At 36.7% G+C, this 64,614-nt stretch overlaps 3 protein-coding genes across 6 annotated transcripts; 2 read left to right on the top strand and 1 right to left on the bottom strand.

The window, feature by feature from the left end:
• Positions 1 to 3,903: 3,903 nt before the first annotated feature.
• LOC109212839 (choline/ethanolaminephosphotransferase 1) lies at positions 3,904 to 14,038 on the top strand. 4 transcript variants are annotated; one of them, XM_019376533.1, is made up of 20 exons: positions 3,904 to 3,987; positions 5,613 to 5,803; positions 6,825 to 6,834; positions 6,934 to 6,984; positions 7,719 to 7,796; positions 9,052 to 9,127; positions 9,239 to 9,261; positions 9,342 to 9,442; positions 9,891 to 9,985; positions 10,137 to 10,205; positions 11,214 to 11,283; positions 11,577 to 11,640; positions 11,723 to 11,763; positions 11,835 to 11,919; positions 12,112 to 12,174; positions 12,648 to 12,706; positions 12,846 to 12,898; positions 13,176 to 13,248; positions 13,532 to 13,577; positions 13,784 to 14,038. In XM_019376533.1, the coding sequence occupies exons 2-19, from the start codon at positions 5,667 to 5,669 to the stop codon at positions 13,551 to 13,553; spliced, it is 1,170 nt and encodes a 389-aa protein (XP_019232078.1). In that variant the 5' UTR covers positions 3,904 to 3,987; positions 5,613 to 5,666; the 3' UTR covers positions 13,554 to 13,577; positions 13,784 to 14,038. The 4 variants fall into 4 exon arrangements, with proteins under 4 accessions (XP_019232078.1, XP_019232077.1, XP_019232075.1 ...); XM_019376532.1 differs by having other exon boundaries at positions 13,721 to 14,038; XM_019376530.1 differs by having other exon boundaries at positions 13,682 to 14,038.
• Positions 14,039 to 14,735: 697 nt separating this feature from the next.
• LOC109212841 lies at positions 14,736 to 18,267 on the bottom strand. Its single transcript, XM_019376536.1, has 8 exons — positions 17,838 to 18,267; positions 16,730 to 16,810; positions 16,572 to 16,631; positions 16,330 to 16,373; positions 15,571 to 15,613; positions 15,404 to 15,475; positions 15,207 to 15,308; positions 14,736 to 15,109 (listed from the first exon to the last, which is right to left on the bottom strand). Exons 1-8 carry the CDS (start codon positions 18,207 to 18,209, stop codon positions 14,990 to 14,992), a joined length of 894 nt encoding a protein of 297 aa, XP_019232081.1. The 5' UTR covers positions 18,210 to 18,267; the 3' UTR covers positions 14,736 to 14,989.
• Positions 18,268 to 40,461: 22,194 nt separating this feature from the next.
• LOC109212840 lies at positions 40,462 to 42,223 on the top strand. The gene has a single exon (XM_019376534.1). The coding sequence runs from the start codon at positions 40,863 to 40,865 to the stop codon at positions 41,892 to 41,894; it is 1,032 nt and encodes a 343-aa protein (XP_019232079.1). The 5' UTR covers positions 40,462 to 40,862; the 3' UTR covers positions 41,895 to 42,223.
• The last annotated feature ends 22,391 nt before the right edge of the window (positions 42,224 to 64,614 follow it).

Here is a 64,614-nt window from a genome sequence, read left to right as displayed (position 1 = left end):
CTTTGCTTTGTATTACTGAAATTTGGACATAATTGCGTTTGATGTAGAAGAATTGTAGAAGATTTAGCCGTTTTTGATTTGTGAAATCAGAAAAAAGGTTTGAAACACAGTGTATCGAAAAAGCAGAGACGCTAAATTTGAAACGAAACTGACGAAGAAGATTAATATGCGTGATTTGCGTTGTGGAAGATCTGGAAGAATATTTAATTCCCCTTTTTTACCGCGCCTAAATAAGGAATCATAAAGCTATATTGATTCCTTATTTAATGCATTGTATATATTATGTAGAAATACTATTAGCATGAATGGTAATATGTAAACTATGAACATATTTGATAATATGGTTTCATATATGGTATATATACGAAAATTTTCCTTTTTATAATCATGTTGAAATTCAAGTTTGGGTGCGTTATTAGGCCTTTGTGCTCATAGGCCTTTGGGCCAATTAATTGGCCCGGACAAGATTACGTACCCTAGTGTGGGTCTAATTGATTCCATACTCCATTAGCTTACCTTGTAGGAGCACAAACATTTTAGAAGGGTCTAAGCGCCCTGAGGCCTCACGTTAGGCCCATAAGTGACTCCATTTGAAGCATTAATCACTTCCTATGATCGACAGATTCACACCCACCAATTCTTGACCATTTAACCTTTCCATTAATTTATGGGCTATTAATCTATGTTGTAAAATAATTGGTCAAGCCACAGAATAGCTTCGTAGTCCAAAACAGCCATTGAATTTATCCTTCCTCAAATATCCCAACTCTATAAGCTCTCGATCATCACAGTTGGTCTTAAATATACGAATTAATAAACTCATAAACATTCTTTAGGCACGCACTTAATTTATTATCATGATTATTTACACGTTCGCGTGATATTATTACGATTTCTAAAATGAATATTCGTAGCAATGCTTTAGGCGCTTTTAATTTACTATCGTGATTGTGTACACGTTTGCGTGACATGGTTACGGTTCCCAAAAATAAATCAAAGTATGCGTTCACGCAACTTTGGCCAAACAATCTCAAATTAATTAAGCGTGATAAATTGTGTACACGTATGCGTGACATGGTTTTAGCGCCCCGAATAAAGCGGATTTACACCCATGTAATCTGTTCAAAGATTAAATCCATAAACGCCATAATTTAAAAGCGGTAAAAGGTAAAATATACATAGGTTCTAAACTAATTAAACAATTTAAATAAGCCAGGTATGATTAAAACGACCGTGCGAAAATCACGGAATCCGGGAATGCCTAACACCTTCTCCCCGGTTAACATAATTCCTTACCCGGTCTTCTGTGTTCGCAGACCGTAAAAATAGAGTCAAATTCCCTTAATTTGGGATTTAAAATAAACCGGTGACTTGGGACACCACAAATTATTCCAAGTGACGACTCTAAAATTAAATAAACAACCCCATTTCGATTAAAGTCACTTTAATTGGAAAAACTCCCTATCCCTTCAGAAAAACGAAGGTGTGACAGACAGTATACTCTAATGCAAGTATTAATGACTACTTCTATGACTTGAACGCGTAACCTATGGAATAATCGTGTACACAACGCTGCGCAGTAGCGAAGCCAAGAATTTACCCAAGGGTGTTCGAATTTGAAATAAGTGAAAAGTCCGCCCCCGGTTAGCTCTGTAAATGTGTAGAGCCAAGTGTAGTGTGGTGTAGTAGTAGGCACTTCTAGGCCCCTTCCCGGCTACTGGATCTTCTACTATTCTATGTTCTTCCCGAAAGTGTGCTAATCCCTCCCCCCGACAAATGATATTTAATATATGTTATAAACTTCTAAAACCTAATATTTTACCTATATCCAATGCAATTTTCCGACGACCACCTTTATGACAATGTGGCTTTGCCCTGACGCTGCGGCCCTTCTCTCGACATAGAAATGTATTTATCGATGACGCCAACACTATCGTCATTTGTAAAATGCTTAGCTGTGAATACACGCGTTGTGGATGTGATGTACATAGTTGAGTGTGCTTGTCTGACTGGCCAATTTGAGTTCCTTTTCTTTGACCGTCCAGGATATTACCGTGTGACAGTGGTCCATTTATTACGTGTGCGATAAGAATTGTGAAATTTTGGAAACAAGTAAAAGAATTTTTAAGCGAAAATGGTATTTAAAAATTATAGTTATGTTTGGACATGAATATAATTTGAAGTTGTTTTTGAATTTTTGTGAGTGATTTGAAGTGAAAATTTTAAAAAATAACTTTTTGCAGTTTTTAAATTTTTGAAAAATTTCGAAATTCATCTTCAAATAAAATTTGACTTTTTCACAACCAAAACACTGATTCCGAAAAAGTAAAAAAATTTCGAAAAAAGTAAATTTCTTTTTATGGCCAAATGGGCCGTAGTATCCGTTTCATATTGTTTGAGATACTTTGACTCGGCACGGAGTTTAAGAAAAAAAGAAGAAGACTTTTGAAAGTTGTGGTCTTAAAAGCTTAAGGGGTAAAAAGTTTGTGGGGCCATGCCATTTTTGGCTACAAAAGCTTGTCATTAAAGGCAAAAAGGGTAAAATGAAGAGTTTAAAGTTGAATTATTTCCAAATTTAGAAATGTGTCATTTATTTTGGAACATATTAAAAAGTAAAAAACCTCATTTAATATGAAACGGTAGGTTACCTCTTCAATTAGTTAAGAAGCAGACTAGAAATTTGACAATTCTGCAAAATGATACAGAAATGGTCTCGTGTGAATCATGTAAAAATGAACAAAACAAATGGTTAAGTAATCCTAGATGGACAGGTTGATCATTAATTCAGATAGAAAAGGGAAAAAAAGGACAAAAGAAAAAAGAAGTTTCCCAAGGTTAAGGTAATAACTTCATTGAAAGTTGACTTAGCCAAACAATAAAAACAAATTAAATATGACTTAGCAATTAATGAGTCGATAAAATCAACATTTTAACGCAATTGAATATGACTTTTAAAACCATAAAGTTAATCCCACAAACATAAAAAGCTAAATGATTTTCTTTTATTTGTCGAAGCCGTTCATCTTAGATTGTTTTTATTATTATCTTTCCGGTCTTTATTGTTAATATTGTTTGTTTTTATTATTTTTTTAATCTTTCTTGAGTCGAGGGTCTATAAAAATAATTTTTTTTACTTTTCCAGAATAGGAATAAAGTTTACGTACACGCTACTCTCCTAAACTCCGCTTGTGAGACTCCACCGAGTTTATTATTGTAGTTTCCTAAGCCGTTCGACAAAGTTACCTAATATGAGTTCTGAACATCTGTTATAAAAATAAAAAGTAGTAACAAAAAAAAAAAAAAACATGGGGAACTTGAGAACTAATGACTAGTTTCCCTTTGTAAAAATAAGAGTCGAACTTGGCTTAAGCCTTAAGCAGTTTTTGGAGATGTTCCCTATGGGCTATAGCTTTAGGTACTAAGATAGCGTTTGACTATAGATCCTAAATTTGTTTTGAAAAATCTGATTTGGGTGAAGTTTGGTTTGAAGATGAAAATGTGTTTGGACATACGTTTTCAAAACATATTTTCCAACTTTATTTTGGAAAAACATGTATATAATTCCCAAGTTTTGGGATTTTGGCCCAAAATCAGCTCAATAGCTGATTTTGGGATTTGAAATCTGGGATTTGGGATTTGGCCAGAATATGGGCAACATTTATAGCCAAACATGAGATTTGAAAATAAATTCCAAATTTATTTTGGCAAAACTCATGGCCAAACGGGGCCTAAAAAGCTTGAACCTTTTTTTAGACGAATGATTCTCAATCAAACATTAATACTTAACGAAAAAACATACGGTCCGTCCGCCCCTCCCACCCCACGTACCTGTCCTAACCCCCCCCCCCTCCAATTTTGTGTGTCTCTCTTCTTTGCTCTACTATACTCGTACGTTTTTTTTTTTTTTTTTTTGTATTCCAAGAAACAGAAAACATTTGCTCATCGCTTCTCCAAAGGATCACTCCCTGCATCCTCTTTTCACAAAAGGTTAGATTCTGCGAACTCTTTCAAGTTTCAAATTTTCACTAAGAATGGCTATTGCTTTTCATATCATTGCATTATAGATGCCTTTTCGTAATGTTTCTTAGATTCGATGTTTAAATCCCATTTTGATACTGTAACTATGGAATTGCTTATGAAAATTTGTCATATTCTTGCATACTAAGCATACCCTTTTCGTATTTTTGCTCAGTTTTGTAGATTCAATGTTCAAAATCCCATCTTGATACTGAAACTCTGAAATTGCTTTTGAAAATTTGTCATATTCTAAGCATACCCCTTTCCTATTTCTGCTTAGTTTCACAGATTCAATTTTCAAAATCCAATCTTGATACTATAACTATGGAATTGCTCATGAAAATATGTCATATTCTTGCATTCTAAACACACCCTTTTCTTACTTTTGTTTAGTTTCATAGATTCAATGTGCGAAATTCCATTTTAATACTGTAACTGTTGAATTGCTAATGAAAATTTGTCATACTCTATGCGTACCCTTTCGTATTTCATATTGGAAAAGTTGTGTTGCTACTTCTTTCTCAGATTCAAATTTTGTTTTTTTTAAAAAAAGTGCGAAATCCCATTTTGATACTGTAACTCTTGAATTCCTAATGAAAATTTGTCATACTCTAAGCATACCCTTTTCTTATTTCTGCTTAGTTTCATAGATTCAATGTTCAAAATCCAACCTTGATACTGTAACTCTGGAATTTCTTATCGAAAATTGACATATTCTTGCATTTTAAGCATACCCTTTCCGTATTTCTGCTGTGTTTCATAGATTCAATGTTCAAAATCCCATTTTGATACTGTAACTATGAAAGTGCTTATCGGTTTGTTATATTATTGGATTCTAAGCACACCCTTTTCATATTTCTGCTTAGTATCATAGATTCAATGTTCAAAATCCCATATTGATAGTACCCATGAAGTTTGTTTGCTTATTTTTTCTTTTTCCTGTTAACTCTGAAATTGGTAGTGGAAAAGTTGCGTTGAAACTTTTTTCTCAGATTAACAGCCTCTTGCAGAAATGTAGGGTAAGGCTGCGTACAATAGACCCATGTGGTCCAGCCCTTCCCCGGACCTCGCGCATAGCGGGAGCTTAGTGCACTGGGCTGCCCTTTTTTCAAATGTTCAAACTCCCTTTTCAATAGCCCCATCAAATTATTTTCTCGTTTAACTTTGTAATTGGTTTTGAAAAATTTGTCATAAGGTTCCAAGCACACCTTTTTCGTATTTCTACTTTGTTCTCAGATGAAATGTTCAAGATCCCATTTCGAGAGTCCCCATCAAATTTGTTTTCTTTTTTTACTCTGGTGATGGTTCAGAAAATTGGTCATAGTCTTGCAGCTTAGGTGTGCTGTTTTGTGTTTCTACTTTGTATCTCAGATTCAATGCTCAAATTTTCTTTGTCTGCTAGCTTTTTGGAATTGGCTTTGAAAACTTGTCTCCTATATTACAATTCTAAGCATGCCACTTTTGTGTTTCTACTTTGTTTCCCAGATTCAACATTCAAAATCGTATTTTGGTAGTCCTATCAATTTTGTTTTCCGTTAACTTAGATACTGGTTTTTTCCGTTTTTGAAACTTTTAACCGTATTATTTTTGTGCAGATTCCAATTGGTTTATAGGTGATTCCAGAGGGAGCGAGAGGAAGGAAAGAAAGGATGGGTTACATAGGGGCACATGGAGTGCAAGCGCTTCATAGGTACAAATACAGTGGGGTAGATCACTCCTATGTTGCTAAGTATGTGTTGCAGCCATTTTGGAGTCGCTGTGTCAATTTCTTCCCCCTTTGGATGCCGTAAGTTTTCTCTCGTTCTCTCTGAATGTTATGATGAATCTTTTTTCCATGACAGTTTTGTGCATATGTGTTTAAATTTCTAGTGTTTGTGTAGTGATGTTTCTTGTATATGGGTTCCATTTATTTGCTTCCTTAGTGAGCCCACTCGGTCTTGCTGTCCATTCATTTGGCAATTTGGAGGACATGAACTTCTTTTATTACCTGTCAAGAAGGAAACAAAGAGACGATAAAGAAGAAAAGTTTCTATTAGGAATTCAGAATAGATGGTGATGTGGAAAGAGGAGATACATAGGAATTTTTGGATGATTTTTGTCTTTGGATGGTCTAAAAGAGTCGTTCATTCAGGAACACCTGACCCCCATCCCCCCCCCCCCCCCCCCCTAAAAAAAAAAAAAAAAACTTTTCTTCCTATTCAGAACCTTGTACTGCTTCTATTCACTCGTAGAATTAACTGTTTGAACACCCTAGAATAGAAGAGCAGATCTCGGAACTGAAATGGAACAGCGGTATTGTTGGTGGAATTCCGAATTAAGGAATATGAATTCAAGGAACTTTCTTTTCTCGTTTCTGATGAATCTACAGAATGCCATCTTCCATAAATGGTGATGGAAATAAAACAACTTTCAGGATCATGGTTATCTAAGTAGAAGAAAAAACTTTCAGGATCTTGTTTCTGAGACAAACTTTTTGCCACTGATAAAGCCTCCTTGATGATGAAGATGATGATGAAAGAAATTAACAATTATTGATAGTGCAGTTTTGGTGGAGTATTAGGAAAGCATAGACCATTTCCCTCTGTAACTATATAATGGACCTGTTGTTGTTGTGTGTATACAATATATGTATATATGAAGTGCATAATCATCAGGTGCCAGAAGAAATAGTCTAACATGAATTTGTCACCCGTTTGTAACAATTACTTGCTAATGGCTTTAGCCAGATGATCATGCCTTATCTTTTTCTCTTTTTCCGGAGTTAACTGACAATTTTTTTGTGTGCATGTTCTTTATACGTTGCCCAGACCGAATATGGTACGTCCCACTGTAGTCTATGGTCTTTGTTGCAAATGTTATTCTTCTCATTAGTATATTCTCTGCGCTTTGAGGTCTGATATATAACTTCCATTGCAGATTACACTTACAGGATTTTTGTTCTTAATCACATCTGCACTGCTCGGATATGTGAGTTATACTTTGTGTCTCTCAAGCAAGTGCACGTGCATTCTGTCTGTCTCTCTCTCTCTCTCTCTCTCTCTCTCTATATATATATATATATATATATATATATATATATATATATATATATATATATATCTCTTCCGTTCTCATCGTCTGAACTAGAAGATAACGTTTTGTTGCTTATCCAAGGTAAATAGGACATGTTTTCAGCCTCCTCTTTGGTTTCTCCTGCTTTTTGTTTTGAAGTTTCGGTTCATTATGCTGCTATGGAACATCCGGTTGAAGTTTGCTTTAGCTCCTGAACAGACTGTAGATTAGGAAGTATGTGTAGTCTATTACAGTTAGATCAGAATACCTGATTAATAATTCAATTAGTTATAATACAGGAGAGGCATCCAAAGGATTTGAATTTTAGTATCTTAATTTTTCGATATGGTGGTGAGTTGGATCGTCAGCAACCATACCTTCCACTGGAAGAGTGCTTGGTATGCTGCTCGGACACTCTTTAATTTAAAAAAAAGGTATGTTTAACAAAGTTTTTAAGGACTAATAAATGGAGTTATTCATTTGTTATGCCTGCCACATCCTTATATGTTGTTGTCGAAAGCTCTTCTGCTTTCCTGATGATGTAACTCATGAGTCTTTCCAGCAATATTTTGTGTTTTTTTATATTTTCAAAAGCTTTTCTTAATAGGACTTTTTACCTTCTCTCTTACTGGATAAGTTTTTGTCCCCAGATATATTCTCCGCAATTGGATTCACCTCCTCCAAGATGGGTTAATTTTGCTCATGGATTGCTTCTCTTCCTCTATCAGGTTTGCCCGTCTTAGCCATAATCGTAATTACGGTCTTATTAATTTATTCTTGTAGCAGTACTGTTTTGATAGTCGACATGTATGATTCTTTTAGCCAGATATATGCTATTTGAGTTCCATGTCTAATTGGTGAACCTAGAGGGTAAACATATGCTGTTACAAGTAATTTCTTGAGGTCTTGACTCTTGATCTAGTCTTTTAAGTGTTCCTTTATTTTGCCTTAGCATGTATGTGATCCACCATTCCAACTACCAACATTTCCCCTGTTGTTCTAGAAGCTAAATGACAGTTCGGAGAAACTTTTATGGGTGTATTTTTCCTTCTTTGGTTTTTTATAGCAGCATTTGATGAACTCTTCATCCGTACATCATGTGCCTTTGACTATGTTACATGGACTCTGGAATGGGCATACTTCCTATATCAGTGTGTCGAACTAATTGGCATGGGTATATGCACTTTTCTGTTAATAGTGTATGAATCGTGCCCTACCCATGTCACCCGTATGATATAGTTACAATGATGTAAATTAAGGATCCTTGTAACATACGATTTGAGGCATATGGTTTCTCTACAATTTGTGTAGTTTGTAGTTAGAGATCCCTTGAGATGAATTCAGATAACCACATTGCTCTGTCCCACTTTATTATCTTTCTGAAAAGAAAATAGAGATTAAAGGGTGCACTTGTGTGATCTTTCATTTAGCCCGCCTCTTCTGCGCTACTGTCTTCGAATATCTGAGATCGTGAAAGTCCCTCTGATAAGTTTGCGGCTGGTCAGTATGTGTTCAAGGTTGAATTAGCAGGTTCAACTTGGAGAAAACATGAACCTTATAATATTAACTCAGTTCTGTAGTGTAAAAAGCTTATTGGGTTGTGAATGACAAAAGACGAATTGAGATCACATTACATTCTATAAAGTGGAGCAGTATTTTTCAAAAGGCAAGCCTTTAAACAAGTATCTACAAATTTCCAACTGATCGAACATCTCACTCCTTCTGGCTGGTATTTTACTTTAAATAGGTTTGCCTCTTGTTCATAGCATGTTTTGAGGTCAATGTTTTGTTTTCTAATATTGAAGATGTCCTTTGAGTTTGGCTTGAGATTTTTTGCTCGGATGGGTGGTTATTACTTAAGTTAGTATTTTTTTTGCATATAGTATGACATTTGAATTATGCTACGTTGAGCTCATTTTAGAGCAACTCATCTTCTGCTGGAGTTCTTCTTTGATTGTGTTGGGCTCTTCCGAATGGGTGCAGACGTTTGATGCTGTTGATGGGAAGCAAGCAAGACGTACAAATTCCTCTAGTCCACTAGGAGAGCTTTTTGATCATGGTGATTGTTCCCCTCCTTTTTCATTTATATATTCCTATATTATTCTCTCTCTAAGTTGAGCGTGTGCTAGCTGTGATTCTGATTAGATGTCTTGGCTTTCACAATTTGCAGGATGTGATGCGCTTGCATGTGCAGTATGTCCTGTTTTCTAGTAATCCTTTTTCTTGCCCTGGGAAGACTTGGAACTTACAGATTTCCTGTTTAATCTGAGCAGTTTGAAGCCTTGGCTTTTGGGAGCACTGCTATGTGTGGACGAGATACTTTCTGGTTCTGGGTTATATCAGCTGTTCCTTTCTACTGCGCTACTTGGGAAAGGTAGGTGTTTCGATGTAACTCCTCAGTATGTTTAGTTTTTGGATATTGGCTTAGAATATTAGAAGGGTGGATTAGTAAGACGGGATGTAAATCAAATGTTGTGTACTAGTTGCAATAGCTATTTGAATAGTATGAACTTAACAGAAGATAATTTAACCTATATAAGAGAGACATGCCCTGGGATTTTGGGGCAATGGCAAAGGTAATACAACACGGATATGTGGTAGGCGCACATCACAAGTTCGAATCCTAGTTGGTTAACCAAGTCTAGTTAAGTGGATAAGAGTAGAGGGGCGGGCCCATTTGCTCCCGAGTTTTGAAGCTGAAAACAAGGGATTTCCTTGTTATCAGGGAAATATCTTGATCAATGTTTCATCCTAGTTTTCCAGAGATTTGTTAGTATCTTTGATCTCTTAATCTAGTTTTTGGATGTTGCTTCCTTTTGCAGCTATTTCACCAACACTCTAATTCTTCCGGTAGTAAATGGACCGACAGAGGGTCTTATGTTGATATATCTCAGCCATTTCTTTACAGCTCTAGTGGGTAAGCTTGGTTTTTTTAATGTGAAACTGCTCAATAGGAAATCCCCTTTGATGTCCTTCCTCACTCCCAGGCCCCAGCTACCCCAGTCTGTTGTTTTTGCAAGTTTCTATCAGCTTTTCTCTATTACCAGCTTGACACTTCATATTTTCAGGAGCTGAGTGGTGGGCCCAACAGTTTGGGAAGTCTATGCCACTTGTGAGTTGGGTTCCTTTTCTGAACGGTGAGGCTTTCATAAATTGTCCTTTGTTTTTCAGTTCTTAAGTTTCTCCCCAACCCTCTCTGTCTCCCTCTGTGTATTATGAAGTGCCGAGTATTGATCGGAGGTACTTTATCTGACATGATATTCATGTATTTATATAGTTTATCTTATGCTCTCCTTTTAGTTCGGTTTTCTTTTACCCTTTTTGCTTTTTAACTTTCTGTAGAGATTTCCTTAAAGCAGTTCTATGATTTTTCTAATGAACACTTTCTCTGATTTTATATATCAAAGCTTGTCAGTTTTGAACTTGAATTCTGCTACAAATGGTAGAACTTTTTGCTTCTGTTTATGGAATTGCATTACTTCTGAATTAGTCGTTGCTTACCAGCTCATGATCAAGACACATTCTTGACTTCAGAACCTACGAAGGCTTGAAGTTAAAACTTCTCGTCACCCACAGCTGGTTAAGATGGGTCACTTGCCTAAAGTTCTGTTTTATTTTATTCTTTAAAGAATTAGGAAGTTTTATTTGTTAAATACAACAACAACAACAACATACCCAGTAAAATCCCACTAGTGGGGTCTGGGGAGGGTAGGATGTACGCAGACCTTAGCCCTACCCTGGAAGGGTAGAGAGGCTGTTTCCGGGAGACCCTCAGCTCAACAGAAGAGATTTATTTGTTAAATACATCTAAGAAAAATAGTACTTATGCCAGAGTCCACCCAGCACGAGATGGGAGTAATGCTAAGAAAAGATGGTTTATTAAAAGTGGGAGATCATTTTGGAACAGATACTCTAATACATATTGTGTCTGTTTCTTTCTTTTCTTTTCTTATTATTATTTCTCTAATGGGATTTCCAAGTGAATTCATATTCTAGTTTTTATGCTTTATGAACTCTGTGCCTCTATTGCTTCGATGAGCATATCCATATGTATCATTTCTGGATACTGACTGTGTTTCCTGTCTGTTCCGAAGTTTATTTTAGTGTTTCTTATTGTTCTTATTCCTATTAACCTTTGACTTCAGAAATTCCAACCAATAAAGCCGTGTTGTTGCTGATGGTAGCTTTTGCTGTTATTCCAACGGTCTATTGCAAGTGAGTAATTTTTTCATACTTCAATGGGTTCTCTTCCTTTTTCTTCCATAATTCTTTCTGATCTCTTGCCTATGGGCTAGAAATAGACATGTGCTTTATTTATCAGAACATTTCAAATGGCTTATTAGCATTGGCAACATCCATCATTTGCATTACAGATCTTGGCAATGTCCATCATTAGCATTATAGTATTGCATCTCTTTGGATAGTTAACTTTATTCCGCATCGTCGTACTTTTGTCTGCTGTAACATATAGGGCCAGTTGAAGAGTATTAACGTCAATTTTTTGGCAGTGTTAACAATGTTCATAAGGTTGTTCAGGCAACAAAAGGAAGTATGCCACGGGCACTGGCCATGGTAAGTACGTTTCTTAGATAATATAATATGTTTTGGTGGTTATAATCTGTTTCTGACAAATTTCATTTCTAATGTTTGACAGCTTTACCCATTTGTTGTGCTACTGGGAGGAGTGCTTCTATGGTATCTCTCACTTTCAGAATACTAATTATTTTTGGACCAAATCGTGGTAATTAATATTGGCTGTTATGCAGGGACTATTTATCTCCATCCGACTTAATGAAGAACTATCCTCATCTTATGGTCGTGGGGACTGGGCTTGCATTCGGATTTCTTGTGGTAATTTATCTCCATCTCAATTATTGAGTATGAGCTGTTTCCTGAAGATACTTGTACAAATGAGTAGATGCAGATCTTTAGGGAATTCATGCATCTCATCTCATGCTCTACTTGAATCGATGCCATCTCAAAATTCAAAAATCTATTTGAAGTTCATCTTAAGTTGTTTCTGAGTAAGGTTTTTTTCCGCAGGGAAGGATGATTTTGGCTCACTTGTGTGATGAACCCAAGGGTCTGAAAACAAATATGTGCATGGTACGCATTTTCTGATGATAATGCAAAACCATAACATATGCTAAATTAATTTCATAAGATCTTTTGATAGGCCAAGTGTCTAAAATTCTTTCTGGTTAAAAGTAATCCATCTTTTCTTTAAGTTAATATCATTCCATGACTTAACTACATCAGCGTAGGAGTGTGACATCTATATCCTGGATTAGTAACTCCTATTCTTACTTTATCATAGAGAAATATTATCTTTATGCGACAAAAAAACCAATTTTTATTTCTTAAATTGAAAAATTAAGTGTATTAATTGGACAAGTGCATCCTCAAAGTGAGTCTTCGACAGAACGTCTGCGTTGTTTCGGTATAATCTCTCCTTCGAATTGGATACACTAGATAGTATGGTAGAAAAACAATTTATTTAAAGAAAAGAGAGAAATAAATAGATAATGCTTACAGCATTGTGGTTTCGATGTTTATGAAGTGGAGCTTTATGTTTGCAGTCTCTGCTTTGTCTGCCTTTTGCCGTTGCAAATGCGCTCACCGCCAGACTTAACGATGGGTAAGTGGAAACTAGTCTTGTTTCTTGAAGGAATTTAAGTCATACCAACTTTGTAATAGTATGTCTTTTACATATCACTAATATTCTCTTTTCAGAATTCTTGTATTCCTTTACGCTCATGAGAATCTCTTCTTTGCAGAGTTCCTATGGTTGATGAGTTCTGGGTTCTTCTTGCTTACACTGCATATTCAGGTATTACATTTGCTATTTTGATTTAGGCGGATATGATATGCTGTTTTCGTGTGAGTTATATTTGACAAAATTTAATTTAACTTAGCTGAACTGCGAACATACTTTTCTGACACCTACTTTAACTGTGTGACAAGTGACTGGTGCTGTGTAAAATATCTGGTCTGCTCCATATTCTATTTTTGACCTAGAGATTTCCAATCTCATTGTTTTTTCTTGTCGTTTTTTAACTCCTACGTATTATTGGCTGATTGTTCTTATTGTTTTTCCTCTTATTCAGTGTCACTCTATCTGCATTTTGCCACGTCTGTTATTCATGAAATAACATCAGCCCTCGGGATATACTGTTTCAGGTAAGATATATTGTGCTCGACTCTTATTTTACCTCATTGTGCTCAACTATATCTGATTTGATTTCAGCACAAATATCTTCCATTTCTGGCTCACATGATAAACCATAACCAACCTTTTCCCTATTGACATTGCTGGGGTCAAGTAAATATGAAGATTCTCATATCTCAACCTTATCGAGCATATAAACCTTTTCATGTCATCGAAGTATCGAACAATATGTTTCGACTAGTTTCATATTTTGTGAAGCATTGATTCCTAATGCTTTTCACTTTTGAATGACAGGATAACAAGGAAAGAAGCTTGATCCTTGTTTATGATCTAATTTTGGGTACACGTTTAACCTTTTTCTCTTTCTTTGATAAGCTTAAGGTTATATTTTCCACTGATTAGTGTATGATACAGTTATGATCTTCCTGGTACTTTTGTTTCTAGCTTTCGACCTGGGATTGAAGTTTTACTTTCCGTATCTAGCCGCTCCCTGGAAACCAGCTCGGAAGGATATTTCGGGGTTCTCATTGCACTACTTTTTCACAGGTTGAGGGCGTTATTGTTTGAATCCACCTTCAAATTCAAGTTTAGTGAAGTAATTAAAATGAATATCCTTTGAGTTACCCTTTTGACTTTAGGTGACTAAAATTGTTTAGTTGTTTTTGATTTGTCGACCCTTCCAATGGTCATGTTTCAAAATAGATGTCCTTTCAATTCCAAATTGAGTGGCATTGGTTTGATTTGACATGATATTTGGATAATCCAATTCACTCAATGCTGAGTTTTGAAGTTTGCTGGTTATTTTCCCTCCCTTATTTTTGGATGTCAAAAGGAGAAACTAGAAGATTTGAACAGATTTTAGTTTGTATTAGGAGTATAAAATTTTCCTAATTTAAAATAGAATTGGCCTATCATGCTGTCTAATTATTTGAGGAAGGCTGTCAACTGACTCCCTTTGGATGAGGGTAGGAAGCAATGAAGCGTGAAAATAGCACGGGTTAGTAGTTTTCGGACCGGTAATTGAATAATAGTCAACGTGTGTAGAGTTATTAAAAAATAGCCACTGTTTTGCTGAAACACGAAAAATTCCAGCATAATATGCGAGATTATAGAGCTCCTGCGTATAAACTTTCAGCATATTAAGTTGGAACTCCAGCACACGGATAGTTCCAGTATAATATGCAAAATTATGTCACTCGTACGCATAAACTACCCGCATATTATGTTGGAATTCCAGCACATTATGAAATTATAAGACATTATGTTGTAAGCTCATGTATAAAAAATTCGAACTCCAGCATATTATGCTGGAATATTTCCGTATTTATAAGGGTGCTTATATTCAGATTTTATCTTTACACGAGAAAGTGGCTAAATTTCAATTACTTTAAAATTGTGGCTATTTTTCAATTACCCGTTGTAAATCTGGCTATTTTTAATTTTCCCCCCAATTAAAAGCGTGAAGCAATAAAGTTAGAAGTACTAAGCAATGAACCCAAAGAGCCAATGGATGTTTTCAAGATTCAGACTCAAGTTTGGAACACCTTATATACTGGCCAAGATGTCTTATAAATACATTTGCAACTGAGCAATTAATGACTTTGTATTGCTTTGAACAAAAAATGAACTTGGTTGATAATCCATTCCGACAATCTTGTATCAATAATGATCAAAATAATCTTGTATTAACCATCACTGTGGTGTAGTATTAGAGCAAAGTCCCATCTAGAATGACTTCTCTTTTTTACCTGTTTAAATTGCTGCAGCTAACCACCTTGGCAGGTTCAATGTAGATTTCATCCCAAATTTGGTTAGAAAAATGGCATAGAGAAGATGCAGCAAGAACACGAAGAACGTACAATTTATCAAAAGCTGCAGGTGTAGGAAGCAAAAAAGAGTAAAAGGAAGAAAATTTTAGCTTTTTACTTGTCAAATTATTGAATAGATAGGAAGAAGTTATAGCACGTACCAGAGTCCCGAATAAGGTGTAGATAAAATTCATAGATGGAACTATCTGGCTGCCTAAGGATGTGAGAATGTACGAGAGAGAAGCATGAATATTTACGGTGATCTACAAGCAAAGAAGGAACACACGAGCGATACATTTCATTAGCAAAGAGACAATTGTAACAGACGTAAAGAAGAGAAAATGAAGTTATAAATTACCAGAGCAAGGATGTTTTCTCCTATTAAAAATGAGGATAATATAACATATCCAAGAGCACCTATAGCCCGAGCCTGCAAATCAAATTGATCATCTCTTGTCGGAATCACACCGTGATTAATACAGAACACCCTCAAAAAAGAAAAACAGTGGAAGGGAGAGAACATACAATAGAGCACAAGAAGATTGAGGCACCCCAATTTGTTCTCAACCTGACAAAATAAGAAATAGAACAACATCAAACAGCAGCGACATTTAATGTGAAGGATGCAGAATGTGTTCCAGTGCATAACTTTGGTTATAGTAAAACCCCCAAAAAGTCTGAACTAGTAGTCAGTACCAGGGGCGGAGGCAGAGGGGTGCAAGGGGTTTCAATAGAATCCCGTTCGTCGGAAAATTATACTATTTAAATAGGGTAAAAATGTGTTTTTTTTGCTTGTACATAAGTTGTTGAATCTTCTTGGCATAAGAAATTCCTTTTATCCCCTTATTTGAATTCCTTGCTCCGCCACTGGTAAGTACACTATTATATTCACTTGTGCATATGACAAATCAATTGACTTACAACTCCTATTTGGTACTTTAATATGTGAAATAGAGCAAGCGTCCTCTTAGCGCATTCTCAATTTTCTACTTCCATTTCTCTTTGGAGGTTTCGAAAGAAGGCGGGGCCAGAACAAAGAACGGGATCAGGCGATACATACTGGGGAAGACTGCAGAGCAATGCTTGCTCCTTTATTTGTTACTTATTCTGTTTTCTTTTTGTCGGGGTGGGGGCGGGGGTGGGAGAGGGACGTGTCTCCAATGAGGGTCGGAAACTAAGGTATATAACTCTTGGAAGACTTCCTGTTCAAAAATGGATTCCCATTACAATGACTTGACGAATAAGAATTCACGTATTGACACACATAATGAAATCACTACCTACCTCCATAAGGAACCCATTGTGAAGCCAAGTAAACCATGCATTAACTGAATCAGAACGAGAAAAAGGTGTAGCTATGTTAGTAACAAATCACCTAAACATGAATAGTACTTTTGCGAAACATAAAGTATTGAAGAAGAACAGTAAGCAAGGATGACAAGTATCATAAGAAAGCAATAATGAAAATTTGATATTTCGCAAACCTATATGTACAAATTTTATGGTTTATAAGATGTATAACTCACCATATAATTTAATGCTTTCACTGGACCAGACAAGACAAATAAGAGCACAACAGTTGCAACCTAATCAGATGGGACAAATGATCGTTAGAGAAAGCAGATGAACAAGCGATTAGGAACAAGTAAACGTTCAACCTATGAGGTATGCAGAGGAGACAAACCATGGTTTTCCTGCCCGCTGCAACACCCCATCTCATCGAGGATATAACAATTGGCAACGCGAAGAAACAGCCGAAGTAATTCTGTGTTACATGGAAAGCCAAACTCCTTTAGGAGATCAAAACTACCAGCAAAAAGTGACAGATAATACAAGACCAGCTCACAGAATCTATGCGAAATATGATATAGCTACTCTTAGTTAATGCAGTCTTACAGTAAACATCAAACAAAATCATAAACTAGTCACTGGTCTTTTCTTCTCTATAAATTATATTTATTTTGCAGAAAAAGGTCAAAATCTACCTTCTTGTCTTATATCTATTATCTAATATTTTCTGTTCTACTTCAAAACATTACTTTCTTCTTCAAAATTTTGCACTTAAAAACCCAAAACTATCCTTACTTTCCTAATCAGAATTATTTTCACTATTTGCTTAGTGCAGAAATAAAAAAAACTGTCATACCCACTAAAGCTAATTGCATTTAATCGCATTCCATTATCGCGAAGGATAGTGAGCAAATATCATATCTAAGGAAGCATTATTTATCATTCTCAAGCCTAAATCATTTTTGGTCTTCAGCAACATTTCCAACATTTTACAACATAAAGAACTTCCCTAACTTATTGCACAATAGCAGAGTTAAACAAATTCAATACTATAATTCCTAAACTAAAGTACTACTCCCTCCGTCCGTCCAAATTTATGTGACACTCTTTCCTTTTTAGTCCGTTCCAAAATGAATGAAACCTTTCTATATTTAATAATAATTCAACTTTAGATTTTCCTTCTTACCCATAATGAGATGATTTCTAACTCCGCAAATTTATGTGATTTAATTTAAACCACAAATTTCAAAAGTCTTAACGTGTCCAATCAAATACCTTACGCCTAAACTGGGACAGAGGGAGTACTACTTTCTAAATCACATTAACCAATAAACTCCTAAAAAAATTTGTTTAGGAACTTAAATGACAATTTTGCAATCAATATATCATCCCTAATTCAAAAACAATTAAATTAAATTCATAACTCAATCAGCACATAAACAAAAAGCATTTCCTCTAAAAACCCATCAAAAATTTCTACATTTCAAGAATCATATATGTACCTCAATAGCAAGAGAATTGCTCAAGAGATAAGCCAATCCAGAAACAGCAGCAAACATAGCACCCTCTACTAATCTCAAAGTCTTTTTATAAACAACCCCATCTGCTGCTAAGTACTCATACTCTTCTGAATCTTTTAAATTTTCCTCTTCTTTATCACTCAAAGATTGGATTTTTATAGCTGAAGCTCTTACATTTTTTAGCTTAAAATTGTTATAACGAAGTGTTAAAGGCAAGAATTTTGGTTTGTGGGTAGTGAAAAAGAGAAAGTGGGGAGCTGAGAAAGATGAATGGGTCGATGAATTTCCTGAAATTGAAGAGAATTTGATATGGTAATAGTTGTTGTGTTGGTGATCAAGTTTGAGAAGATTCATGGTGGAGAATACAGAGATTCTTGTTACTGTAGTTTGTGGTTTTTTTTAAACAGAGATTAAGGTTGCTGTTTTTTTGGATAGGGGGTATTTGTGGGCTTTTGGACTTCGGGTTAGCCCATGATGTTGCTTAATTGATTTAAGGCCCATTAGTTTGATTTGTTTAGCCCACAACACCAATGCATATCCAAACAACCCAACAATCAAGATTTAAGACTTTAATAGGATTTTGGGGCATTTGCATCTATACCCGCTTTTTAGGTCACCTTTTAACTGATACCCGCTTTGCAAAAAAATTGCAAGCGTACCCACTTTTCGCGTAACTTCAGACATACGGGCCTGAAGTAGCAAAAATTTATGTCTGAAGTTTGAACTTCAGAATGTTTTGCCTGAAGTGTAGCAAAACTTCAGATATTTTTGCATGAAGCTTGGCCTGACTTGCAAAGGCAATCACACAAACTTCAGTTCATAGTGCAAATGGCAAACTTCAGTTCAATAAAATTACAACATGTTTTGGCTGAAGTTTTTGTTTGTAATTGCTGAACTTCAGCATTCGAGTAGCTGAAGCTTTGTTCTGTATTTGCTAAACTTCAGCATGTTTTAGCTGAAGCTTTGTTCTGTATTTGCTGAACTCAGCATGTTTTAGCTGAAACTTTGTTCTGTTTGTGATGAACTTCAGCATTCTAGGGCTGAAGTTTGTTTTGTATTTGCTGAACTTCAACATTCTTAGAGCTGAAGTTCTAAACAACAATGAATTTAATAAATCATGATTAGCAGCGATTGATGTTGTTCATTTCAAAGATTAAAGAATGAGAAATATTTTTGATATGAAAGCAAGTTACTACAGATAAATTAGAACCAAAAATCAATGTGCCTGTAAAGCTAAAATATCTAAGAGGTTAAATTATTGTGAATAAGACCAAACTGAACATAATGGGACAAGCAGATATATATGAATCATCAGGCTAGAACGCATAACAATATCTCAAGTTTCAGCATTCAGAAAACGAAGGATGAGAAGGAGGAGCAGAAAGAGGCCTGAAGTTGTTTAAACAGTGAATACAAGTTAAAACTTTTTTTAAAAGTGGGTATAGGTTAAATGGGGGCGACCAAATAGGGTGCAATTTTTACGATTTTCATAGAGGAATTAACTCAAATAGCCACTCACCCAACCACTTAAATTAAAAATAGTATAATATATGCATTATATGTGTATAATTATATATAATCAATGTATAACCTTATGTATATAGCTAGAAAAAGTGAGCAATGAATATAATTGGCTATTTGTGTAAATATTCCTTTTCATATCTTTACACAAGGGTGATTTGTTCTATGAACAATTACTGTTCATTTTCTGTGTCAATTTGTCGACAAGGGGAGAAGAAAGGGACAGACAGGAAGTGTGAGTGGAGCTGACTAAATGTGCATATTTTGTGCGGCAGATGTATTTTAGTGACAATTAAAGTGCAAGTCAGTGTTCTTAATCATCATCACAATCAAGGTATAATTATTAATGTCAATGTCCCTTTTCTAATAATTTTCAACACAATACCTCGGTAAAATTTAAATATTCTTCAAAATTCATGAGAACCACTAACATAAATAATATATTCAGAATTTCAAACTATTGCATATAAAGTATTATTAATTATACGTACATCGATCCACCACATCAACAGTGGTATAGCCAACTTATTTTATAGCCTCAATTGAAATATGCAATCTTTAAAATTCATAATTTTAAAATCACAGTAGAGAGTACTGAGCTATATTCACCATACCGACAATTAATTTCAACTTAGAAAATTATACACTATTTTAGATATAGTTAATTAGCTCCAGAAGCGGAGGTAGAAGCAAAGATACGGGTTTCGTCGTCGCTCGCTTGGCTCGGCTTGGCTTCGGCTTCGGCGTCGGATTCGGATTCGGATTCGGATTGAGATTGAAATTTGAATTTGGAATGTACAATATCTTTTGTTCAAATAGTATATTTTTCGTAAGAAATTCATTAAATATCCATAAATATCATATTTAATCATTACCACTTTAACTCAATATTCCGAAATTCAAAACTCATAAAATTAAAATTTTGTCTTGCTCTGCTTGGCTCTAGTCTTGACTCAAAGCCAATGGGGCCGCATGCAAATTAATGTAAAAATAGCCTTTCGAAAAAAATCGAACCTTAGTCCCCTTGACCATACTCAGTATATGTATTAAGAATACTACTAAATATATATAAGTACTTGATTTTGAACCCATATATATTAGTAAAATGTATGCTAATCCCTAACATTTTATCAACCAATAAAACTTATGGAAGGGAAAGAAAATGTTGAGTAAGTGATAATGGGAATAAACCAAATGATTAAAAACCAAAATTGAGAATTAAGATTTGGAAAGGGACATAACTTAAAAACAATTAGTTCCTTTTGTTGCTGTGATAACAATGATTCACTTGGACTTGGGCGTGCTACGAGCCTGCGTTCATTGCTATAATAAACAAACAGCAAACGTGCTATATATAGTGCATGTAATGTGGCATGGCTCTAGCTGTGCTACAAATTAATCTTGGATTCTTCGTGTGTGTGTGTGTGAGACCCCTCGAGCGTGCGCTTATGCCATTGCTTAAAAGAGAGTACTTGTTTGTATTCCAAAAAAAATAATGCGCATGTGAGTATTTGTACGAACCGAGTGTCTATCAGAAACAGTTTTTGTAACTCACATAAAGTAGGGGTAAGGTTTGTGCACATCACACTCTCCTCAAACCCCAATTGTGGAATAGTACGTGAGGGTCAATCGGTTTTGTGGCTCTTTACAAACTTATTTTTAGTTTTATGACCCTACCTCTTTTTTACATATGGAAGATTTACTTTTACACGTAAGAGATCTGTCTTTTACACATAGGAGATCTGAAAAGGTCATTTTATCAATTAATTTTAAAATTATAAAAGAGCATGATGTACAAATAGTACGGGATCACACTTCCTAGGTTGTTATTGCTATTGTATGTGTTGTATTTGTAGGAAAGGAGCATGGATGTTGTAAAGACTAGCTTTCTAAAAGGCGGATATATATACAACGGCGGATCCAACGATGAGTTTCCAGGTCCAGCAAAAAAAGCTTATGATGAGCATCTATTTGTCCTAATATTCTCACCATATTTGGTTTTTCTATTTCTTGAAGGACACCATATTTACCATAATTGAGTTTTCCTTCTTTTAGAAGGAAACTATAAATCTCTCATATTTGGCTAGTCTTTTTTCTTGTAGGAAAAGGTTTGGACTTCTATAAAAAAGAATCCTTCCTTCTCATTCAGCAGCATCCACAATGTAGCCATATGGGGTTTGAGAGTTGTGTTTAAGGGGAGAACTTTAGGGGACAAGTGTTTGTGTGTCACCTGTGTTTGCCTTTTCATGAGGTTGTTCTCTCGATATTTTGTACTCTCTTTTATTATAGTGGATTGCTCATCTCCGCCGTGGACGTAGGTCAGTTGACCGAACCACGTTATATGTTTGTGTCTCTTTTAGTATATTTCTCTTTGTTGTATGATTTATCGGCGTTCAAGTGTTGCTTTACTAGCTTCCGAATGACACCTTATTTTTTCGATCCTAACATTTCCAAGATCTAATTCCAGTTTTTTTCTTATGCAGTGAAAATGCCTGTTGCGGGTCAAGTTGTATAGGGTATCGCGAGACAGCTTACGGCAGAGGAAAAAATACGAGGTACGCTATTGCTTAGTCTAGTTTTTATGGAAGCTTTAACAATTTATGGACTGGTTGTATTATTAGCACTTTTATTTGCGAATCATTTTGTTTAATCTTAGTTTAAACAAAAGTGAAAATTATAGCATAAATGCCATAACATAAATGGCTATTTACGCAACAATAAATCGGAAATTCAAGAGGGAGGTTAATTTTCAGTTACACTACCGAAAAACGGAAAACAGATAATGGAAAAACGTTTACTATTCCCTTGGATTTAATAAAAGTGCTAATGATACAACCAGTAAGCTATGCTTTAAGACTATGTCAAGTTTTGAACCGAAGCCGAGCGAGCGATGACGAAGGCGTGAGGTTTGCCTTCTTCTCAATTCTGTAAGAGCTAGAAGAAGAGCAATTGCTTATATACCCATCAAAAACCTCTTCCTCTTCCAATATGGGATAGTGTCCGTTTGCCAAGGAGGGAATCTCAAATGAAATTCAAATATTTCATTTTCCCTCCATTTTCCATTCACCCTCTTTTAAGCCTTATTTAATGCTTAAAAACCCAACAATAAGTAGAGCTATTTCTAAGAATATTTATTTGTACTACGAAAATGAATGTCATTAAGATATGCATGTGTTTTGCATACATACATACATACATACATACATATATATATATATATATATATATATATATATATATATATATATATATATATAAAACTTTTATCACTCACTCATAATTAAATAATCTACATATTTTGGCTGTACATTTGTAACTTTCCTTTTTGGTAATTAATTATTTTATATTAATCACCGGTGTAAGGCCATAGCTTTGCTATCTCATTACAAAATCAAAACTCAGCCTATGTAAACATGCATACCAAAAATCAATCAGGAATAAACATTTGTAACTTTTACGATTAAATTATTTAATTTAATACGAATATCGAGTGTGCGTGTATGAATTTTTCTATTTTTCTCTCTTTTCACTCAATAGGAGTACCTTTTTCTCCTTGCCTATGAATTATAGATTGAACTTCACAATCTTAAACATTTCTTGAGTTGGAATTTTGTGAGTCCTTTCAAATCAATGCACGTATCTTTCTGCAATTTGATCAAGTTTCTTCTGAATATAAGCATACAAAAGTGAAAACACAATGGGAAGAAGAGACATGAAATGAAATGAAATGAGTAATCCACCACGTAACGACACATATATACATCAATGACTGACATATCCCAACTTCAATTTTTCATGTTGAGATAGTGGTGTATACTGACAAGAGACTTGAGCAATAATAAAGTTGTCTTCGAACGATAAAAACAGCTACTAATGATTGTGTTGCGGTAGTCGCATAATTACCCTATTTCCTTTATGGGGAAGAAAGAAAATTAAGGAACCCGCAAATATTGGAAAAACTACAATTATTGTTAACCAAGGAAAATAATTCGTAGTAAAGACAAGATACACTTGGACCATAAAAACCCGTGCTCAAAATATTTTTATTTTCGAGCACAGGTTTGTCGGTAAAAAAAAATTAAATGGATTCAAGTAGAGTTTTCTTGAACGTATCAATAAGCTAGACCCATACTGCGAGTTGTTTCATGCTATAAATAAACTCGGACACTAGCCTCTCATTTAACTCGCTACTTCGTCAACTTCTCAGTCCCTCGTGAGTGTGGCACGCACCTCTACATCTTTTCCTATCTATAGTCAGGGGACTGCTGCTCATAACTACTAGCTATCCATCTAGCCCACGATAGCGAAGGCTCAAAAAAAAGATTGAATGAGGTCATTAACATTGAATCATCATAAGGAAGTCAAGTAGTCCGTGACTGACTAGCCGACGCTTCTGCCTTTCCACTTTCCACGAGTCAAAAAATGTAACGATAGCTAAGAGAACTAGAGAGCTAGAGCGAAATACTTGTAGCGAGTAAAGAACGATTTCACAAAGTTTATAATAAAATAGTACGAGTTGTAAAAGCGTAAGACCTATATAGAGCCACATTTGGCCGGTCTCACATCTTCCCATCCTCTACTTAGTTGTCTCAATTACATCGATCCTGAACTACGTCCATCCAAGTATTCTTGCCCTTACCCTTTCGGTCGAGCACAACCTCCCGAGCGCTAGGTTCAAGCAACTTCATACCACTTCGTCCCTTTCACTCTTCAACCTGATCTCTACTTGGCGGAGTAGAATTTTCGTTAAGGGGTTCGAAAAAGAAAAAATTTAAAAAGATTATACTGTAAAGTTATCTTCGCGTGACTTATATATCACGGGTTCGAACGGTAAAAACAACCACTAATGATTGTACTATGGTAGCCGCAGTGGCGGAGACAAGATTTTCGTGAAGGGGTTCAAAAAAGAAAAAAGATTGTAGCACTAAGCTATGCTTTAAGACTATATCAAGGGGATTCATAACATAATATATACAGATAAAAGACAGATTTTGCCTTGTACATATAGTGTAATTTTTCGACCAAGAGGGTTCGGGTGAACCCCTTCCGCTTCCCTAAATCCGCCCCTGATGGTAGGTCATCTACATTGCACTCGTTAGAGTGTGACCTTTTCCCGAACTCTGCATAAACACGAAATATCTTGTATACCGAGTTACTCTTTATAGTGGTGTACACGCAATCAACTACATCCTTGATTGAGTGTCACTATAGATTGCAATTTGTCAATCTGACCAAACTAAATCAATTCAATAGTTACAAAAACGTAACATTAAGCACTTAAATAGTTAAATCCAAGAAGAAGAATCCAACATTGTACGCTAAAAACTAAATATATATATATATATATATATATATATATATATATATATATATTACGTTGATCCTTGTATCAGTAAAAAACAAACTAAAAAGTACAAACACAGTGTATTTGATAATCTCAATTGATAAATCATGATCAGTAAGTTATTCGAATTGATGTTAACAAGTCGTTTGAAATCATGAAGCTTATAATTAAGAAAACATTTTTTTTAGGAATATTTAAAGTAGCTTTTTTATGGGTACAAAAGTAATAACCTCTTTCCTTTTACATAAATTTGATAAAAAAACTAGAAACGGAAAATGACCAAATATATCTCTGTACTACCAGAAAAGGTTTAAATATACCTTTCGTTATATTTTGAGTCCAAATATATCCCTGTCGTTATACCAATATACCCCTCTTCTGTTAAATTTATCCAAGGTGGAATCCTACGTGACTCTGATATTTGATGAGGTGGATGCCACATGGCATGCCACTTCAGCGCCCCTAATCCATATATATATAAAAGAGTAAACTTTGAAATACAATATTTTTCATGGTAGCGGTAATAGTGACAATGGTGGTGGAAGGGAACAAAATTTTAGTGATGGAAGAAAAATAGAAGGGAGGGTAAAATGGGTTAGAGCCTCTGAGGTGGCAAGCCATGTTGCATCCACCTCATCAAATGTCAGTGGCACGTAGGATTGGATGTCCACTTTGGACAAACTTAACGGAAAAATGGTATATTTGAACCAATAGTATAACGACATCGGCATATTTGGACTCAAAGTATAACGGATGGTAAATTTAAATATTTTCTAATAGTACAGGAGTATATTTGACCCTTTTTCGAATTAGAAATAATAGTAGTACAGTATACATTTAATATATGGTAATTTTTAATCGATGTATCAAATAATATTACAAACACATTTGAAGTCACTTTCCCGTGATTATTACACTCATTTTTCATTTCTTAACCGATTAATATGTGCTTACAACATATACAAGATAAAAAGTAAAGTTGAAAAGTCAATGAGTACTGTGGCCTATGTAATCCCTGATGGTACAACTCTGTCTCTTCAGAGCTAGAATTTGAAATTAAATGGGGCGCGGCAAAATAGGCTTTTTTCTTTTCCAATTTATTAATCTAGTAGGGTAGGGTATAAATATCGAACATTAGGGCAGTTGGATAGTAAGTAATCGAGTCTAATTCTTTTTCATATTTGTATTGCCTTTCTAGTAGTACTAAATACTACTAATGTCACGACCCGGATTTTAACCCTCGGGAGTCGTGATGGCGCCTACTAATGTGAGCTAGGCAAGCCAATTTCTGAACAGATTACCTTTACCCATTTTTAAATTCATTAACAGTTATAATCCAACAGTTAATAATCTACAAAATTTAACAAGCGGAAGACTTAAATTTCAAGTTTAATAATACTGCTAATACCATTCCATGACAAAACTACCAAGATTGATGTCACAACTTCACAGACTGTCTAAGAGTACTAAATACAATCTTTTGAAAGAAAATATAACAATGTTTGTCTTGAAAACATGAGATAACAGAATGAAATATAAGATAGAGGAGACGCCGGGCCACCGGACGCGTGCAAGGCTACCTCGGAGTCTCGGTGGACTGAAGGCTGGCTCCCGAGCTACTACTGTTGTCCGGTACCTGGATCTGTGCAAAAGAGCACAGAGTGTAGTATCAGCACAACCGACCCCATGTGCTGGTAAATGCCTAGCCTAACCTCGGCGAAGTAGTGACGAGGCTAGGACCAGACTACCAAATAAACCTGTGCAGTTATATAATATACAGCAGAAAGTAAAACAGGTATAAACAAGTAAGGATGGGAGGGGGAAACATGCTCCGGGGAATAACTGGTAAAAGCAGAATATCAAGAGAACTATAAAGGAGTCAAAATCCATCTACTAGCAAGAAGAAGGAAAACAAAGGCAGATTTCACTTTCTTTTCACATCTTGTTGCAGGCGTGCAACCCGATCCCATTTCATGTCTCTCGTGGCAGACGTGCCACCCGCTCCCATTTTATTATACCTCGTGGTAGGCGTACCACCCGCTCCCATTTCATTACTTCTCGTGGTAGACATACCACCCGCTCCCATTTTATAATATCTCGTGGTAGGCGTACCACCCGCTCCCATTTTATTATATCTCGTGGTAGGCGTATCACCCGCTCCCATTTCATTATATCTCATGGTAGGCGTACCACCCGCTCCCATTTCATATTGTTGCGACGTGCAACTCGATCCATATATAATATTATTGCGGCGTGCAACCCGATCCATATATAATATTGTTGCGGCGTGCAACCCGATCCATATATAATATTGTTGCGGCGTGCAACCCGACCATCTGAACTGGGCACCCTTCTGGGTCATTCTGGTCATCGGGGCTGCAATAGATGAAAACCCCTCCACGAACCGTCGATAGTAGCCTGCCAACCCCAAGAAACTCCGAATCTCTGTAGCTGATGTTGGTCTAGGCCAGTTCTTGACTGCCTCAATCTTCTTTGGGTCCACCTGAATACCCTCTGCTGATACAACATGACCCGAAAATACAACTGAACTCAACCAAAATTCACACTTCGAGAACTTAGCATATAACCGACTATCCCTTAGAGTCTGAAGAACCACTCTAAGGTGCTGCTCGTGCTCCTCCTGGCTGTGGGAATATATCAATATATCATCAATGAAGACTATCACGAATGAGTCCAAATAAGGCTTGAACACTCGGTTCATCAAATCCATGAAAGCTGCTGGGGCATTTGTCAACCCGAATGACATAACCAAGAACTCATAATGCCCGTACCGAGTGCGGAAAGCTGTCTTAGGGACATCAGATGCCCTAATCCTCAACTGATGGTAGCCAGATCGCAAGTCAATCTTGGAAAATACCCTGGCACCCTGAAGCTGGTCAAACAAATCATCAATCCTCGGCAGTGGATAGTTATTCTTGATCGTTACCTTATTCAATTGCCGGTAATCAATACACATTCTCATTGACCCATCCTTCTTCTTGACAAATAACACCGGCGCACCCCAAGACGAAACACTGGGCCTAATGAAGCCCTTCTCAAGCAAGTCTTGCAATTGCTCCTTCAACTCTTTCAACTCAGGCGGCGCCATACGATACGACGGGATAGAAATGGGCTGAGTGCCCGGAGCTAAATCAATGCAGAAAATCAATATCCCTGTCGGGTGGCATACCCGGCAGGTTTAAAGGGAAAACATCAGGAAACTCACGAACAATGGGCACAGAATCAATAGAAGGAACCTCAGCACTAGAATCACGAACATAGGCTAAATAGGCCAAACACCCCTTCTCGACCATACGCCGAGCCTTCACATACGATATAACACTGCGGGTAGAATGACCAGGAGTCCCTCTCCACTCTAAACGAGGCATACCCGGTAAAGCTAAGGTCACAGTCTTGGCATGACAATCCAAGATAGCATGATAGGGTGATAACCAGTCCATCCCCAATATAATATCGAAGTCAACCATGTCCAGAAGAAGCAAATCTACACGAGTCTCAAGACCTCCAATAACCACTATACATGAACAATGGACGCGATCCACTATAATAGAATCACCCACCGGCGTAGACACATAAACAGGGGCACTCAAAGAATCACTAGGCATGACCAGAAGCGGCGCAAAATAAAACCGAAGCTTCTCTACCACAAACCAGAACAATACCTGCACCTCCACCTCTAATACCTTTACCTCTACCTCTAGCATCTCTACCTCCACCTCTAATACCCCTCTCTGAGTGATGGGGAGAAACTTCTCCAGAAATAGCTGCGCGAACTGCTCCCAAGTCAAAGTTGATGACCTAACTGGTATAGCCAACCAATAATCTCTCCGATAGGTCTTGGCGGATCCAGACAAGCGAAAGGTAGCAAAATCGATCCCATTGGTCTCCACGATCCCCATGTTCCTGAGAACCTCATGACAACTGTCTAGATAATACTGGGGATCCTCAGTAGATGTACCGTTGAATGTAGTAGCGAAGAGCTTGGTGAAACTTATCCAACCTCCACAAAGCCTCCGAAGACGTAGCTGACCAATCACCGGTCCGTGCTGCTACTCGGCTGAAGAAGCGGTACATGACCTCGCCATTCGCGAAAGGACAAGAGTAGAGGTTTCAATTTAGCATTGAGAGAACAAATCGCACGACAGGGAAGAATAGAAGTGAAACTTTTCCTAACTCTGTAGCCTCTGGGGGATAAATACAGACGTCTCCGTACCGATCCCTCAGACTCTACTAAGCTTGTCTGTGAACTGTGAGACCCATGTAACGTAGAGTTCTGATACCAACTTGTCACGACCCGAATTTCCCACCCTCGGGAGTCGTGATGGCACCTAGTAATGTGAGCTAGGCAAGCCAATTTCTGAATAGATTACCTTTACCCATTTTTAAATTCGTTAACAGTTATAATCCAACAGTTAATAATCTACAAAATTTAACAAGCGGAAGACTTAAATTTCGAGTTTAATAATACTGCTAATACCATTCCATGAGAAAACTACCCAAGATTGGTGTCACAACTTCACAGACTGTCTAAGAGTACTAAATACAATCGTTTGAAAGAAAATATAACACTATTTGTCTCGAAAACATGAGATAACAGAATGAAATATAAGATAGAGGAGACGCCGGGCCTGCGGACGCATGCAAGGCTACCTCGGAGTCTCGGGGGACTGAAAGCTAGCTCCCGAGCTACTGCTGCTGTCCGGGACTTCCTCGTCTTTCACTCACCGAACGGTGTGTGTCCTCTCCCCTTTTGGATCTGGTTAAGCGCAACCACTGGTAAACACTTAGCCTCTTATCAACAAGGTATGGTGAGGGGACCTGATTAGGCTCTTGACCCCTCGATTCCCGAGAAACTCGATGATCTCGAAGTTTTTCGAAGCCTGGTCAGAGTACGACTGGTTAGGGGGGCATGGGTTTTGTCCGAATGGATGAAGTCGATTCTCTCTTACTGGTCTTGGTATTACACTATCGCGGAGGAAAAAAATACTCCCATTAAGGCGCTGCTTAGCCCGTAGGTTGTGCCACTGGTGACTAAGCATACAAAGAAATTATATCATTTTTATAACAACTAATCATCTGTGCAAAAGAGCACAGAGTGTAGTATCAGCACAACCGACCCCATGTGCTGGTAAGTGCCTAGCCTAACCTCGGCGAAGTAGTGACGAGGCTAGGACTAGACTACCAAATATAAACCTGTGCAGTTCTATAATATACAGCAGAAAGTAAAACAGGCATAAGCAAGTAAGGATGGGAGGGGGAAACATGCTCCGGGGAATAACAGGTAAAAACAGAATATCAAGAGAACTATAAAGGAGTCAAAATCCATCTACTAGCAAGAATAAGGAAAACAAAGGCAGATTTCACTTTCTTTTCACATCTTGTTGCAGGCGTACAACCCGATCCCATTTCATGTCTCTCGTGGCAGGCGTGCCACCCGCTCCCATTTCATTATACCTCGTGGTAGGCGTACCACCCGCTCCCATTTCATTACATCTCGTGGTAGGCGTACCACCCACTCCCATCATTATATCTCGTGGTAGGCGTACCACCCGCTCCCATTTCATTATATCTCGTGGTAGGCGTACTACCCGCTCCCATTTTATTATATCTCGTGGTAGGCGTACCACCCGCTCCCATTTCATATTGTTGCGGCGTGCAACCCGATCCATATATAATATTATTGCGGAGTGCAACCCGATCCATATATAATATTGTTGCGGCGTGCAACACGATCCATATATATAATATTGTTGCGGTGTGCAATCCGATCCATATATTAATATTGTTGCGGCGTGCAAACCCGATCCATATTATATAATATTTACCAATTATAACGGAGTCTCGACAAGGAATCAAAAGGTCTACACTATCCCGGCAAGGGAAAAAGAAACAGCTATGACCAAACTTGTTTACAACACTATCTACCTCAGCCATACCCAAACTTGTTACAACACCTAACTACCTAAGCTATACCCAAACTTGTTACAACACCTAACTACCTCAGCTATGCCCTAACTTGTTCCAACATCTAACTACCTCAGCTGTAACCATTATCCTTACCTAACACAAAGAATCATCAACCTAAGTATCCGTAATATCAATTAAGAAGACAATACAAGGAATCACAACTCAACAATAGCCCGGTAAGGGGCACATAATGATCTCTCCTCTTTCTCACTTTTACTTCACAATTCACTTCCTCACTCGAGCCACTGGTCTAGAGGTTCAATGATCACTTATACTTTCACAATTTGTTATACAACTGGAGCCAACGCTCCTCAACGTTCATAGGTCACAATTCTTTTCACAACCTTACACAACAAATAGAAAGTTTCACCAAGGCATGAATAATACGACGAAATCATGGGAATCACAATATAAGACTGACGGTCATGCTCGACACCGACACGTATAGATACTCGTCGCCATGCCTATACATCGTACTCAACAAGAAACAAATAGCAAATAGGACGCAACTCCTAATCCCTCAAGCTAAGGTTAGACCAAACACTTACCTCGATGCCTTGAACGCAACTCAAGTCTCAATTATAGCTTTACCCCTTGATTCCACCACCAATCCTCTCGAATCTAGTCACAAGTTACTTAATTACATCAATAAGTGGCTAAATAAATCAACCCCAATGCATGAAATGATAGTTTTCAAAGTTTTACCCAAAAAGTCAAAAATTGCTCCCGGGCCACATGGTCAAAACCCGAGGTTCGAACCAAAACCCGATTACCCATTCCCACACGAACTCAAATATATAATTTGCCTTTGAAATCGGACCTCAAATCGAGGTCCAAATCCCCAATTTTTGAAAAACCTAGGTTCTACCCAAAACACCCAATTTTCCCCAAGAAAATCTTTGATTTTAGGTTGAAATCATGTTAAAAGATGTTAATGATTGAAAGAAATGAGTAAAAACTAACTTACAATTGATTTGAAAGAAGACTTGTTCTTGGAAAATCGCCTAAGTGTGTTTGGATTTGAGAAAATATGAAAAATGAAGCTCAAAATCGTTTAAGTGTAAAAATTGCAGGTCTCAGTTATGGGAAATGCGAACAGGGGTTCGCAATTGCGAACCCCGACCTCTGCAGATGTGGGAAATGCGAAACAGGGTTCGCATTTGCGAACCCTTCATAATTCCCCTGGTTTCGCATTTGCGAAGGAGCTGTCGCAATTGCGACATCGCATTTGCGAAAGAAGGATCGCATTTGCGATACATGCTGAACAACGGAGGTTTCGCATTTGCGAAGGGGGAGCTCGCATTTGCGAGAAAAGGGTGGCCTGGGCTGGCTTCACATTTGCGGTCCAGCCTTCGCAATTGCGAACTCGCATATGCGAGCCAGGCTTCGCAAATGCGAAGCCTGCAGGCCTTAACACACCAGCATTTTTTTTAAGTTCAAAAAGTACCCCGTGGCCTATCCAAAACTCACCTGAGCCCTCGGGACTCCAAACCAAATATATACACAACCTCAAAAATATCCTGCGGACTTACTTGTGCGATCAAATGGCGAAAATAACATCATAAACATCGAATTAAACCTCAAAATCCAAAAATTCTTTCAAACTCCATAAAACATCAAATTTTCCAATTTAGGTCCGAATCACGTCAAAAGACGTCCGTTTTCAACCAAATTTCACATGAATGACTTAAACCATATATAAGACCTGTACCGGGCGCCGGAACCATAATACGGGCCCGATACCATCGCTTTCTAATCAGATTTCATTTCCAATTTCCTTAAACAATTTCAGAAAACAATTTTACAAAATAATTCATTTCTCGGGCTTGGGACCTCGGAATTCGATTCCGGGCATACGCCCAAGTCCCATATTTTCCTACGGACCCTCCGGGGCCATCAAATCACGGGTCCGGGTCCATTTACCCAAAGCGTTGACCAAGGTCAAATTAATCCATTTTATAGTCAAAACTTATCATTTTTCACACAGTTTCTCATTTAAGCTTTCCGGCTACGCGCCCGGACTGCGCACGCAAATCGAGGGGACTCTAAATGAGGTTTTCAAGGCCTCGGAGTCATAGAATTTAATTTAAAACAAGTGATGACCGTTTGGGTCATCACAACTAATGTATTTTTATTTTTCCTACTCTTATATTTTTAATACTACATATTGTTTCTTTTGCTTCGATTATCTTATTTTTGCGTTGTAGTTACTGCTTCTTTTTTACATGGTTCTTCTCAGCCATATTTCCTTTTTTAAACTGTTGTGATTATGCTTTTTTTTTAGTCAAGAATCTATCGAAAACAACCTCTTTACCTTCACAAGATATGAATAAAATCTACGTACACACTATGAAACTACACTAGATATGTTATTGTTGTTGCTATTGAAATTTATTAATCTAATTACTTTCGATTAGCATTGGATAGAATTTAGTGTAAGATTGGTTCATTAAAAAAACAACTCTCCTTTTCAATGCTATATGAAATTGTAGTAGGTTTTAATGTTTCAAGTAGTGTCCAATTCGAAAATAAACATGTCAAGGGGACACGTGCCCAAGGTGTACTCGGAAATTGATAACAAGTCTAAGACATATTCCCTAATGAATCACTATTATAAAATTTTAAATTAGTGGAGACAAAATCAAAATGGCTCTTTTGGCTCATGCCTCTCTGATTTGTTACTTTCAACTTGCATCCCCACTCCACTCCTCTAAGTTCCATATTTCATAAGTTCACACTAATGAAAATCTTGGGCTAATTTAATTTTCTTAGGAAATAGATCAATGGTGGATCCAAAATTTCAATGTTGCGGATCTTGAGTTAACTTTATCTATATTTACCTTTTTATATACAGTCAAATTTCTCTATAACAGCCTCGTTTGTTTCGATATTTTTTGGTTGCTATAATGAAGTATTGTTATAGATGACATATATTATAACATAACATAAAAATCAGTTTCGAGAATAACTTGGTTTTTATAGTGAATGACTATTATATAGGGATATTGTAATAGAGAGGTTTGATTGTACATCGGATTAGACTTTGAAGCACTGATTTTTCCGCCGAACCGACAAATTAGTTTTGTTGGATTTACCATGGAAATAAATCAAATTATTGTTTAGAACAACAAAAGTAAAATTTTTTATAACAGCTCAAAAAGCTGTAAAAGTTGATGGGAAATTAAAAATAAGTAAATACTGTTGTATTATGTGTAATTGACAAAATCTCTACAAATGATAGAATTAGAATAAAAATAAAAACTCCACCGGGTTGAGTCTGTCCTACTTGGATGCTGAAAATGTATTGTTTTTAACTTTTAAAATATCAACTTTGTGTTATAAATATATTATATTATGGATGTTCACTTGGTACTCCGTTGTAAATAAGCTTCCTGAAGAAGCTTATCCATATGGGACTCCGCCATAAATATGTTTATCTATTGAGTACTCTATTGGAAATAAGCTTCCTGAAGAAGCTTATCACTTCGGTACCCGGTTATGGATAAACATTACCCCCGGTAAAAGATTATCCATATCGGGTATAATAAGCTTATCACTTCGGTACCCGATTATGGATAAACTTTACCTCCGGTAGAAGATTATCCATACCGGGTACAATGAGCTTATCCTTTCAGTACACCGTTATGGATAATCATTGGCCCTAGTAGAAGATTATCCATATCTGGTATAATAGCAGCTTACACAGCAGCTTGTAGTAGCAGCTCATGCAGCAGCTTGCAGTAGCAGCTCACACAACAGCTTCCTTTCTTCTATAAATAGAAGAGATTTCAGTTCATTATGTACAACAGTTTGAATTCGAATAATATATCAGTTTCTCTCTATATTTGTCTTTACTTTATAATCTTTATACTATAACACTTTGCTAATAATAAAAATATATATGTTGTTGAGTTATTGGTGAACTGATTGAGCACAATATTTAATTCGAGAATATTGATATCATCCCCGAGAAAGTCAAGTATAAACCAAATCTTATACGTAAAGGATTAGGTAGGCAATTGCATGCAGGGACGGATGTAGCCTTTCGGCTACAGATTTAATTGAATCTATAACTTTCGATGTGAAGTACAAATTTATGTAAAATTTTATCAAAATAAATAGTATATTTAAACCTATAATTTTAACAATATAATAATTTCAATGCTAAAAATTGTAAAAATTGAACCTCTTAAATTTAAATTCTGAATTCGATTTTACACCTTTGATAGATTGATTGATGCAATCCCCCCAAATCTTAACTTTACACTGTTCTTTTTTAACAGAGGATGACGAAGCAAAATTAAAGGCTACTATTTGACATGATCATTACACAAATGGTCACTCAACTATCCCAAATTATCTTCTAAAGTCACTTTACTTTCGTTTGTAACAACAAAGTCACTGAACTATGCCTATTGCACTCAGAATATCACTCAACTAGATTTTCCTAATTTTGGATTGTCAAATACCTATTTTACCTTCTAAATATAAATATTTATTTTATTTTTATTTTTTTAAACTTTTTAATATTATAATTTTCCCTTTTTAATTTATATTATGGACTATAGAATAAATAAATATTATTTATAAATTAAAAATATAAAAAGTATTTACGCATCTATAATGCTGGTGTGATGACCCAACACCTGTTTTCTCACTCATTCTGTGTCCCCGAGGCCTTGAAAACCTTATTTTTACTTGCCTCGATTTGTGTGCGCATTCCGGGCGCGTAGCCGGAAAGCTTAAATATGAATTCTGTGTAAAAATTGATGAATTTTGATATTAATATGATTAAAGTTGACTTTGATCAATATTTTGGGTAAACGGACCCGAACCCGTGATTGGACGGTCCCGGAAGGTCCGTAGAAAAATATGAGACTCGGGCATATGCCCGGAGTCGAATTCCGAGGTCTAGAGCCCGAGAAATGAATTTTTCTGTGAAATTGTTTTTTAGAAATTAATATGGAAATTTAAAAAGGGAATTGATTAGAACGTGTTGGTATCGGGCCCGTGTTTTGGTTCCGGCGCCCGGTACATGTCTTATATGTGGTTTAAGCGATTTCTGAGAAATTTGGTTGAAATCGGACATCATTTGACGTGTTTCGGACCTAAATATCTAAAAATGAAAGTTTATGAAGTTTGATGAAAAAGTGATGATTTTGAGGTTTGATTCCTCGTTTTTGATGTTATGTTGGCGATTTGATCGCATGGTTAAGTTCGTAGGATGTTGTTGAGTTAGTGCATGTGAGTGGTTAGGAGCCCCGAGGGCTCGAGAGTGTTTCGGAGGTATTTCGGAGTGATTTCGAACTTAGGAAAGTAGCAGGTTTTTGGCTTCAGCTGTTGCAGGCTATTTCTTCTTCACGTTCGCGATGCCTCTTCCGCGTTCGCGAAGCTTTAGACTTCTCCTCCATCGCGTTCGCGTCCATTATCATGCGATCGCGTAGTGTTATTGGACCCTGAGGTCTTAGCCCTCTTTTCTTCTTCGCGTCCGCGTACACTGGACTGCGTTCGCGTAGCTTGCCAGACTTCCTTCATCGCGATCGCGTGAAGCTCCACGCGTTCGCATAGACCAAATTCCTGGACCCCAGCATTTTTCTTCTCCGCGTTCGCGATACCCGTCTCGTGATCGCGATGGCCAATTAGTGTTACCCTTCGCGAACGCGACCTTCCTTCCGCGAACGCGAAGGGCAATTTTGCCCAGTGATTTTAAATACCCAAAACAGAACAGTGACGGGATTTTTCACCCAAAAACACACGAACTCATCTTCTCCACAGCCCATAGGCGATTTCTAGAGCTCTTCTTCACCAAAGCTTCTTGGGTAAGTATTATTTAACTTATTTCCTTCATTTTCCTTCATCATTTATCAAATTCTTAGGCTCAAATCATGTAATTTAGGGTAGAAATTGGGGGAAATGGGTAGAGTTAGGGCTTTTTGATTTTCTTGATTTAGACCTCGTTTTGGGGTCGAATTTGAAAACAAATTGTATATCCGGGCTCGTGGGGGAATGGGTGATGTGAAATTGGTTCGAACCTCGGGTTTTGACCAAGCGGGCCCGGGGTCGATTTTTGGAATTTTGGGAAGAAAGCTTAGAAAACTATATTTAGGCATTGGGTTTGATTTGTTTAGCTTATATTAATATTGTAAAATCGTTATTTCATAGATTTGGTTGAGTTGGAGCCGAATTCGAGAGGGAAAACGGTCGTTGTGGATTGATTTAGCCGTGGAAGTTGAGGTAAGTGTTTGATTTAACCCTAACTTGAGGGAATAGGAGTAGAGTCTTATTTTTTACTGCTATTTGTCGAGTACGGTGTATAAGCATGGTGACGAGTATCTATACACTGGTGTCGAGCATGACCGTGAGTCCTAAGTTGCTAAATTATCGAATTTGTAATTGTTATTTATGAGGAATTGGTTGGAAATCTTTAACACTGAGCCAGTAACTGTTGAGACTAAGTGTGGATTTAATTGTGTTAAGTAGAGATTGAATGAGTTTGGTTATAGCTGGATCTCCTTGCCGGGATAGTTATTATAACATCTTTCTCCCTTGCCGGGACTATGTTGTGTATTGTGTTGAAAGAAATAGGATCGTGTGGCACGCCGACCCCGAGATATTATGAAATGGGATCGTTTGGCACGCCGACCACGAGTTATTATGAAATGGGATCGTGTGGCACGCCGACCACGAGATATTATGAAATGGGATTGTGTGGCACGCCGACCACGAGTTATTATGAAATGGGATCGTGTGGCACGCCGACCACGAGTTATTATGAAATGGGAACGTGTGGCACACCGACCACGTGATATTATTGTAATGGGAGCGTGTGGTACGCCTACCATGTGATGTAAGGAAATGGGATCGTGTTGCACGCCTGCAATGAGAGGAAATTGAAATAAGTGGAAGTGGTTTGTTTTTCCTTTATTCTGTATTAGAAGAAATCAGATGTAGTTCTCTTGTTATTCCTGATATTCCGTTTATCTGTTTCCCCATAAGCATGTTTCCCCCCTCCTAGCTTTAATTGCTTACTTTCCGCTATTATTTTGTTGTACTTGTATATATATATCCGCACAGGTTTATCTGGCAGTCTGGTCTAGCCTCGTCACTACTTCGCCGGGGTTAGGCTAGGCACTTACCAGCACATGGGGTCGGTTGTGCTGATGCTACACTCTGTGCATCTTTTTGCACAGATCACAGTACCGGAGCAGCAACTTTTGGTCAGTAGTAGGAGCATTTGGGAGCTGACTTCAGTCCAGAGATCCCGAGGTAGCCTTGTTGACGTCCGCATGGCCCGGAGTCTCTTCTATCTTTACTTTAGTTTGTTATCCTTTGTACCGGAACAAACAGAACTATGATTTTATTCAGACTTTGTATTTAGCATTCTCTAGACGTTCGTGAGTCTGTGACTCCAGTTCTTGGGTAGAGTTGTATTGAACTTCCGCATTGTTCTCCGTTTATTTATGTTTAAGACTTCCGCTTTTATATTAAATGCTTCGTTGTTTTTATTAATGTCGAGGTTTGCTAAAAGAGATAATAAATAGTTGGCTTGCCTAGCTCCTAATAGTAGGCGCTATCACGACTCCCGAGGGTGGAAAATCCGGGTCGTGACAGCTGGAATAACAAAATAATGAGTATAGTAAAAAAATTAATTAGAATAATTTATTAATAACAATAATTTTAGTATTGACAACAAAAAATTCAAAAAATTATTTACACAATTCAGAATGAAAGAAAATAAAGGTTGTAAAATATATATTCCATGCACGTAATAAAAAATAATTATTAAAATAAATTTATTTTTATAATTTACACTATATATTCTTGAAAATTATGCTAAATTATATTACTATTATATTTATACCAACTTCCCGATGACACAAAGTTATGTCACCTGAAAGTAGGGGGACTATAGGTAAAATATGCTATGTTAAGGGGGATTATATATTATTGAAAATCCGAGTCGTGCATGGAATATATATATAATATAATTGAGCATAACTTTCAAGAATATATAATGTATATCATAAAAATACTTTTATTTAAATAATTATTTTTATATTACATGCATGGAATATATATTTACAACCTTTCTTTCCTTCTGAATTGTGTAAATAAATTTTGAATTTTTGTTGTTAATACTAAAATTATTATTACTAACAAATTATTCTAATTAATTTTTTTTACTATGCTCATTATTTTGTTATTCCAGCATTATAGATGCTTAAATACTTTTTTTTTAATTTATAAATAATATTTATTTATTTTATAGGTAAGTCCATAATATAAATTAAAAAGAAAAAATCATAATATTAAAAAGTTTTAAAAAAATAAAAGAAGATAAATATTTATAATTTAGAGGGTAAAATAGGTATTTGGCAATCCAACATTTGGAAAATCTAGTTGAGTGACCTTCTGAGTGCAATATGCATAGTTCAGTGACTTTGTTGTTACAAACGAAAGAAAAGTGACTTTAGGAGATAATTTGAGATAGTTGAGTGACCATTTAAGTAATTTACTCGTAGGTTCGCTCAGTACATTTTCTCAAATTCTTTATGGCGTTTTGCATTTATTTTCTCTGTAGTCAGGAAAATGAAAAGTTGACTCTGATTAATATCACATGAAAATCCATTCTCATGATTTTTGTCTAAATTAATATAGTATGTTTTTCGAATAAACAACTGCATTTACTACAATATTATGACATGTTGGTATATGAACTCGCCCTTAATACTAGTCTAAATTATCCTCTATAATTGTTTATGCTACCTTATAAGCTTTAGTTTTGAGCTAAAGCCGACCATATTAGCCCATTCACTACTTTCAATAACCAAATTTATATTTAAAACTTTTGTTTTAGTGATAGCTAAAAAAATTAAAATTTCTCCGAAATAAATAAATTTGAGTTGTATATGTTGTATTGAAACATTTTGTTATAATAATTCAAAAAAAAAAAAAAGAAAATGACTATTTAAAATTTATATTATTTTTAAAATATAAGAAAATATTATGTCATACGTTTTCATTTAGTAAGTTATGAAGTTTTAAGATATTACCGCAAGGGTTGTGGTGGAGTGATAATTATTTTTTCATTCTTAATCATAGGTCTTGGGTTTGAACCTTAGGTATGACGTTGCTTTTGTTAGGGAGCACTTTAACCTCCAATGTATGACTTTCCAGTGCGAATCTAGATTTAGTCAGGCCCCAATGCGGATACCGAATACTGGATGGGAAATCAAAAAAAAGTTTAAGATATTAATTTGATATATGTATTATAGTGGTGACAATTGCAGAAAAAATGTTAAAGTCATTATTGAAAAGTTAAGTTAATAGAAAAAATATTGTATCATATTAAAATTTAAATCTTGAAATATTATATGAGTTATTGGTTCTAAAAGTTGTGGATGTTGTATAGAATCAGTGTGTTCCAAAAATCATATGAAACATTTTGAAATGTTTCATATTGAAAAAGTGTCATATTGAATTGAAAGGATGAAAAATAATATCGTATAGCCGCTTTCACAATAATATAGATAGATTTTTTTAATAAAAAATTATACCTATTTATATATAATTAATATTTTTTTTATCTATATGTAGTAGTGTATTTCCTTGACACAATTAAGAGCTTTTGTGGCCTTTTCTTTTTTAATAAATAATTTCTTTAATAAAATCCTAATTTTGCCGCTGGCCCCACGTACAATAATACCTGCAGCTGACACTCTTCCACCCCCTTCACCCCACGGTTGCAATTACTACTATTTCTTTCATAAACAAACGTAAAGTGGACTCTTCCATTCTCTCTTCTTTCCCCTTTTCCTCTTAGAAAAAGTCACATACTATACTACCCTAAAAGAAGTTGAGCAACGGGTAAAGTTGTTGTCATGTGAACAGAATGTGATGGATTCGGGCCGTAGAAATAGATTCTTGCAAAAATACAGGATAAGACTGCGTAGGATGATAGACTCTTGTGGTCCGACCATTCTCCTTCTCCGGACCCCACGCATAGTGATAGCTGGCTGCCCTTTTTTTTATACTACCCTATAAACACCTACACATAATACCCTCATTCCCTATTCATTTCATTTCCTACACATCAAAAACCTCTACAAAAAACCAGTTCTTTTCCTCGAATAAATCAAGAATTTCAAGAAACCATGAAAGATAGAGGCAAAGCTGCAGCTGTAGACAACAACTTGTTAGATTTCAATTACTCTATTTCATCAGATATGCCATGTACCAAACACCCAAATTCATCTACTATTGGAATCTGCAGTTACTGTTTAAAAGACAGATTGGTAAATTTGGTATGTACTGAATGTGGTGAGCAAAGACTCTCTTCTTGTTCTTGCTCTGATGATATTTCTTCTTCTTATGGAAATTCTTGTTCTGTTGAAGTTGGTAGTGTTGGTAGAATCTCATTTTTATTAGAAAATGAGAAAAATACTGATCAAGATCAACCAATTCAGCAGTCAGAACAAGTGATCTTGCTAAGAAGTAGCAGCAACTGTGTAGAAATCAAGAAAAGTAAAAATGGTTTTTGGAAAATCAAGAGATTGTTTAAAAAGAAAAGAGAAAAGGGTAAAAATGGGGTTGATGAAAAAAGTGATATTTGTATATCTGATGCAGTTATGGGAGTTTCAAGATCAAGATCATTATGTAGTTTTAGAGGTGATGATTTTGGTAGTGAATATAGATTTTCAAGTGCAAAAATTTCTGATGTTACAGGTGGTTTGTTATTTGATTCTGATCATGAGCCAAGAAAGAGTGGATTTAGAGGTTTTTCAGATGCTGAAAATGGTAATAATTTCAAGAATTTTAATGTTCCAAACAAAGGAATTAATATTTTTCCTGTTAAGGAAAGTGATTTTAGTACTACAATGGATGATTCAGCATTTATAGATTTGAAGCTTGATTTATCATCAGAACCAAGATCAGATTTTTGTGGCAAAAGAGTAAGTAATAGTTCAGATTATGGATATGATTCTGCAGCTTCAATTGGGAATTTAAGAGGTGGATCTTGTAGAATTAATGAATATGACACAAGGATGAGAAGAGGTAGTAGTAGTAGTAATGGCAAAGGGAAGAAAGTGTGGAAATGGATTTTTAGAAAAACAATTTCAGATGGGAGGAAAAGTACAAGTAAAAGAGATGATGAAATTAATAGTAATTTGATATTTAAGTCTTAAGAGTTCTTGAAATAATAAAGATTTGTAATGAACTCTTTTGGTTATGTTTGTTTGTGTATAGCACTAGATTTGATTTAGAAGGGGATCTTTTGCGCAAGAGTAATTGTTGTTTTCGTGTGATCTTTAGGTTACGCCTCTTGCAAAATGCAAGATGAGATTGCGGTATAAGATTTAATGTGATTCGATCGTATATCCCAATCAGCTTGGAGTTTAGTGCATCGAACTACTTTTAGCACTAGCTCATGTTTAGAGGGTAATTTTGAATAGGAAGCAAGACTTTGTAGTAGTAAGAAAAGTAAATACAAACTTTACCTATTTCTCTGCTTTTATTTGCTTTCTTTTTTCTCTTTGGGTGTATTTGATTCTCTTTGGCTTTTTTTTTTTTTTCTTCCTTTTCCTAAATTATGTTTGTTGGTGAGCTAAAAGAAAACCAACAAGGTAAGCATCTCAAGAAAGATATTATCTTTTGCTTTTAATTTTGTATTGTCATAAGAAAATGAAGTGTAATTATTTAGAATTTCTTTAGTACTTGAAAGTGATAATAGCTCTATTATGTTACTCCTGTTAACTTGATCATCAAATTTGATCAAATTATTCAGTTTCACAATAATCTTGTCATTTTCTAATCTGAAAATAGGACTCATATCTTGCACAACTTCTGTTTAAATAATTTTATCATGGCAAATTTGAGAAACAACATTAATATTGTTAGCTAAATTTTGTAGGCTGGAATAATATTCCGATTTTAGATATATGGCAGCCCGTTGCACATACCATCTCGCATTCATGCATGGTTCACGGGAATGGCCGCATCCCTTAGGGATCGGACAGCCTACCCTAACGCAAGCACTAATGACTGTTTTTATAGCTCGAACCGGTAACCTATAGATTATGCGGAGACAACTTTATCGTCTCTCCAAAGTTACCCTTCAGATTTCAGATATATGGAATCTGAAATCTGAATGAATGGCATGAATGTGGGTCAATTCACAGAGGTTTGAGAGTCATTTTCAGAAAATGAGAACTGACCCTCTAAATGGGCTTTAACCACAAATGGTTTTGTGGTCCAAATCTGTACTAAAAAAAAAGAGTTTTTTACGTGCTTGATCCTTTTTTAACTATTATTTATAAAAATAGCACCATTTATTGTTTATTTCATAAAGAGCACTTTTTTTTCATTAATGACACATTATAAAAATTAAGCTCAACATCTAATAAGTTAACTCACTCACTAATCACGGGAAGTACTTTTTTTGTCCATCTTCATTTTCCCTTTACAGCATTCATCTTCTTCACTCCATATTTTGAAAAGCTGCTGCATATCTCAATGCCACCTAATCAAGATGTATTGATTTATACATCTTTTATACTCTGTATATCAGGTATCACTTTAATTCAAAATGTATATTTATGTATATGTTTTTTGTATATTTATTTGTGAAATGCTATCTTATTTTAAGCGGTATTTTAATGTATATTATATTTTATATGTCAAGTGTCATTATATATATATATATTATTTTTTGTATATTTATATACCATCTTAATTAAATTTAAGATATATATTTTTATGTATATTTCACATGTCTAAGTGTCATCTTAATTGAAGATGTATTTTTTATGTATTTGTTTTGTATATTTTATATGTGTTAATTCAAAGTATGTTTTTATATATATATGTATTGTATATATTAACGTATATTATTATCGAAATAAGAGCTTTATATTAAGAAAGGAAGAAAGAAGTAAGAGAAAAACTTAAGAAAGATAACTAAAAATAAAATGAATGGAACAAATTTAAAAAATATATTGGCTTCGGTAGAAAACAAAACTAAGAAGATGAAGAAAAATAAGGAAAGCTAATAGATAAAGAGAGAGAAAAAGACATGATTTTTGTAAATAATTATTAACTTTCCATTCAAATTTCTTATGTTTAGGGATTAATAGTTAATATTTCTATTTTAATGGAACTGTGTGCTACAAATATAAATATTTTCCTGCCATATCTGTAATATTAAATTTAATGCTAAAAATTTGTAATATTTCTTTTAAACTGTGACAGTTATGTAAAGTCCCAAAAAACATTTAAAAACCCAAATCTAAACCATTACCCTACCTTTAGATCTTGTTGGTATGATAAAATTTTGTTTTTGCATAAAAAGAAGCGTTTTGCTCCTTGTCTTTCTCTCCTTTTCTTTTTTCTTTTTCTGATTTGGGACCGATCTTTGATCTTGACACTACATAATTTTGCACGAGAAATGCTTTTGATTGTTAAATAAAAAGAAAAATAGAAGTGGATGATAGATAAATTTGAAAGAAATTTAACGTTTGCTATAAACAGCAGTGACTACATATTTATTTTTTATTTAGAAAATTTCTTTGAAGACAGTTGTTCAAAGCGTCTGATGTACATAATATCATCAAGCCTCTGAGGGCATCCCATCATATCGCCTCGGCCACTGTGGGCAACATCATCAACATATACTTGTTGATCAGGTGGTGCGTATATAATGCCGTAACCTTTTCCCATATCCAATATACATATATTTATATATATACGCGTATATAACGCCATCTGGTCATGGGCCAATGTACATGTATAAATGGGTGAAATGCATGAAAAATAGGTAATAATCTCAATATTCCTTTCGGATAAACTTTTTCAACTGCGTAATTTTGTGAGACCCATGAACAGAATATAATAACAATTCACATGGGGAACTAAGAATATAGACACCCTTAGTATTTCTATTAATAGAGTAATTTATGAAAACTGTGAGTTTGCTCGTTTCTTCTGCATAATTCGGACCATGCCAAATGAAAGAAGGGATGACCTTAACATACCTGGAGTAGGAAAAACTCCGTAAAATATGCCGTTGGAAACCTTCGTGGATTGAACTTAAAACTCCAAAAATCGAATTATGCTTCTGCTTTTTGAAATTTTTGAACGAAATTAGCTCCTTCTTTTTGAAATTCTTGAACGAAATTTGCTTCTGCTTCTTTGAATCTTTTTGGAACAAATTGAGTTTCTTATTCTTGAAGTCTTTGGACTAAGAAAAATGGGATAGATCCTTGAAGCTTTTTGGAACATCAAACCAAGAAAGGATTAACGTTTTTTTGTTCTCTTTCTGTCCAGTATGGAAATATAACAAGACTTGTTATAAGTCTTGTTTTGTTAATCATTAAATTCCCATTTAAGCTTATGTAGCCACCTAGGCATAAATGACCACTTAGTCATTTCTAGATTTGTGGCTTCTTGCCACATGTTAGGTATGTAATTTATTAATTTCTATCTACTTATTAGTTAACCGGATAATGTTCCGTTACCCGATAATTAACCAATTATCCATATAATTAAAAATTATCTCAATTTACCTAAAAATACTACTCATTTTTAATATACTTTATAAATAATTAACCAATTATCCATATAATTTCATGATATTAAAAGCGTCTTAGTAGCGGGGCTTCAATCTTATTCGTAAGACCACAATTTTTTTTCCACCCAATGTTCGATACCTACTTTGAGAGCACCGACTAATACTATGTAATGTCTATTAAAGATGGAAGCGCCTTCTATTAAGAGTCTTTTTATTCCTAAAGCTCAAACCCGAAATATCTAATTAAAATTTGAGGTATTCTATTTGTCCAACCACACCTCTTGACGATAGACTAAGCTATCGTTTAGCCATAGATCCCAAATTTATTTTGAAAAATCTGATTTGGGTGAAGTTTGGTTTGAAGATGAAAATGTGTTTGGTCATACGTTTTCAAAACATATTTCCCAACTTTATTTTGGAAAAACATGTACTATATAATTCCCAAGTTTTGGGATTTTGGCCCAAAATCAGCAATTGGGGTGATTTTTATAATTTGGGGTATGGGATTTGAGATTTTGCCAAAATGTGGGCAAAATTTGTGGCCAAACATGAATTTTGAAAATAAATCCCAAATTTATTTTGGGAAAACTCATGGCCAAACGGGGCCTAAGACTCCATTTAATGTAGAGAAATCTAGCAAAAGATTTGAATACACCCTCCCCCTCCCAACATACACTTTTTTGGGCAATATACATGCATTCATATTTTTCATATGTGTCTCGTTTTGCATATTATTATTTTTTCCACCACATAAGTTACTATTTTGCATGCATTAAAACACGACCGAACTTGATCCAAGAAAATGGTACACCCCATGTCCCAAATTACAATTCTTTCAATTTTTATCATGATTCGTTCCTATGTTAAAATAAGAAAAACTCTGAAACTCTAAATTTCAATATAGGTAAAATTCTTAATGTAGCTCTAGTTATTCACATTTAATTTTCACGTTTTGATTTAATTTTTCATAAATTCAATATGCATCACATCAAAATCCAAATTGCTTGACGATAAAAACATTGCTTTTTTTTTTTTTTGGGTAATTATCATATTTTATTACCAAAGCACGAAAATTACAGCTCAAAGAACAAAACACCACTAAGTCTGGATATCTTCCCAGGCCTTAGTATCACTCAAACTATAGGGGTGTTCAAAACCGAATCGAAACCGAAAATTGACCGAAATCGAAGCTTAATGGCTTATTGGTATCGGGTTAACGGTTTAACGGACGGGGAATGGATTGAATTTTTTTCATTAACGACTTATCGGTTTGGGGGCGGATTATTCAATTTTCTTAACGGATAATCCGTTAACCCGTTAAGAATATATATATATATATATATATATATATATATATATATATATATATATATATATGTCTTCCACTCTTCCACTATAATTATCTCAACGTCTGACTCTCAACCATCAAACTGCAGCCTTTGCCCGCCCTCTCTCATCTACTTACATGATGGTCACTGTTACTACTGATCTAAAGCTGAACGAAAGGGATAACCCGACAACCTTGGAGGAGATGTTGCTCCAATTGGACATGGGGGAGAAAATGGCAAGAAGAGAAAGGCTGAACGAATATGGGCAGCATAGAATGTCTTGTGTCAACAGTTCAGACATTCTTCGAACTGCAAGGAACGCGCTAACCAGTATCCCCGCTTTTCTCTGGATGGCAAAGATGCCATGTACCGGCCTTCTCTCCATGATGTGTCTCCTTTGCTAACCACAAGTCTTGGTGTAAGAAAATCAATATAGATTGAATTAGGCCGATAAACCGCTCGATAAGAGCTAAACCGATACCAATCCGCCTGATATCTTATCGGGTGGCTAGAGGATTAATACATTTAAAAGCCGATAACCGATAAGCCAAACCGTTAAGAGTAAATAATCGCCCAATCCGCCCGATAATCAGCCATAACTCAAACTCCCTATACTACCTGCTGACTATCATTCCTAAATGTATCAATTGTATTGTACTGCCAGTACTTCGTCTTTTGATCATGGATAGAAGTTCAAGTCTTCTTCTTAGTCTTGACATCATATAGCCCCTTCCGCATATCATTTGTATAATCTGATTATCATTAGCCCTGCTTGCCTTTGCTTTGCTCTAAAAGTCCTATGATTTCTCTCCTGCCACACACAGTAGACACAACCAGCTAAAGCCATTCTGTATATCTCAGTATTTGCTGATCTGCCTTTTGCATTGCTGTATGCCCATACTACCTTTTGACTCCACTTCATAGCTTGTCTATTGATACCCATCCATTGCAGTAGTTTCCTCCATATTGATTTTGTAAAGGTGCATTTGAAGAACAAATGCTCGATGCTTTCCTCTTCTGTATTGCACAAAAGACACAGTAGCTCATTAGTCACCCCCCATCTTGCTAATCTGTCCCTAGTATTCAGCTTGACCAAGATAGCCAAATACAGAATGAAAGTCCATTTTGGCATTCCACAATTATTGCATACCAGTTTCCTCCAAGGCATTTTCTATTGTTCACTTCTTAACATCTTGTATATGCTATTGATGGATAACTACTACTTCTCAAAAATCTCTGTCAGGTTTACTCCAGCATCTAGCATGTATTGCTTAGCCTTCAATATCTTTTTTACCATCCATGAAGCTTGCTTAGGTCTGATATCTCTACCTCGCCCATAGTATATATGAATCCACAGTACCCATAACTTGTTCTTTTGTTGAGCTAAATTCCATAACAGCTTACATATGACAACCTTATTCCACAATGCTATGTCTAGCAAGTTCCACCCCCCAGTAGCTTTTGATTGACATAATTTATCCCATGCAACTAAAGCTCTTTTTGACATATCAACACCCCCAGACCGTAGGAACTTCCTGCATATTGATCCTATGAGTTGGATCACCTTCTTAGGGAAGACAAAGATTTGAGACCAGTAGATTGATAGAAACTTGCAGTCCATGATGTTATTCTACCAATCATCCTGTCTAAAAAAAGTTGGAACTGTATGATAGACATCCTTTTTGTACTTAGTGGGACTCTCAGATATCTTATAGGCAGTTCTCCTTTTGAGAAACCAAATTTATCCATAACAACATGCTGCACTACTAAGCTTACTCCACCAAAATATATAGAACTCTTACTTCTGTTTGCTTTCAATCCTGATACCCCAGAGAACTCTATGAAGCAGTTATAGAGCATTTGAATAGATACTTCATCTCCTCTATAGAACAACAATAGATCATCAGCAAACCCCAACTGGATAAATTGTAATTTCTCACACCTTGGATGGTAATTAAAATCTGGTTGGTTCTTCAGTGTTCTAAGCAATCTGTTTAGGTAATCCATGGCTAAGACAAACATGAATGGAGACAGTGGATCCCCCTGTCTTGGCCCTTTTTTGCTGGGAATTGACTAGTAGGCCTGCCAATTATCTGAATGGAGTAGGAAACAGTAGTAAGACACTTCATAATCCATTGCACAAATCTGATAAGTAAGTTCATTGTCATCAGAATCTGCTTCAGAAAATACCATTCCAATGAATCATATGCTTTTTGCATGTTTAGTTTAATCATATATCTTGGAGTTATCCCCTTCCTCCCATATCCCTTCACCAATTCATGACTTAGTATGCTGTTATCAGAAAAAATCCTTCCTGGCACAAAAGCAGCCTGGCTTACATCTATAAGGCTATCCCTAACCATTTGCAGTCTTGTGGTGAGCACCTTTGATATTATCATATACAACACAGTACAACAAGAGATTGGCCTGTACTTTTTAACTGAGCTTGGGCTTTTAACCTTTGGAATCAGAGTCACAGCAGTACAGTTGATTGGCTTATATATCTCCTCAGTGGTAAAGAACTGTTTTGTTGCATTAATCACATCTTCCCCTATAATTGACCATGTTTTCTTAAAGAAAATAGCATTGAAACCATCACAACTTGGGGCTTTGTAGTCATCTATGTTCCTCACTGCAATGCATATCTCCTCTGTGGTGATTGCCTTTATTAACTTCAGTTGTTGTTCTCTTGTCAGCATGGGACCATTTTTCAATATCTCTGGATTAATCATAGGCAGTTGTTCAGTAGCTTTCCCCAGTAATTCTTTATAGAACCCCATTATTTCCTCATTTACCTCTTGTTCATTTTGTAGCAAAGTTCCAGCTTGATTCACAGGGGATTGATACTATTCATAGATGTTCTATTCTTCAGACAAGCATAGAAATACGCACTGTTTGAATCCCCAAGCTTTAACCATTGAGTTCTTGATTTTTATCTCATAATACTTTCCTCTATCACTCCCCATTTCTCTAATTGACCTCTCATCTCCTTCTCAGTTTCAAAAAGAGATGTTTGGTGATCTGGATCCTGCATTTTCTCTTGTGTCTCCTGTAATTGTCTTCTAATTGTTTGAACTTCCTCTCTGACCTTTTTTAACTCCTTAGTATGAAACTTCTTTAATTCATGCTTTACCAGTTTAAGTTTCTGCCACACTTTTTCCATCCCTTGCCACTTGTTAGGTGTATTCCATGCATGTTTCACAACCTTTAGGAATTCTGGATTCTCTGCTGCATAGTTATAGAATCTGTATGGCTTTGGACCCCCCCTGCCCTATATCATCAAAAAGTATACTCAGAGGAATGTGATCAAATATAAGAGGATCCATCACTATCACTTCCATTTGTTTCATTATAGTCATCCACTATACCTCTGTCTATTTTGCTCCACACATGGCTGATTGTCCATGTGTATTTTCTCCCTATATATTTTAGTTTATTCATGTTATTATTCAACATGAAATTCCTAAAGTCCCTTATTTCATCTTCTTGTACTGGGTTGCCACTTTTCCTATCTTCAACCCCCAAAATTGCATTATAGTCTCCCATTGCAATCCATGCCCCATCAGTTCCATTATGAATCGCCTTTAATTCATGCCATAATATTTTTCTGTCTTCAATAGTATGTAAGCCATATACTGCTGCAAAATAGAACTGTATACTGCCTGCACCAATAGTCACCTTTCCATGTATCAATTGATTGCTCTTTCACATTTCACTAAATTGTATGATGTTAGGATCCCATATTACCCATATTCTTTCTTTGCCATTTCCATCATAGTTGGTAGCCCAACTCCATCCTGCTGCAATCTTCTTAATTATCTAGTTTACATTCACTTCAGTAACTCTATGCTCTACTATAGCCATTAGGCTAATTTTATTTGTAATAATAAATCTACTTAACTCCTTTTGCTTGAAAATCTTATTGAGGCCTCTAATACTCTAAGCTACTATTTTTATATCTGAGTAAACAGAGTTTTCACTACCCCCAGTGTTCCCACTCCTGCTACACTGATCTCTATCAACTGGCCTTACATGATCTAGCTGTTGTTGGTTCTCACTCTGCTTGTTGAGAACAGTAAAACCATTTGTTATGCTCGTCCTTCCATCATCAGTTACATGTGTAGCTTTAGCTGCTGATTTTCCCCTTACTTCCTTCCATCCTTCAGTGCTATCTATTTCTACTTGCTTTCCTTCTTTTGTGTTTGCTTTCTCTATGTCTTTCTCTTTTTCCTGCATTTGAACTGCTGTTCCTTTTGCTTGCCACACTTTCTTCTCCATAATGATCCTCACAGTTTTTGAGTTTTCCTGCTGCCTTGTCGCTTTACAGTAATGGCCAATCATAAAACAAGTTTAATAGTATTCATGTTTCCACAATAGTCCACCCTTTGACTAAATTTCCTTCCATTTGGATCCTGCACCTTGATAGCTTCAGGAAGTGGCACTGTTACATCCATTTCTCCAAGTATTCGAGCATACGAGATCCTTTCCATACAAAGGAACCCCAAGCCCACTCCCAATCCTGCTCAGAGAATCTGCACCCCAACAATTCAATGGGAGATTTGGCAAAATGATCGACAATGGAATAGTTTTTAGAATTTCATCCTTGAAGCTAAAATCAGGTGTCCAGACTTTTGTGATTATAGGTTTATTGCCAATTGTATGGGGTCCAGAATACAAAATCACATCTCTATCATCCATATTAGTGAATTTTATAACAAAATATCCTTCATTATGGAAGTATATCATAGGTTTTGACACAAAATTCCATTGGCTAGCAACAAACCTTTCCAAAGTTCCAATCGCAGGTGTGGTTCCTACTACATATAGTATTAAAGCATTCCTCCATTTCTCTGTTTTCTTCTCCACCTCACTCTTTGATAATTCCACTATAGGTTCCCCATTTTGCAGAATAGGAGCCACAAAACATAGATTCATGCCTCTCAGCCCAAAACGGTTGTTCCCCACTAAATTTGCCCTTGTCTTGTTCTTAGGTCCCTTTGCCTGTGGTTCCTCCGAAATCTGTTGTATCTTCGTCACCTTGTCATCTCCATGTGCCTTATAGTCCTTCTGTGGGTGTTCGCCACATGCATGTGCTGAAACCACTAATTGAGGGGTTTCTTTGTTCTGATTGCTGCTCATTTGCATAATCCCAGTTGTAATTGCACCGGAGAGTGGTGTATTAGGTCCACTCCTCCGATTTGGCAATTTCGGCCAGTCTGGTTCCTCTTCGTTTCCTTCGCCCTCCATGGATGCTGCTGTTACACCATTCCTTTTGGCAATAGCCTCAATGACCACTTCCATTTCGTTGTTTTGCTTCTTCGTCGGCCTTCCTCTGGCCATTTTCCGATGGCTGAGCACGGTAAAAACATTGCTTCATATAAAAAGAAAATTAATTAACATATATCATGTGAATCATTTACTTGTTTAGCAATGGAATGTAAGTATAAACAATTAAACAAGTATAAAAAATTAAAACTTAGTTAGAGTTAGGAAGATTGGATTATGGCTCATTGTTTAGTCCATCTTCATCTAATCCATCCAGTCCAAGTAATATTTGGACGGGTTCATGACTCATCCATTTATTAATTCAGCTATTCTTGACCGACCCAAATTCAGCCTGATCCACTCATTTGACACCCACCTAAAATAAAGTAGAAATATCATGATTTTGTGAGACGAATTATGATGTCAGCGGATTTTTTTTGGAAATTATTGATAGAGTCTTTGTTACGACTCTTCGTTTGAGACACATTCACCAGATCAAGGGCCAAATATGATGACATTTATTTAATTTTAAGGTTTATACAGGAATCAGAAGTGTGCAAACATTTGCAATATTGACCGGTATCTTCATATCTTACTAAGAATCTCCCACAGTTTTTTTTTCCAAAACAAAGGAAGAGAAAGGTTGATTTTTAAGTGAAAGTAATTTTATTCTTGCTTGATATAGTAGTTGTAATAAGAAAATCATGAAACATGTACTATTTCTTCAAAATTATATAAATTTAAAATATTTTATAATAAATAATAGGTAAAACAAAAGCATATTCTTAGTGGGCATTTGGACATAAGAATTGTAAAATTCCGAAAAAGGTAAAATTCATTTTGAAGTGAAAGTGTTATTTGAAATTAGAGTTGTGTTTGGACATGAATACAACTTAGAGCTGTTTTTGAATTTTTGTGAGTGGTTTGAAGTGAAATTTTTGAAAAACAGCTTTTTGGAGTTTTTCAAATTTTTGAAAAATTACGAAATTCAACTTCAAATGAAATTTGAAAATTTCATGGATAAACACTAATTCCAAAAAAAAAGTGACTTTTTTTGGAAAAAAGTAAAAAATTTCTTATGGCCAAACGGAGAGTCTTTGGAAAGGAGAATTAGCTAGATTAGCAGCCCATACTAGCAATAAACTAAAAATAGCCACATTTTTGTTTTTAACCCAATTTACAAAGTGGATTGATTTTGTTTATTTTTTATAGCAGATGTGTCAAAAATATTTCCCTGATTTTTAGCATTTATTTTAGGTAATATTTTGATACCATTGCCGGTTAATTTCAAAACAACTACCTTTTTTTTGGTCGAACAAAACAACTACCTTAAATAATAAGAACTCAAATTTGCTCAAAATTTTTACCTCCTCCATTTCTTCAAAATTCTCTCTAGCTCACCCCTCCAGATTTACCCAAATCCTATAAGAGAGGATAAGCAGGCATCTGATGGTCAACATGCCTGCTTCATCATAAGGGTATCTTTGTCATTTCCTGTTCTCTTGACACGTTCACCCTAATCTGCCAGGTAGAAAGCACCGCTTGAATTTTTGTACATCTCAATTCTATCTCCACTATATTTCAACCGCTCTGTTATTCTTCTTCTATAGGTTTTCCCTCTGTGCTTTTATCTTTACCCTCTTTGTCCTGTAAGTGTTTGATAAAATTCCTCTTTCAGCTTTATTGTGTTCTTCTCTGTTCAAAGCTTTAGCTACACTTAAATTCTTGTAACACCCCGTACATTCGGACTAGGTGTGGATATGTTAAATGGGTATTAATTTGATATTTTAGACATATGAAGTCCTATAGGGATGATTATGGGAGAAAATAGTTGTTTAAAAATCAAGATGGAAGGTGAGGTGCATAAGATTTGACAAAATCGACTAAGTTTGCAGAAGGTCTGTCTTCCAGCAGGGTTTAGTGAAACTTTGTAAGGAATTTGGAAAAACTCAAAGCATGAAAGTTGTGGGTCTTTGAAATAGCTTTCCAATGATATATTATGGAGCCCGAACGGATCTCTGAGCAAAATGTTATGTGCATTTTATAGAATAGTATACAATATGTGCGCCCTTAGCGCGCCCCGAGCGCGGCCGCGCTTCTTTTGAGGCAGTGTTACTGTCATTTTGCGCGGTCAGGCCTACAGGTGCGGGGGAGCGCTCATGGGGGGTCATTTTAAAGCCCTACTTCGTCCCCCACAGCCCCAAAACATAAAAACTTGCTCTAGAAAGGGGAACTCTCAAAAAATCTAACTCTTTAAGGGTCCCTCCACCACCCAAGGTAAGTTCTAATGGTGATTCTAAGTTAATTTTAATTTTCCAACATCTTATTAACATGGTTATACCCTCCATATCATTAGATATTCGATTGGGATATCATTGTTGAGAGAAGGAAGCCTAGAACTCGAATTCAAAGGGTTTGAACTTCAAAAAGGTAATGTCTTCACCCTCTACTTGATTCTAGCATTAGTTTAATGATTATAAACCCTTTTTAATGAGATATGAGTTGATGAGTTTGATAGAAAAGCATGAACGATTACAGATTTGGGGTGTTGATTGTTGATTATTGGTTAAGGGTATTGTTTACCTTATGGGTGAGAAAGAACAATGTTGATTATAACCGTTTGAGACTTTAGAATTTATCTAGGGACAAGAGAATGGGTTATTGGGTGTAGAGACACCATTAATAAGGACTATGAAGCTTTATTTTTACCAAGTGTTTGATTAGATGCTTAAATGACCAAAATATGAGCATCATAGCTAATATGGAATCCCTTTGACTTGTATTGCTATAGATTAAAGTTTATAGGATTGACAAACTTTGTATTACGCTCAAGAGCAGGAAGTTAAGGTATGTGAGACTAACTCTCTATGTATGGGAATGTTAATGATTCTCCCTACACTACATTTCTTTTACGACGTTACTAATTGCCTCAGAAATATAGTTTAGCCTAGTTCCTTGAATAGTTGTAGAACTTCTGTTCTTTAGCTTCATAACTCGTTCATGACTTCATTCTGAACGTTGTGGGCTCAGTGCGTATTCAATATAGACTTGGGTTTGATGCCCTCGAGTCTTAGTATAGATTACTCAGTATGCCATAAACAGTTGAAGTTTCAGTGTTCATAATCAGTTCAAGAATACATGTCTCAGTCTAGTCCTATTTAGTATTCCAGTATTATGTAACGCAGTGTGATCCGGTATTCCAGTATCATGTAACTCAGTGTGATTCAGTATTTCACTATCATGTATTGCAGTATGATTCTCAGTTCCTGATTTCAAATCCCTGAATGTTGAACACCTGTATTTGGGCCTGAGGCCGCAGTTTATGCTTTATGCATCTTTGGGCTTGAGGCCGCAGTTTATGCTTTATGCATCTTTGGGCCTGAGGCCACAGTTTATGCTTTATGCATCTTTGGGCCTCAGGCCGCAGTTATGTATATGTATACTTGGGCCCGAGGCCGCAGTTGTGCGCGCACACACACACACACACACACTCATATATATATATATATATATATATATATATATATATATATATATATATATATATATATATATATAGGCCGCAGTTTATTTATTCAGATAAACAGGTTGTTCATCAGATAAAGAGGGAGTATTCATATCCTTACTTCCTTTGTTCAGTTCAATTATTAGTTATCATTTCAGTTATCAGTTATCAGTTATCAGTTACCAGTTCAGTTAACTTATCAGTTACCAGTTATCATTTTAGCTATTAATTATCAATTCTTAGTTATCAACTTAGTTTCAGTTTCAGCATTTATAATTCTTTCTTTCAGTTGCTTTACATACCAGTGCAATTCAAATGTACTGACGTCCCTTTTGCCCGGGACCTGCATCTCACGATGCAGGTAATGATTTACAGGTTGATGATTCAGAGCGCTAGGATTCTCGTACCAGCTACTTGGTGATCCCCAGTTCTTCCGGTGCATCATCATTACCTTACAGTCTTCAGTATTTTCAGACAGTCAGTGCTTTTAGTACTTCATTAGAGGCTTCATAGACTTGAGTAACAGTTAGACAGAGTCTCAGGCTGTTCATGTTAAGCAATGTTGGCTACATATATATTTCAGACTTGTTTTAGTATTTCCACACTTTGATTTATATCATCCAGACTTTCAGTATATCAGCATGTGTTAGTTTATCTTTCGCATTCAGTATGTTATGATATCACATGTTGATTCAGCCAGCCAGTTGGTTCGCTCGGTCACATGTAGCTAGGCACCGAGTGTCGTGTTACGTCCAGGCCCAGGTTCGGGGCGTGACAATTCTGTCCTAATTCCCTTATGACAACGCAGAAGTGGCTACTTGAGATTGTATCTAATTGTGTGCTTCATTTTATTTTCGCTTTCTGTTCTACTTTTTCCTGTCTATTTACTTTTATTTCGTTGTTCGATTTGTCAGCTTCTTCTTTAACTGAGGTGAGTATATGTCATCGCTATTTTGTGCGCAATTATTGGGTCCTCCTTCACTTTGATTTGTATTCTCTTATTGTCTTTTATACTTCTAATATTTTGCAAGTTTCTGCAGTTCGTTTGTGTTAGAATTTCTTTCTCCTTCAGTTTATTTATTTCTATAAGAGCCTTCATTTATCTGTGGTGCCACTTTGATTTGTACTATGAATTTTGACAACAAAGGGTGGTACTTCAAAGCTTTGGACCATATTCTCTGGTTTCATGAAAGTTGAGGCTCCATAGTCTAATATATAGGTGATGAAATTGCTAAAAAGTCTTCCAAGTTTTTGGATAATGGAGATGCATATGATTAGAAGGATAAATAGCTAATTGAGTCAGTACAAACAATAGTGCTCTGATGAGGATGAGAAGTATCACACTAAGAGGTCTCTGCTTGTTCGTAGATGAGGAGGAAGATAGCAAAATGAGTTGGAAAAATAGAAGTTGACAAACTTTGAAGGAAGATAAAAACGAGTTCAGAACTTTTTCCGAATATAGAACATTTAAACTTTCTTTTCCAGAAAAGAAAATGGATAATTCTTTCATGGTGCTCTACATCTTGATCCTGCTGCACTTACTTATATCTTTTTGTCATGATTTTTTATTAATAAAAATTTTTCTTTCTATTTATCTGTACTATCTATTGAACATAATGATATAGATAATTAATTTCATTGATTTTTTCTTCTTTTCATTTGGCGTCAGTAGAAATGTGATGCAGATAATCTTCCTAATTGTCATATAAAAACTGGCGCTCTTTAGAAATGATGGTTATTTGGTTTGGACTGAACAGGAAAATGACAAATTATAGCATAATGTTGCTGCAAATTTTCGTCTTCGTAGCTGTTGAGTTTCCATATTGACCTTGAAATATTATCTTAAGATCCACTGTGTCATATGAAGTGGCATGTTTCTATTGGGTACTGGCAAATAATGGTTGTCTGACTCAAAACACATTTCTAGAAAGAGGTATTCAAATGTGCAGCAAGTATATATATTTTAGGTATCTCATTTATATTTTTTGCTGCTCTTTGTTCTTAGAGAAGCACCATGTGGTTAGCTACATATAATTTTATATCATTTACTAAATCTTCGTGAACTTCCGACATCGATATGTTATGTATCTTCATGATGAAGCCTGCATTTGCTATTGGCAATTCTAATTTGGCACCATTACGCGTCTTATTAAAAGTTAAGTTTGCCTTTTATTTAGTTGAGCTTTGCTATATCAGTATATCTTGACGTGGCTTCTTACAACGGCCTTTTGAGATATGGGATCTATTTAGGTTTCTGTGTCTCATGAATGCTTCTAAGCTTGCAGTCATGGCGGGATTTAGCTTATGTGTAACGACCCGACCGGTCGTTTTGAGCTTTTGCACTTTGATTGCCAGTTCTCGGGCATGACTTGCCCCGTGTTATGTATTATGACTAATGTAGATCGTTGGTTTTGGTTTTCAGAAAAATTTGGAATGAATAAGAACAGTTTCAATTGAAAACTTGGAATTTGAAAGGTTTGACAAAGAGTTGACTTATTTGTATACGAGCTCGGATCGGATTTTTTATGATTTGGTTTGCTTCGCTGGGTGATTTATGACTTAGGAGCGTGATCGGAATTGGTTTTGGAAGTCCGGTGTAGAATTAGGCTTGAATTGGCGAAGTTAGTATTTTGGCGATTTTCGGTTGATAGGTGAGATTTTGATCTGGGAGTTGGAATGAAATTCCGAGACTTGCTGTAGCTTCGTTATGTGATTTGTGATGTGTGTGCAAAATTTCAGGTCATTTGGACGTCGTTTGGTTGGGTTTTTGATCAAATGCGTGTTTCGGAAGTTTTTGGAAAACTTAGGCTTGAATTCGATGGGAATTGATGGTTTTGGTGTTGTTTGAGGTGTTTTGGTGATTGGAACAAGTTTAAATGAGGTTTTAGGATGTGTTGGTGCTTTTGGTTGAGGTCCCGGGGGCCTCGGGTGAGTTTCGAATGGTCAATCGGACCATTTTCGGAGTTTGGAAGTTGCAAAAATTGAAGGTTCAGTGTTGCAGAGATTTATCTCTTCGCGTTCGCGAGAGGAGCCTCGCATTCGCGTAGAAGGAATTTGGAAGGCAGGAATTTAAGTCTTCGCGTTCGCACTTGAGGGCTCGCGTTCGCGAAAGGCTGGGAGCTGATGCTTCGCGTTCGCAGGAGGTTGTTCGCGTTCGCGTATAAGGATTTAGGTCCAGGAGCAGTTGTTCTTCGTGTTCGCGTATGTGGGACCGCGTTCGCGTAGGTATATAAGGCTAGTGCATCGCGTTCGCAGGGAGTAGGTCGCGTTCGCATAAGGTTGATTTTGGGAAATTAAAAAGTGTGCTTCGCGTTCGCGAGGCTGAGGTCGCGAGCGCGATGAAGGAGGGGTCAGTACTGGGCAGAACGTTTTAAGTCACTTCATCCGCGATTTTGGGTCATTTTCCTCCATGGTTGATCATTTTGAGAACTTCTTGGTGGAGATTAAAGAGGGATTCAAGGGGAATCGATTGGAGGTAAGATTTTTGAACTTAAAACTCGTTTTCATTGTGTAATCTACCTAGAAATTCATGGAACTTAAGCAAAAATGGAAGTAACTAGGGCTTGGGATTTTGAAATTTGATTTGGGGATTTTAAGGACCAATTGGGGTCGGATTTGAGAACTTTTGGTATGTATGAACTCGTGAGGAGATAAAGAACGTATTGATGTGAAAATTTCTGAGTTTCGAGAAGTGGGCCCGGGGCTCGGGTTTTGCCAATTTCGAGATTTTTATTATTTTTCAATTGTTTTTTATTGGGTATTGTTCCATTGGCATATTGTGACGTACTCGTTCTGGTTTTGGATAGATTCGACGCGCGTGGAGGCCGATTTGAGGGGCAAAGGCGTCGGGAGCTAGAGATTTCGCCGGTTCGAGGTGAGTAATGATTGTAAATGATATCCTGAGGGTTTGAAACCCCGGATTGCACACCGTAGTGCTATATTGAGCTGACTTGCACGCCGGATAGCCGGCGTGGGGTAGAGCACCGTTGAGGGATTGTGACTTGGTCCGTCCCGATTGATGATTTTACCGCGTATTTGACTGAAACTTATTTGTTATTATCATGATTTGGGCTGATTGCCATATTTGGGCTTCGTGCCAATTATCTAAACCCTTCGGGGATTTTTATCACTGTTTTGACGCATTATTTGAACTCAGTCCTGTTGATATCCACTGTTTTACAAACTCAACCAATTTTACTCAGATTTGAAACTTAATGATATTTCTAAATGATATTTTGGGCTGAGAACTACTGTTTTACAAATGCCCGAGGGGCTTGTGATGATTTTCGGACTGAGTGAGGCCGAGGGCCATATGTGAGGATATGATGAGTGATATGAGGCCGAGGGCCTGAGATACATTTATATGCCACGAGGTGGCTTGAGTGATGTGAGGAGGCTTTCAGGCCTTGTGAGTGATGTGAGGAGGCTTTCAGGCCTTATGAGTGATGTGAGAAGGCTTTCAGGCCTTATGTTGAAATAGCGCTTGGGCTGTAAGGGGCCCCTCCGGAGTCTGCACACCCACAGTGAGCGCGGGTACCCATTATGCTGAGTGATTGATACTGAGCCCGAGGGGCTGATACGAGTGTTTCTGAGAGTGAGCCCGAGGGGCTGATATGAGTGACTGTAAGGTAGCCCGAGGGGCTGGTACTGCTTTGAGATATTGCCCGAGGGGCGATCTTTTATGTGCTCATCTTGCATACTTACTTGTCTTTACTTGTTATACTGTGGTCTTTGTTCCCGAGGGGCGGATTTCTGTGCATATCGGTGCTAATTGTTTTTGAAATTATTTCGCAACTGTTGAAAAGACTATTTTCAAAGGAGGTTTGAACTGGGCCAAGATATTTCTAAAGATTTCACAGCTTCACTATTTTCTCAAAGAATTGTACCCTGCTTCTATACAGCATGTTGGTTGCTTTACGTAATTTCTTACTGCTCAGTTGTTATTTACCTTTATTACTCAGTGAGTTGGAGTAATCACTTTACTCCCTGCACCTCGTGTGCAGTTGCAGGTATTTATTTCACCCGGTAACGGGTATTGGCAGTTTGGAGGCAGAGCTGTAGGAGTTTAGCGAGGTGACTGCCAGCGTTCGCAGCACCGTTTCTGTCTATGTTATTCATTATTCCTGTTCAGTGTATTTCTAGACTTGTAAATGTAATTACATCCTTATAGATGCTCGTGACTTGTGACACCCCGGTTTGGGCTGTGTTTGGGTTGTACTTCCGCTAAATAATATTACTAAATCATCTTTAAAATTGTTCATTCCTGTTTATCTATTTTCAAAAAAGGCAATTTGGGTTGGTTGGCTGGCCTTGTCCTCACGAGAGGCGCCATCACGACCGGAGCGGGGTTTGGGTCGTGACATTATGTATGAGATAAAGCATATCTGAGCGTCCCACGAGGTGCTGATTGTGTGAGCAAGTGTTTTGAACTGATATGTTCAGTAGTTCCCCTATTAGTGGAAGTGACGGCCGCATGGCTATGTGACGAGTATGTTGTGACTGCAAGATGTGTTCTATGAATTGGAAGCGGCGAGTTATGGGTGTGTGAAGAATCTTTTCATGTTTCCCAGTTGATGGTGAAGTAAATTTCATGTTGCGGTATGAGTTCAGACTCAGGAAGACTAAGTAACTGTGTAATGTGTATGACGGTGGAAGGTATGCGAAAATGTCATATTGAGGCGAAGCAGGCGGGTTATCTCCTGCGGAGTGTTCTGAAGTGGTGTAATCCTTATGTGTATATTAGAAGATCTCATATGTAATTGAAAAGTGCGTGTTGAATTTGAAATGTCGGGTCGCCTAAAAGAGTGGGCTTAGCTGTTGCGGGGGTGAATGCGAGAATTTTAGAAGATTTACGGTACTAGATGATCTGTGATTGCACAAGCTTACAAATGATTTGAGTTTAATCTCACTATGGTATTGTGGCATCAGTAGAGTATAAGTGTTATGAGTCATTGAGCGTATCTTGATCTATGGCTTTGAGCCAAGTGGGGGAGTCTGCTGTGAGCAGCCGATTGCACGGTTAGGTGCTATGTTGGTTCCAGTTTGGGTCATGCGAGTGAATTAGCTATGACTAGAGTAAAGGAAAATTTTTTTTTTGACAAAGGTTACATTATGCTTCATGGGGAGAGAGAATCACAGGATGTCTTAAGTTGTTGTTGGTAAAGAATGCTCGGCGCATAGAGCAGGAAGTTGCATGGTTATATTAAGATGAGGATTTCATTTTGCGGTATCGGAGTGCCAATGAGGCACGGGTGGTTCTGTTCGTTAGGTCAGGTAATTTGCAGTTTGAATAAGAGTGAATGACTTTCGAGAATGGTTCTAATGTGTTCAAGATTCTGCAGGAAACAATCGGGTATTTTAAAGTTGCATGTGGTTAGAAACTGTGTTTTCATTGGAAGAGGTTCAGATTGGGGTATTTCTATGTTAATTATGGGGTTCCATGTATCAGTATCAGGAAAGTAAAGGTAACGAATTCGGATTCGCAGGAGGTTCTTCAGATTAAAGTAGTCGGGAGCGTGATGTTTCTGGTAATATTTGAGAGAGTATTCAGCGGCTTATGGGTTCAAGACAGTGTGGTCTTGTGCTTGGGTCTCGTGTAGCGAGCCTGGGATTGAGAGATTGTGGTACTACAGCAAGAGGGAACATCAAGTTGAAAATGAATCAGAAGGAAATTCAGATAGATAGAATGGTTTGATAGTAGACCGAATCGGTATGGTAAGGATATGATCAATTCTTTGTATGTGTTCGAGGTAATGAGTTCTTACAGGTATTTTGCAACAATGCTCATGGGCTTTGATGGCTTGCTTAGCTTGGTCTAGTTAGGAGGATTCAGTCCTGGCAGTTTAATTTGTGCAAACGGAATAGGGAGAGTTCTTGTTGATTTCTACCGTGGCTGGAGCGGTGCATTTTCTACGAATATGATATGGGATGTGTAATGATTTTTCTTCTAGATGGGATCAATGGAAGTTCTTGGCTAGTTGAGTGCGTAGATGTCTGTGGCTTGGAAGGGAGATAAAAGTTTTCCTGTTATCCTTGGATGGTGTGGTATATGCGGTATGTTGTGGAGGATCGAGATTCGCGTGTATGAGGTTTCAGTTCAGTTCTGAAAGGAAGTTCATAACACTCTTAGGCAACGGGTAGCCTCAGATGATTAAGGAAATGGTATTGTTATTGGAAGTGATTTGACGAGAGTATAGGTTTCAGAAAAAGGGTAATGTGATTAAGTTGATAGCACTTCGGTAGTATTGCGGCACTTTCTCGTTGGGTTTAGACTGGTTGTCTCCGTGTTGGGTTATTCAGGACTATTGCGCTATGGGCTATGCCGGAATGCCACGGGTTGAGTGGCGAGGTGTGTCGGAGTATATCCTAGTAGAGTGGTGTTATATTTCGAAGACCCAGCGGACGACTAGGAAGGATTGTCTTTCTTACTTGGGCTCTTGTGATGAGTGTCAGTGCTGAGGCTCCTTATATTGATTCAGTTCCGATGTTGAGGGACTTTTCGGATGTGTTTCTTGTGGCCGGGCATGTCGCCGGGCAAGGTTGTGGATTTCGGTATTGATTTGGTGTCGGGCACCGTATCGTATAGCACCGGCAGAGTTAAGGAGTTGAGGGAACAGCTTCGGGATTTCCTTAATAAGGAGTTCGTTAGTAGGCCAATGCGGATGGTGTTCTAGCTTGAGTCGGCTCGGTTGGCTCCGAATTGCATTGTTGAGGGAAGTGTCGATTCGACTGTTGTTGAGCTTATTAATAATCTGGTGAGATCAATGAGTTACCTTTCAGTGTTGCGAGGTGTTGTGATTTGTTGGTTATGGGCACATATGGTGCGGTTCATTTGGGGTCTCATAATGGATGTCGAGCGGGAAAGTAATTGGGTGTTGCTCGGTGAATGGCGTATCGGTCATGTCCTATCGGGTTTGCGTGGTATATGCTATTTGTTTTCATCGTGGGTGTAATGATTTGCTTTGGTTCCAGACGTCAAACTGTGCGTGGTTGTCTATTTCGAGCATAGTGACTTAAGGTGTCCCATGTGGAGCGGTGTTTGGATAGGATCGCGCATTGCAGCGAAGCTATGTGGAGATATGACCTTGCGGGTTAGATTCATGTGTTCTATTTCTATGATGTGAGATGGGGTCTCAGCTTTGTGTTGTGATGGTACTGATGAGCTTGAGATACAGCTCTTTCGTCTGGGGGTCATTTTCATGATTTGAGGATATTCAGACCGTTTCTTATGGGTGCACGAATTATGTAAGTTGTGGCTTAGGCCTGTATTGATATGTCATGTCACCAGAGAGGTGTGTTGGATTCGAGGTGATCGTTGGGGTCATTAATGAAGACGAACGGATTTGATTTCAGCTTGTTGGAAGGATAATATCGAGGTTCGGCTCGGAAATCTGCCGTGGTATTAGCCAAAAGGGAAGTGACTTCATGAATGGTTGACCTGAGAGATGGTTACGGTTTATTGCATGTTTCATTTATCATTAGCAGTATATAGAAGAGTTGGAATAAGACCTTAGTTGATAAGAGGTTTTCTACCGGTATTCGGGTGTTGTGTGCAGCTGCTGTGAATAGAAGTTATCGTTTCGAGTGTTTGAGTTATGTGGTATATCATATAATTGCACCTGAGGTTACAGGTATGGGTTATTACAGCTGGTTCGGGCTTATTCTGAATATAGATGTGAGGTTCTGATCTTGTGTATGATTTCGGAAAGTGCAATGTGGTTCTATGATTTATGGGCTAGGCCGGATTGTGTGATTTTAGTTAAAATGTGTTATCGGACCTATATGAGATAGGGTGACGTGGGATCACCCCCGGGTATATGCATGGTAAAGTTATTCAGTTACTGGTTGGCTTCTAGAACAACTCTGGGTACGTTCGAGGACGAATGTGTGTTTAAGTGGGGGAGGATATAATGACCCGACCGGTCGTTTTGAGCTTTTGCACTTTGATCGCCAGTTCTCGGGCATGACTTGCCCCGTGTTATGTATTATGACTAATGTAGATCGTTGGTTTTGGTTTTCAGGAAAATTTGGAATGAATTTGAAAGAACAGTTTCAGTTGAAAGCTTGGAATTTGAAAGGTTTGACCAAGAGTTGACTTATTTGTATACGAGCTCGGATCGGAGTTTTTATGATTTTGTTAGCTTCGCTGGGTGATTTATGACTTAGGAGCGTGATCGGAATTGGTTTTGGAAGTCCGGTGTAGAATTAGGCTTGAATTAGCGAAATTAGTATTTTGGCGATTT

The sequence above is a fragment of the Nicotiana attenuata genome, unplaced genomic scaffold (genome assembly GCF_001879085.1).
Source record: "Nicotiana attenuata strain UT unplaced genomic scaffold, NIATTr2, whole genome shotgun sequence".
NCBI lineage: Eukaryota > Viridiplantae > Streptophyta > Magnoliopsida > Solanales > Solanaceae > Nicotiana > Nicotiana attenuata.
The sequence above is the reverse complement of the archived record's forward strand: the minus strand, read 5'-3'. Positions and strand labels throughout refer to the sequence as shown.

Excerpts from the sequence above, each read along its gene's own strand:
- LOC109212839 (XM_019376533.1), top strand. The coding sequence starts at position 5,667 with ATGGGTTACATAGGGGCACATGGAGTGCAAGCGCTTCATAGGTACAAA. Across the intron at positions 9,986-10,136 it reads TTTCTTTACAGCTCTAGTGG|GAGCTGAGTGGTGGGCCCAA; the intron begins GTAAGCTTGGTT and ends TCATATTTTCAG. Across the intron at positions 11,920-12,111 it reads TTGCATTCGGATTTCTTGTG|GGAAGGATGATTTTGGCTCA; the intron begins GTAATTTATCTC and ends TTTTTTCCGCAG.
- LOC109212841 (XM_019376536.1), bottom strand. The coding sequence starts at position 18,209 with ATGAATCTTCTCAAACTTGATCACCAACACAACAACTATTACCATATC. Across the intron at positions 16,811-17,837 it reads GCAATTCTCTTGCTATTGAG|AATTACTTCGGCTGTTTCTT; the intron begins GTACATATATGA and ends CATGTAACACAG. Across the intron at positions 16,374-16,571 it reads TGAAAGCATTAAATTATATG|TTAATGCATGGTTTACTTGG; the intron begins GTGAGTTATACA and ends GTTCTGATTCAG.
- LOC109212840 (XM_019376534.1), top strand. The coding sequence starts at position 40,863 with ATGAAAGATAGAGGCAAAGCTGCAGCTGTAGACAACAACTTGTTAGAT.